The sequence below is a fragment of the Nerophis ophidion genome, linkage group LG26 (assembly GCF_033978795.1).
Source record: "Nerophis ophidion isolate RoL-2023_Sa linkage group LG26, RoL_Noph_v1.0, whole genome shotgun sequence".
NCBI classification, from domain to species: Eukaryota; Metazoa; Chordata; class Actinopteri; order Syngnathiformes; family Syngnathidae; genus Nerophis; species Nerophis ophidion.
Genome location: NC_084636.1, coordinates 12,612,217 through 12,684,305, shown reverse-complemented (window position 1 = coordinate 12,684,305; position 72,089 = coordinate 12,612,217). Strand labels below are relative to the sequence as shown.

At 40.4% G+C, this 72,089-nt stretch overlaps 4 protein-coding genes across 7 annotated transcripts in view; 2 read left to right on the top strand and 2 right to left on the bottom strand.

The window, feature by feature from the left end:
• Positions 1 to 426, top strand: part of LOC133543281 (centrosomal protein of 135 kDa-like) — an 18,646-nt gene extending 18,220 nt beyond the window's left edge. The window contains exon 14 of the mRNA XM_061887765.1: positions 1 to 426. This exon is cut by the window's left edge and continues 1,591 nt beyond it. The gene's annotated coding sequence lies outside the window, so the exon portion shown is untranslated.
• LOC133543282 (carbohydrate sulfotransferase 14-like) overlaps positions 1 to 12,160 on the bottom strand; it is a 15,531-nt gene extending 3,371 nt beyond the window's left edge. The window contains exon 1 of the mRNA XM_061887766.1: positions 11,606 to 12,160. Coding sequence (XP_061743750.1) covers positions 11,606 to 11,893 — 288 coding nt within the window. The 5' untranslated portion in view covers positions 11,894 to 12,160. The remainder of the gene's footprint in view (positions 1 to 11,605) is intronic.
• A 22,868-nt stretch (positions 12,161 to 35,028) lies between these two features.
• Positions 35,029 to 51,199, bottom strand: LOC133543456 (carbohydrate sulfotransferase 14-like). Its single transcript, XM_061888026.1, has 2 exons — positions 50,870 to 51,199; positions 35,029 to 36,330 (listed from the first exon to the last, which is right to left on the bottom strand). The coding sequence occupies exons 1-2, from the start codon at positions 51,104 to 51,106 to the stop codon at positions 35,500 to 35,502; spliced, it is 1,068 nt and encodes a 355-aa protein (XP_061744010.1). The 5' UTR covers positions 51,107 to 51,199; the 3' UTR covers positions 35,029 to 35,499.
• Positions 51,200 to 61,131: 9,932 nt separating this feature from the next.
• The window catches only part of cracd (capping protein inhibiting regulator of actin dynamics), a 65,685-nt gene continuing 54,727 nt past the window's right edge, over positions 61,132 to 72,089 (top strand). For 2 of the 4 annotated variants that reach the window (XM_061888116.1, XM_061888115.1), the window contains exons 1-2: positions 61,132 to 61,269; positions 64,350 to 64,514. In XM_061888116.1, coding sequence (XP_061744100.1) covers positions 64,391 to 64,514 — 124 coding nt within the window. In that variant the 5' untranslated portion in view covers positions 61,132 to 61,269; positions 64,350 to 64,390. Of the gene's footprint in view, positions 61,270 to 64,349; positions 64,515 to 72,089 lie in introns of those variants that run through there. The other 2 variants (XM_061888118.1, XM_061888117.1) reach the window with 1 other exon arrangement.

The window sequence follows — 72,089 nt, the reverse complement described above, 5'->3', positions numbered from 1 at the left end:
TTTTTTTTAAATATTCTAAAAATAGCAACAATTCAAAAATCCTTTAGAAATATATTTATTGAATACTACTTCAACAAAATACGAATTTAAGTTCATAAACTGTGAAAAGAAATGCAACAATGCAATATTCAGTGTTTACAGCAAGATTTTTTTGTGCACATGTTCCATAAATATTGATGTTAAAGATTTATTTTTTTGTGAAGAAATGTTTAGAATTAAGTTAATGAATCCAGATGGATCTCTATTACAATCCCCGAAGAGGGCACTTTAAGTTGATGATTACTTCTATGTATGGAAATCTTCATTTATAACTGAATCACTTGTTTATTTTTCAACAAGTTTTTAGTTATTTTTATATATTTTTTTCCAAATAGTTCAAGAAAGACCACTACAAATGAGCAATATTTTGCACTGTTATACAATTTAATAAATCAGAAACTGATGACAAAGTGATGTATTTGACCTCTTTATCTCTTTTTTTTCAACCCAAAATGCTTTGCTCTGATTAGGGGGTACTTGAATTAAAAAAATGTTTACAGGGGGTACATCACTGAAAAAAGGTTGAGAACCCCTGATATAGACCACGGGGTGTCCAAATTATTTCCAGCCAGGACCAGGTATATACAAATCGAAGGATGCGGGGGGCCACTGTGATACATTTTTCACATTAATGAGACGAAAACCAACACAATGTATTAATGTCAATATATGCTGATCTATCTGGAAAAATACATACACAATTTAGCTCTGTGCCATCATAAGTGTATATGTTTTTTGTTTAGTTCTACTTTTGTGGCTGTGTCTAAAAGTGGCTGTTTGCATCACCTCTGCTCTTTTAATGGCTTTATTGGCCATTTGGAATCTTTGATGTTTTCATCTTACATGTTTATGTGTCCTATGGCTGAGATTTTTTTTCTTTCTTTGGTCTCAGTCTGGAGCCCATCTCCAGGGGCCCAGGCTTAGACTGAATTTTTTTTTTCCTCACCCCCGCCGTTTACCTGTTTCTCGCCTTTTTTGTATGGGGCGCCGGAAGTTGGCAGACGCTTCAGCTATCCTGTTCCTTCTCCCTGTGATGTTTGTCTGCTCTTGAATGGGACTGTGCTGAAAATCTTAATTTCCCCTCGGGGATTATTAAAGTATTACTGATTCTGAATCTGATAACAATTTTGTGTCATATAGCTGGGATAAACTCCAGCACCCCTGCCACCCCGAAAGGGACAAGGGGTAGAAAATGGAAAAATGAATGGATCTAATCCAACAGATATTCTTCAGATAATACGTAATTTCTTCACGTTACGGTAAAAAAAAAAACTATGATTTATCTATGGCGCCACAGACCGGCAAATAGACTTAACGTTTAATGTTCTTGTTAGAGCCAAATACGCTTTCTTTCTGTCAAATTGATGACGTCATTAAAGGGGTTGGCTCCAAGGCCAAGTGCCTGTCTATTTAGGGAGGAGTCAGGATCTTGCTCAGGTGTTGCTGAGTAGAGGCGCAACAGTTTTTGACTGTGCCAGGCTAGTGTTGGTTTGCTCCCGTGTATTTTCTGTTTTTGTACAAAGTGTATTATATAAATGTGACTTTATGATATTAAATATTTTTGTTAAACATGGACACAATTTTGGACATCAATTATTAGCTGGCTGCACACGTCTGAACTAGCTTCATTTATATTCGGCAACCAGTAGCAGTAATAGTATAGGACTTTACCGGTACAGTTCTTACCCTTAAAATTAATAAACTTCACATAAAATCTCCCATTCTTAAATCCAATGTTTTCCATTTTTTAGTATCGATTCACTTTTAAAACGATCCCGCATCTATACCTATCTTCCGAAAGGCCAACTTGCCGAGCACAGATCGATATACTTGAAATTTCGGATTATAAATGGATCTATCGCTATAATGATCTTGTTACACCCCTAATATCTTGCAAGAAATTCGTCCACATGTTCATAATGACAGGAAACGTGGAAATGAACACATTTCAAAATGCACGGGTCACCAGGTTTTTGGTTTTTGTTTGTTTTCGTAATGTTCTAATTCGAAATGCGTTAATTTTGTCTGTAGAATGTGACGCTGGCCAATGAAAAAAACAAGCTGGGAGTCGCAGTTCGGGCAACCGTGATTTAGACAAAGATAACCAAAAGTGCAAGCCTTTGTCAAAATGTACTATTTTGTTGTCAGGCAGACATTTTCCTTGATGTTATTTAATACAATTGTGTATTTTAATTTGACTTTGCCTAGAAAAGTTTGTGAAACCCTCTTTAAAAAGTGGGTGGTGGTGGTATGAGGTATTTAGTCATCGATTTTGTTTGATTTGACTTTTCAGCCTTCTAAATATTCAGTTCAATTTCACTTCATTTCAAACATGCATACAATACAATATAATTCATCACATAGTTCCAGTTGTTTAATTACCGCACGTCCGAAAAGGAGTAGGAAGAAACAGAGTTTATTTAATCCTGACTCTTTTCATACCATAGCAATTGTATCGTCTTTCTTTGTTCTATGTAACATAACAGTGAACAATAATTAATAAACAAATAATATACCATAGTAAGTAAACAAAAATTAAATACATAAATAATGTTTAACTAAAAAAAAAAAGGTTTCAAAATATTCATCATAACTCTTGTTCTGTGTACTTGGTGAACACTTGTAGTTTGAACAGTCCCTCAAACTGAATCATATTGGTGCTTGGTTTGGATTTCCTTGGTTAATCCATTCCATAATTTAATTCCACATACTGATATGCTAAAGCAGTATTTCTTAACCTTTTTTGAGGCATGACACATTTTTTTCATTTTTCACCAGCAGAAAACGTTAAAAAAATGAAACTCCACCAGGTCGTCGTCGTGCCTTATTTGGACTTTTTTGGTGTTTTCTTGGATGCAGTGCTTTAGTTCTTATTTTGCGCCGTTATTTTGGTGGCCCTTTCTGTTTTGTTGAATTTTTCCTGTAGCAGCTTCATGTCTTCCTTTGAGCGCTATTCCCCGCACCTGCTTTGTGTTAGCAAGCAAGACTATTTAAGTTGTGCGGATGCTATCCTTCTTTGTGGGGACATTGTTGAGCTGTAAGTCTTTGCTGTCGTCCAGCATTCTGTTTTTGTTTACCTTGCAGCCAGTTCAGTTTTAGCTTTGTTCTACATAGTCATCCCTAAGCTTCAATGCCTTTTCTTAGCAGCACTCGCCTTTTGTTTATTTTTCGGTTAAGCGTTCGATACTTTTTAAATATCACGCTGCACGCATCGAAGCATGATGCTTCAAAGCCTTTTCCTTTCGCTTTTGTTAATTTTTGGTTTAAGCGTTACATACCGTTTTACCTTTTGCATATTGGGATCACGACAAACCGTCCTCATCTCACCCGACACATTTTTTTTTTTTTTTTTTTTTTTTGAAGATCATAACTCTTGTGCAAATATATTTTATTAGATTTTACAGTTAAAATGACAAACAGTCACATCCACTCATACACACACACATACACACTTGAGGAGAGAGGTGCACATGAACTTTAACAACTCAAGGTTTACAGTACAGACATTATTAGAAAATATACCCAAATATTGTATATATATATACATACACACACACATATATATATCCATACATATATATATATATATACATATATATCCATCCATCCCGCTGCGGCTCACGATCAGCAGGCTATCGAGATCACAGCAAAATGGATGAACATACCTCGGCATCAAGGATCCTCAGGAAGTGTTCACAAGATCACCTCCCGAGGGCCTGTCCACCGTACACACTTAGAGGGAAAAAAAAGGAAAAGTTACAGGGCTTGATCAATACAAAACAATAATCAAAACAAAACAAAAAACAGAACAAAAAAGCAAGTAAACCATGACAAAACCATATCAGAAGTGACACAAGAAAAACAAATGTAGTGTTGAATCAGTACAAAAGATAATAACAATAAAAATTAAAAATAAAAAAGGAATACAACTACAAAAAAATGGCAGTTTAGTTTTCCTTTAAATGTCTATAAATTATGCTTCAATATATGTCAGTAAAGGTTTCCAGGTTAATTCCCATTTATTCATATTTGTAGAGTTTATAAATCTTATTTTTTCAAGAGTCATTACATTCACAAGTTCATTTAACCAGTTCCTGAAGTTGGGTGCAGATAGAGTATTCCAGTCTCTGAGAATGAGTCTTTTGGCCAAAACCGTCCCAAGCAGCAACACAGTTCTAATATGTTTTGGAAGCTTTTGTGTTTCTGAAGACCACCCAAATAAGATCATATCCCTATCAGGGACAATTTTTCTCTGATATACCCCCGAGTAAAAAAAGAAAATGCTGGACCAAAATGATTGAATAATTGGACATCCCCAAAACGAGTGAGACAATGATCCTTCAGCAGATTTACATTTGTCACAAAGTGGAGATGTATCAGGATAAAATTTGTGTAATAAAACTTTAGAATAGTAAAAACGATGAATCACTTTAAACTGTATGAGCCTATGTCTGCTGTTAATTGAGCACTTGTGAATTTGAGAGAGTGTCTGTTCCCATTGCTGATTGGGTATTGTTGTTCTTAGTTCCTGTTCCCATGCTCTTTTAACACTGTCTGCTGATGTCATGGACATAATGAAGCAGCTGACAAATTTAGCGATAAACTTTTTACTTGTGGGTGGTAAATTTAATAGTTCTAAAAGAGGATGTTTTTCATTTACCAGCTGAGACTTTGAAATGTTTTCTTTGATAAATGTTTTTACCTGCAAATAGCAAAACCAACTGAATTGGGACAAATTAAATTTGATTCGCAATTGCTCAAATGACACAAGACTGTCCTCGACATAAATGTCTTTTATGCATTTAATTCCATTTGAGTACCAGTCAAAAAATGTTTTATCTGTTATCGATGGAATAAATGCATGATTGTGATATGTTGGTGAATACATAGTTACATTGGAAATATTCAATAGTTTTTTAATTTGAGAAAGAATTTTGATAGAATTTCGTACTACAACACTATGACTTATTGATTTAATTGAAGAGACTGGTTTAGTAAAAAGTAACAATAGCAATGATGTATAAGGTTTCACTAATGGCTGCAGTTCCAATTTCAGCCATAAGGGAGCAGAATTAAGAGATTCATTATTTGGGGACCCCATCTTCCAATAGGTCAATGCGTTCAGATTTGATGCCCAATAATAATTTTTGAACATTGGAAGACCCAGTCCACCTTCCTCTGTAGATCTAAATAAGTGCTTTTTGGATATTCTGCGTTTTTTACATCCCCACACAAAATCTAAAACTAAAGATTCAAGTTTTTTGAAAAAATCTACAGGAATTACAATTGGTAAATTTTGAAAAAGATAAATACATTTTGGCAGAGTGATCATTTTAATAGCATTCACCTTGCCTAACATAGAGAGAGGTAGGGTCTTCCAATACTCAATACACACTTTCAGTTTCTCAAAGGCTTCAATAAATTTCAACTTTAGTAATGATTCATGATTTTTAGATATTTTTAAGCCAAGATAGGATATGTAATTTTCTGCGACTTTAACCGGATTTTGACTGATCTCAACGTTATCTCCTAGGAACATAAGCTCACTTTTGGACCAGTTTATTTTATAACCAGATATTCTACCAAAAGAGTCTACATATTCTAAAAGAAGTGGTAGTGCAACTTCTGGCTCAGTGAGTGTAACAAGTACATCATCTGCATAAAGTGAGATGAGACTTTCTGATGAGCCCACTGAAAATCCTTTAATATTAGAGTTCATTCTTAAACCAATAGCCAGTGGTTCGAGGGCCAAATTGAAGAGTAAGGGCGAAAGGCAGTCACCCTGTCTCACACCGCGATGTAATTCAAAACTATCCGATATTACATTATTAGTTATGACATATGATTTTGGTGCAGAATAAATTATTTCAACCCATTTTATAAAATTTTCTCCCAATCCAAATAATTTGAGAACATGAAAAAGATAAGCCCACTCAATTGAATCAAAAGCTTTATGAGCATCCAGAGTCAGGACGGCAGCCTTTTTGTTTCCTGTGCAGTCTGAGTACAATACGTTCAGTAATCTCCGTACATTGCCAAAAGAAGGTCTGTCCGGGATGAAACCGACCTGATCTGGATGAATAATTTCTGTTATGTGGTTGCTTAACCTTGTTGCGAGTACCTTAGTTAGAATCTTATGGTCTAAATTGAGCAGGGAGATAGGTCTATAATTGGCTGGATCAAGTGGATTTTTTCCCTTTTTTGGTATTATACATATATGGGCTTCATACAAAGAACTTGGAAGTTTGTTGTCCACAAAAGAATCATTTAACATTGTAAGTATTATAGGGGATAGTATTTCACTGAAAGCTTGATAAAACTCCGCACCAAATCCATCTGGACCAGGACTTTTATTCAAGGAGAAAGATTTCAGCGCTTTTTGCAGTTCTTCAGTTGAAATAGTGTTGTCTAAAGAATTCTGATGATTTGGACTCAGTTGAGGTAAGTTTAATGAGGTAAAAAAATCATTTAAATCATTAACCGATATAGCTGAATTAGATGTATATAATTCTGAATAAAAGTCTTTGAAGACATTATTGATATCCTTTAGATCTGTACATGTTTCACCTGTTTTTGAGCATGTTTTTGAGCATATTTTGTGAATCGCAGCTTTGGCTTGATCTCCTTTGAGCTGTCTAGATAGAAGTTTTTGTGGTTTATCAGATATTTCAAAATGTTTTTGTTTATTTTTCAGCAGGAGTTTAGATACTTCCCCATGAAGAAGAGAGTTGTATTCATTTTTCAGTTTCAGCATCTTATTGTAATCAGACTGCAAAAGAGAATTTATATGAATTTTTTCCATTTCTTTAATTTCTTTTTCTAATTCTCTCTGCCTTTTTCTTGTTTCTCTTTGTTTTGAGATTTCAAATGAAATTATATATCCTCTCACAGTAGCTTTAAGAGCTTCCCACAATGTGGAGTCTGAGACCTCTCCGTTATCATTCACCTCAATAAAATCTTGGATAATCTTGTTTATATACTCTTTAAAATCTTCATATAATAATAGTTGTGGATTAAATCTCCATTTTTGTTTGATTTTAATGAGATCAATTTGAATCTGCAAACTCACAGGACTGTGATCTGAGATGATTCTACTATGGTACTCAGGATTACTGACATTGGAGAGGGCAGAGCCTTCCACTAAAAAGTAATCAATTCTCGTGTAGGAATTGTGTACAGCAGAGTAAAATGAATACTCCCTTTTATTAGGGTGTTTTACCCTCCATATGTCTATGATATTTCTTGATCTCATAAGATTATTAATAGTTTTAGTTGAGTTAGCAATTACATGAGATTTAGTTGACAATCTATCTAAAGTGGGGTCCAAAAGGCAGTTAAAATCACCACCAATGTAGATATGAGAGGAGCTATCATCGGGAAGTAGACCAAAGACTCGATGATAAAAGTTTGAGTCATCAGTGTTTGGTCCATAGATATTCAAAAAAGTTCCTGGATAGGATGTAATATGACCATTCAATAAAATAAATCTCCCATTAGGGTCAATTATTTTTGATGTAAGTATGAAAGGCACATTTTTATGAAATAAAATAGCTACACCTCTAGCTTGTGAAGTAAAGGGTGCGTGATAAACCTGAGATATCCAGCTTGTTTTAAGTTTGTGTTGGTTGTCTTTACAGAGATGTGTTTCTTGTAAGAATACAATATCTGCTTTTAATGAATTTAAATGTGAAAAAACCTTCCCTGCTTTAATATTTTTGGCTAAGCCCCTAACATTCCATGAAACTAGTGTGATTTTTTTCTTACAAGTTGACATTATGGTGTTTTAGTTTGTTTTTTTTGTCCTTACATGAAAAAAAACCCTTAGTAATTAGTAAGTTGAAATATGATTGTACATCTCTTTCCTCCACATTCATGCTCAGATTCACACATACACAACACTCACACCCCATTGTTCCCCCCTCCCTCGGTTCCCATCGTGTGTAGTTCAATGTTTTGGAGTGAAATCTCCATTGTGGTGATGTCCATAAGACGTCGTTTTGGACGATTCCCCAGTCCATGAGTCCCCCACCCCCATCTTCAGGCGCAGGGCACATGCTCGTAGCTGCGTTCATTGCCCCAAGCAATTAGTAGCTCGGCAGTGAAGTGTTTTTTTTTTTTTTACTTTTACAAAGCAATTAACTACTGGCGTGGAGTATTACATTGTTACCCTGCCGAGCTCTACACACACAGACACTAAGGCAGTGATTTTCAACCTTTTCTGAGCCAAGGCACATTTTTTTCATTTGAAAAAATCCAGAGGCACTCAACCAGCAGAAATCATTGAAAAATAAAACTCAGCAGCCGATATTGACAATTAAAATGTCGTTCTGGCAATTGTTGGATATGACTTTAAACTATAACCAACAATGCATCACTATAACTCTTGTCTCAAAGTAGGTGTACTGTCACTACCTGTCGCATCACACCGTGACCGATTTTGACTTTTTTTGGGGTATTTTCCTGTGTGTCGTCTTTTAGTTCTTGTCTTGCACTCCTATTTTTGGTGGCTTTTCCTGTTGGTATTTTCCTGTTGCAGTTTCATGTCTTCTTTGAACGCTATTCCTTGCACCTGCTTTGTTTTCGCAATCAAGACTATATAAGTTGTGCGGAGGCTATCCTTCTTTGTGGGGACATTGTTGATTGTCATGTCATGTACGGATGTACTTTGTGGACGCCGTCTGCTGCTCCACACGCTGTAAGTCTTTGCTGTCGTCCAGCATATTCTGTTTTTGTTTACTTTGCAGCCAGTTCAGTTTTAGCTTCGTTCTGCATAGCCATCCCTAAGCTTCAATGCCTTTTCTTAGCGGCATTCGCCTTTTGTTTATTTTTGGTTTAAGCGTTAAGATACCTTTTTACCTGCGAGCTGCCTACCGCTGTCGTCTGCATATTGTGATCACGACAATCCATGTTCCCGACATCTACTAAGCAATTAGCTACCGGCGGCCACCTTCTGATATGAAAGAGTATTACACGGTTACTTTGCCGAGTTCTGGACATAACAGATACTCAACTATGGCAGTGTTTTTCAACCACAGTGTGCCACGGGATACAGTCTGGTGTGCCGTGGGAGATTATGTAATTTGACCTAATTGGGTTACAAACATTTTTTGCACACCAGTAATTATAATCCACAAATAATGTGCCATAGTTGAGTGTCTTTGCTGTCCAGGGCTCGGTAGAGTAACCGTGTAATACTCTTCCATATCAGCAGGTAGCCAATTGCTTTAAGATGTCTGGAACATGGTTTGTCGTGATCACAATGTCCAGACGACAGCGGGAGGCAGCGTGCAGGTAGAAAGGTATCTAACATCCATACATCCATCCATCCATCCATTTTTTACCGCTTATTCCCTTTGGGGGCACGGGGGGCGCTGGTGCCTATCTTAGCTACAATCGGGCGGAAGGCGGGGTACACCCTTGACAAGTCGCCACCTCATCACAGGGTATCTAACGTTTAAACCAAAAATAAACAAAAGGTGAGTGCCACTAAGAAAAGGCACTGAAGCTTATGGATGGCTATGCAGAACAAAACTAAAACTGAAGTGGTTATAAAATAAACAAAAACCGAATACTGGACGACAGCAAAGACTTACAGCGTGCCGCAGGACAGCGGTTAAAAAATACTGTGCCACGGCACGCTGTAAGTCAGTGGTCGAAAAACACTGTGCTAAAGGTTTTAAAGGCCTACTGAAACCTACTACTACCGACCACACAGTCTGATAGTTTATATATCAATGATGAAATATTAACAATACGGCCTTTTTAGTTTACTAAATTGCAATTTTAAATTTCCCGCGAAGTATCCTGTTGAAAACGTCGCGGTATGATGACTCGTATGATGACGTGTGCGTTTGACGTCTCGGGTTCTAGGACATTATTTTCCAGCCCGATCCAAGCTATAAGTAGTCTGCTTTAATCGCATAATTAAACAGTATTCTGGACATCTATGTTGCTGAATCTTTTGCAATTTGTTCAATTAATAATGGAGAAGTCAAAGTAGAAAGATGGAGGTGGGAGCTTTTAGCCTTTAGCCACACAAACACAGTCGGTGTTTCCTTGTTTAAAATTCCCGAAGGCGAAGCTTTACCATGGATCAGAGCGGTCAAGCGAACATGGATCCCGACCAAATGTCAACCAGCAGTTTTCGGTGAGAAAATTGTAGTAATAAATTTGCTATTACCGGCGACACAAGGCGACATCAGCGGAGCTTCCAGCAGCGTGACTTGCCTCAGAGACTCTGAGTCAACACATGTACCCGTAGCCACACCCTTCCGACTTTAGGTACAATATAATCTCACTAAAACACTTACACAATGGGCAAATAAGGGATTTTCATATGAATTATCATAATAAATGTGTGTAATAACATCTGCAATCAACTTTTTTTTTCTAGTCCTTTACTCTCAATATCCTCATTCACGAATTTTTCATCCTCGCTCAAATTAATGGGGAAATTGTCGCTTTCTCGGTCGGAATAGCTCTTGCTGCTGGAGGTGTCATGCCAAATTTCTTCCCCCCTACAAAAACCTTCCCCCCTCCATTTACCTCCGGAGTCATGATTAATACAGACGTTTTGTTAACGCTATAGTATAAAAATATAACGCTATATTATAAAAATACAGACGTTTTGTTAACGCTATATTAAAAAAATTAAAAAACTATTTACAAACACAAGCTATGGGATGACGCATTTACTTCTGGGGTCACGTTTCCTCTTATGTCATCCCATAGCTTGTGTTTGTAAATTTGTTTTTTATTTTTTTTTATAATATAGCGTTAACAAAACGTCTGTATTTTTATAATGTAGCGTTATATTTTCATAATATAGCGTTATATTTTTTTATAATATAGCGTTAACAAAACGTCTGTATTAATCATGACCCCGGAAGTAAATTGAGGGGGTGGGGGGTTTTGTAGGGAGAAGAAATTTGGCGTGACACCGGCTCACATTAAAAACAATGTTCAGATGTGAGGAGCCCTACAACCCGTGACGTCACACGCAAAGCGTCTGCTACTTTGCAAACTTTTTCGTCGATGTTCTCCACTAAATCCTTTCAGCAAAAATATGGCAATTTCGCAAAATGATCAAATATGACAGAATGGACCTGCTATCCCCGTTTAAATAAGACAATCTCATTTCAGTAGGCCTTTAAGTATTGTGCGAGCATACACATTTTTTTTTTATTAGATGAAGTCAAAATACACTTTTGATTTGTGGTTTAAAGATGAAAATCCCATTAATTAGCATACCTATAAACCCCACCAAGGCCCATTGCAGCATATATGATGATTAGATAGATAGATAATACTGTATTGATTCCTTCAGGTGAGTTTCTTCAGGACAATTAAAATAGGGTCAGTCAAGGATTCACAAAATGTTGTAAAATGCTGCCATGACCTGGATTTTTTCTAGCGGATTAGCAACTCTCCCAGCGGTCACAACAGTTTGCAAACATAAAATGTTCCCAAGAATAGTCATAGGATTCGATATATATTCCAAAAACTGCCTTTTGTAAAATAAAACAAACTTTGATTTCACGGTTAGCCCAGTGTGCTTCATCGGTACCTGGGACTCCACGTCCACAGCAGCCCGCTCGCGTCGCTCTGTCTGCTGGATGAAATCCAACCTCTTGCCGCTACCCCGGGGTGGAGGTGTCTCCATGCCTTTCAGCAGTCCTTTCTCGATCATGAGCAGCAGGCTCCCGGACGCCACGATCACCAGGAACGTCAGCACCGACGGCAGCACGGTGTTGCGGCGAACCGATCCCGGGCTCGCCGTCGTCCGAAAGTTTAGAACCGAGACCCCCCGAACCCCGAGGCTTCTTTTTGACGAATTATGTCCATAAGTAGCCATTACGGAACCCCGATCTGGTTGCTTTTAATGCTTGTAATTTCGCAGCTGTTAAACCCTGAATACTGTTATACCAAACACGTACCCATAGTTAACTTTTTTTTACTCCCTAGTTACCAGGAATGCAACGGTAAACCAGGCACTTCCGGAGGTGTCTTTCAAAATAAAAGTCGTACAGCTTTCGCTACGAACATTTCAATAACGCTTATTACCTATTACCACTCTGCAATCAATAATAAATCATGCTGACCCACACATGTGATATAGTGCTCTTTTATCCGTTTGTTGTTGTCTTCTTTGCAGGAAGCAACTTAGACTGGCCCCGCCCCTTCCGGGGCATATAAACACCATATAAATCAGTGCCACTCCCAGAGGGACATGTTTTTTTTTTGTTTTTTTTTATTGTTTTTTACTTATTTTTATTGAACAAAAAACATACGATATAGAATGCACACAAAATACTTATAATGCACTTTCAATATCAGCAAAACATGTCAAGGAAAGAAAGCAAGCACATATAGAGCAGTGGTTCTCAAATGGTGACATTCCACGTCCCAAGAGCTAGTTTATGTAGCCGAGGATCGGACCGCCAAGTGCCCTGCCTTCGGCTGTCGCCCAGCTCACAATGCACCCGACCTCTATGGCCCGTCCTATGAGTGGTGAGCCTATTGGAGGGATGACCCACGTTGCCTCTTCGGGCTGTGCCCGGCCGGGCCCCATGGGAACAGGCCCGGCCACCAGGCGCTCGCCATCGTGCCCCAACTCCGGGCCTGGCTCCAGAGCGGGGCCCCGGTGACCCGCGTCCGGGCAAGGGAAATCTGAGTTCATTTTGTTGTAATTCCATAGAAGTCTTTGAGCTGCTCTTTGTCTGATCACTCACCTAGGACCTGTTTGTCTTGGGAGACCCTACCAGGGGGCATGAAAGCCCCCAGACAACATAGCTCCTAGGATCATTGGGACACGCAAACTCCTCTACCACGGTAAGGTTGACAAGACTCTGCAGCATCGCGTGGACATCGGGGGCGGTACCTCTGGATTGGCAGACCGGGGTGGTGGTCCCTCTCTTTAAGAAGGGGGACCGGAGGGTGTGTTCCAACTATCGTGGGATCACACTCCTCAGCCTTCCCGGTAAGGTTTATTCAGGTGTACTGGAGAGGAGGCTACGCCGGATAGTTGAACCTCGAATCCAGGAGGAACAGTGTGGTTTTCGTCCTGGTCGTGGAACTGTGGACCAGCTCTTTACTCTCGGCAGGGTTCTTGAGGGTGCATGGGAGTTTGCCCAACCAGTCTACATGTGCTTTGTGGACTTGGAGAAGGCATTCGACCGTGTCCCTCGGGAAGTCCTGTGGGGAGTGCTCAGAGAGTATGGGGTACCGGACTGTCTTATTGTGGCAGTCCGCTCCCTGTATGATCAGTGTCAGAGCTTGGTCCGCATTGCCGGCAGTAAGTCGGACACGTTTCCAGTGAGGGTTGGACTCCGCCAAGGCTGTCCTTTGTCACCGATTCTGTTCATAACTTTTATGGACAGAATCTCTAGGCGCAGTCAAGGCGTTGAGGGGTTCCGGTTTGGTGGCCGCGGGATTGGGTATCTGCTTTTTGCAGATGATGTGGTCCTGATGGCTTCATCTGGCCGGGATCTTCAGCTCTCACTGGATCGGTTCGCAGCCGAGTGTGAAGCAACCGGAATGAGAATCAGCACCTCCAAGTCCGAGTCCATGGTTCTCGCCCGGAAAAGGGTGGAGTGCCATCTCCGGGTTGGGGAGGAGACCCTGCCCCAAGTGGAGGAGTTCAAGTACCTAGGAGTCTTGTTCACGAGTGGGGGAAGAGTGGATCGTGAGATCGACAGGCGGATCGGTGCGCCGTCTTCAGTAATGCGAACGTTGTATCGATCCGTTGTGGGGAAGAAGGAGCTAAGCCGGAAGGCAAAGCTCTCAATTTACCGGTCGATCTACGTTCCCATCCTCACCTATGGTCATGAGCTTTGGGTCATGACCGAAAGGATAAGATCACGGGTACAAGCGGCCGAAATGAGTTTCCTCCGCCGGGTGGAGGGGCTCTCCCTTAGAGATAGGGTGAAAAGCTCTGCCATCCGGGAGGAACTCAAAGTAAAGCCGCTGCTTCTCCACATCGAGAGGAGCCAGATGAGGTGGCTCGGGCATCTGGTCAGGATGCCACCCGAACGCCTCCCGAGGGAGGTGTTTAGGGCACGTCCAGTCGGCAGGAGGCCACGGGGAAGACCCAGGACACGTTGGGAAGACTATGTCTCCCGGCTGGCCTGGGAACGCCTCGGGATCCCCCGGGAAGAGCTAGACGAAGTGGCTGGGGAGAGGGAAGTCTGGGCTTCCCTGCTTAGGCTGCTGCCCCCGCGACCCGACCTCGGATAAGCGGAAGATGATGGATGGATGGATGGTTCTCAAATGGGGGTACTTGAAGGTATGCCAAGGGGTACGTGAGATTTTTTTAAAATATTCTAAAAATAGCAACATTTCAAAAATCCTTTATAAATATATATATTGAATAATATTTCAACAAAATATGAATGTAAGTTAATAAACTGAAAAAAAAATACAACAATGCAATATTCAGTGTTGACAGCTACAATTTTTGTGGACATGTTCCGTAAATATTGATGTTAAAAATTTCTTTTTTTGTGAATAAAAGTTTAGAATTAAGTTCATGAATCCAGATGGATCTGTAATACATTCCCCAAAGATTAAGTTGATGATTACTTCTGTGTGTAGAAATCCTTATTTATAATTGAATCACTTGTTTATTTTTCAACAAGTTTTTATATCTTTTTTCCAACTAGTTCAAGAAAGACCACTAAAAATGAGCAATATTTTGCAATGTTGTACAATTTAATAAATCAAAAACTGATGACATAGTGCTCTATTTTACTTCTTTATCTCTTTGTTTTTTTAACAAAAAACTCTTTGGTCTGATTAGGGGGGACTTGAATTAAAAAAAATGTTCACAGGGGGTACATCACTGAAAAAAAGGTTGAGAACCACTGATATAGAGAGTATTAAATAATAATAATAAAAAATATGTATTTAAAAAAAAGGACAAAAACTTTAAATGTTTTTTAACAAATATATCAATTAAACGGCTTTTGTTCTCCCAATCATCCTCCAAGGTTGCATTGATAACTGTAAACCCTTAAGCCAATTAGAAAATCTAGGCCTTACTTTAATAAATCGACATTTATGTAGAAAATGTTTTGCCTGGAGCATAATAATGTTGACAAACATTTCTATGTTTTTATAAAAATACCAATTTTAATCTCTTCTATAGCGAATGGGGACATCTCCACACCCTTGATTCCCAGAGGGACATTTTCTCACTGCTCGTTGTCTGCCCGATCTCTTCCACCCCCTAAGCTATTTAGTTGTTTTCAGTCTAAATATTAACACTGAGTTAGTAATCTCACTCATCATTTTATTCATGTTTAATAATCATATCTAACATACTTAAAGTTTAACTGGATAATCCTTGTCAAATTATATGAGACTGTGTGTCAATCACAAATATTACTGTGTATTTAACACACAATTAGGTTAAGGCTGGTGTGTCAAACTAATTTTAGATGGGGGGCCACAGGGAGAAAAATCTACTCCCAACTGGGCCGTACTGGTAAAATCCCTGCACGATAACTTAAAACTAAAGATAACTTCAGATTGTTTTCTGTGTTTAAAAATAGAACAAGAACATTCTGAAAATGTACAAATCATAATGTTTTTTTTTTTACACTTACATGTTGCCGTTATTAGTGTTTATCTTGATTTGTCATTATTTATATTTTCTGAACAAGTTATGTGATAATGTTCATCAGTCAACTCATTGATCTTAATTTTCAACATCAAAATTAAAAAAATGATATCAAAATCCAATTACAGTATGATATTTATGTAGTTTGATCATTTTCCTCAACTGATGTACTAACACAGGCCTGGGGGCCACATTTAGAGAAAAAAATGTGTCTGTGGGCCGGTATATTTATTTTTTGGAACACTAATACAAAACCTCACAGTAATATCTGATTGAATGCTAAAAACGTTTTGACAGACCACCTTAAAAAACGTAATGGAATTCTAAATTTTTCCATAAACGATAAAACACTGAATATTGACAAAATATGAATGTCACACTTGCTTTCGATCGACATATTTTACAATCAAGTAAAACGCAACAAAAATGCAACAAACAGTGAAATATGAACGCGAAGGGTACAAAATAAACCCAACTACAATCTGATAACTATGATATTTGCTGAATTCCCCTCAAGGATCAATAAAACACTTTCTATTCTATTCTATTCTATTCTATACAATCTTAGCTTTAGAACTTTGCTTTGAAAATCTCCTTCCACGTCTGTGGAAACGCTTCCCGCCCACAGTGCTTGGTGCTTCGTCTGAGCTGCTGTGACGTAGATGACCATAGTAACTAATTAGATTACCATAGTAACTGGCAGAGGTGGGTAGAGTAGCCAGAAATTGTACTCAAGTAAGAGTACTGTTACTTTAGAGATTCATTACTCAAGTAAAAGTAAGGAGTAGTCACCAAAATATTTACTTGAGTAAAAGTCAAAAGTATGTTGTGAAAAAAATACTCAAGTACTGAGTAACTGATGAGTAACCTGTTCGTTTAATGATTACGGCAACAAATAATGCACAAAAACATAAACATAGCAATGAGCAAATTCAGAGCCAGGAATATCTCTTAAGCAACTAAAACAATAATGTATATTAAATAGTAATACATAAAAATTTGAAAATTAAGACAAATTGAGCCACAATAACTTAACAGCACCATAGGCTCAGTAGACATTCAGTGATTGATTGAAACTTGTATTAGTAGATTGCACAGTACAGTACATATTCCCTACAGTTGACCACTAAATGGTAACACCCCAATAAGATTTTCAACGTTAATCAATTACTTAATAAATGACCAAGTCGAGGTGATCTACCTCATATATATATATATATATATATATATATATATATATATATATATATATATATATATATACAGTATATAATTTATATTTATTTTGCTGTTTTTGTTCACATGTTACAGGAGTTTTAATGAAAATACATGCATGTTTAACATATAGATTCCTATCTTTCATGAAGACAAGAATATAAGTTGGTGTATTACCTGATTCTGATGACTTGCATTGATTGGAATCAGACAATAGTGCTGATAACGTCCACGTTTTCAAATGGAGGAGAAAAAAAGTTCTTCCTTTCTGTCTAATATCACATGAAAGTCGTTGGTTTTTGGCATCTTATTTGTCAAGCTTCCATATTCGTTTTTATACACTTTACAAGAAATACAGTACATTGGCGGCAAAGTCCGTATCTTGCTCGTTTGTTAGCGCTGGCTTTCGGAGACTCTAATTTTGTTAACGCAGGCACGATGGAGCAGCACTTTTATTGTGAAGACAGGAACTTTGCGATCAGTCTTTAGGCTTTTGACGGGAAGTACGGTTGAAATAAAAAGTGTCTTTTTTTCTTTACACTTTTGATTGATTGATTGAAACTTTTATTAGTGGATTGCACAGTACAGTACATATTTCGTACAGTTGACCACTAAATGGTAACACTCCAATAAGTTTTTCAAAATTCTACGTGTGACGGTCACGTGACCACCTGGCTCTCTTTGATTGGTCCAACGTCACCAGTGACTGCATGTGATTGGTGAAACGCAGGCATGCGTTGATCCTACTTTGAATGTGTGTCTGACCAAATCAAAACAAACAAAGCGTGCATTAACAGATCGATAAAAAAAAAAAGTAGCGAGTAACGAGCTGATTGTAGATAAATGGAGCGGAGTAAAAGTAGCGTTTCTTCTCTATAAATAAACTCAAGTAAAAGTAAAACTATGTTGCATAAAAACTACTCTTAGAAGTACAATTTATCCCAAAAGTTACTCAAGTAGATTTAACGGAGTAAATGTAGCGCGTTGCTACCCACCTCTGGTAACTGGTATGTCATCCAAAAGCGCAGAGTCCAACCATTGAAATAATTTGTATAGTTGAAGACTTACGGTCATTAGAAAACATCACTGCACATCATAATGGCAGCTACACTTTCTATCTTAAAGATCTAAAAACATTATATGGGAATTTCTGGCGGGCCAGATTGAAAAGGTCAACGGGCCACATCTGGCGAGGTCTGATCTAAAAAGATACAAAGAATTGCTATTGCAACATCCAGTGGACACATTCACAACAGCAGGTTCTTTCATTCAAAATGTAGGCTTATTTTTATACTTAGCAAACTCATCCCGCGGGCCGGATCAAACCTAGGGCCGTACGTTCGACACCCCTGGGTTAAATTCAGGTTGACTGCAAAATTCCATCCATCCATCCATCCATCTTCTTCCGCTTATCCGAGGTCGGGTCGCGGGGGCAGCAGCCTAAGCAGGGAAGCCCAGACTTCCCTCTCCCCAGCCACTTCGTCTAGCTCTTCCCGGGGATCCCGAGGCGTTCCCAGGCCAGCCGGGAGACATAGTCTTTCCAATGTGTCCTGGGTCTTCCCCGTGGCCTCCTACTGGTTGGACGTGCCCTAAACACCTCCCTCGGGAGGCGTTCAGGTGGCATCCTGACCAGATGCCTGAACCACCTCATCTGGCTCCTCTCGATGTGAAGGAGCAGCGGCTTTACTTTGAGTTCCTCCCGGATGACAGAGCTTCTCACCCTATCTCTAAGGGAGAGCCCCACCACACGGCGGAGGAAACTCATTTCGGCCGCCTGTACCCGTGATCTTATCCTTTCGGTCATGACCCAAGGCTCATGACCATAGGTGAGGATGGGAACGTAGATCGACCGGTAAATTGAGAGCTTTGCCTTCTGGCTCAGCTCCTTCTTCACCACAACGGATCGGTACAACGTCCGCATTACTGAAGAGGCCGCACCGATCCGCCTGTCGATCTCACGATCAACTCTTCCCCCACTCGTGAACAAGACTCCTAGGTACTTGAACTCCTCCACTTGGGGCAGGGTCTCCTCCCCAACCCGGGGACTGCAAAATTAATAAAGATAACTAAAAACTGATGACAAACACATTTACATACAACTATGTAAATGTATGCGGTATAGCTCGGTTGGTAGAGCGGCTGTGCCAGCAACTTGAGGGTTGCAGGTTCGATCCCCCCTTCCGCCCATCCTAGTTACTGCTGTTGTGTCCTTGGGCAAGACAGTTAACCCACCTGCCCCCAGTGCCACCCACACTGGTTTAAATGTAACTTAGATATTGGGTGTCACTATGTAAAGTGCTTTGAGTCACTAGAGAAAAAGCACTCTATAAATATAGTTCACTTCACAACTACGCAGTGCTAAAATAGATACATTCTAACTAAATAATAGTAAATATGCTCATTTAGGAAAAATGTCAATAAAATTAAAGTGCAAATGAAAATGCAGCTTCACCCCTCTAATCACATTTTTTGCTCTTAAAGAAGACCAACTATGCAAAACCAACTTTTCCTATCTATTGGTACCCGTTTTGTGAAGTCTGCATAAGTCCCGAAAATGTGAAATCAAACCAGGCATTGCGGACATATTTATGAAACAATCTCACCTTCCTTCATATTTCCTCCAAACAAGCCTTTTTGGATTGATTGATACTTTAATTAGTAGATTGCACAGTACAGTACTTATTCCATACAATTAACCACTAAATGGTAACACCCCAATAAGTTTTTAAACTTGTTTAAGTCGGGGTCCACGTTAATCAATTCATGGTATTGGTATATTCATGGAATTTGCCCAATTGACGCCTCTTGTTTAGTTGGCCATGCTCCCTCTGCACATTCTGGTTTGATATTGACATTACTGCCACTAGTGGTGCAAAAGATAATTACACATGAGTAGCTGCTTCCGCCCGTACGGACCACAGCTGAGAATTTTAAAAATGTTTTGCCAGCTCACTAGAGGGCGCTGTCGTCCATGGTTAAGAAACACTGATATAGACTTTTGGAAAAAAAGACCTTTATCGTGTATTATTAAGTGTAAATTAATGTCTCCTTTTTTTATATATATAAACAAACTCGTTGGGCATGTTCTTCTGGCTGCACATGGTCCTGATGAATGCAGCAGTGTACACAGGCATCCTGGATGAAAAGCAACACTTTCCATCCAACTGTGAGGAGGAATGGGCAAAACTTCCCAAAGATAGCTTGTGGCATCATAATGAACAGACTTGAGGCTGTAATTGATGCAAAAGATACATCAACAAAGTATTGAGAATTTTTTTTAAATATGTTTGCTGTTTAAAAAAAATAAAAAATCTTTTCACCTTGTCGTTATGGGGTATTTTCTGTAGGATTTTGAGGGGGAAATTATTATAATTATATATAAATATTTATTATTATTATATTTAATCCATATTGGAATGAGGCCACCTAGCAAAATGTAGAAAAAGTCAAGTGCCTTCCTGACAATACGAAGGTCCTGAGTAGTCCTTGGTTCAGTTGAATCAATCAATCAATCAATGTTTACTTATATAGCCCTAAATCACTAGTGTCTCAAAGGGCTGCACAAACCACAACACAAACCACTACGACATCCTCGGTAGGCCCACATAAGGGCAAGGAAAACTCACACCCAGTGGGACGTCGGTGACAATGATGACTATGAGAACCTTGGAGAGGAGGAAAGCAATGGATGTCGAGCGGGTCTAACATGATACTGTGAAAGTTCAATCCATAATGGATCCAACACAGTCGCGAGAGTCCAGTCCAAAGCGGATCCAACACAGCAGCGAGAGTCCCGTTCACAGCGGAGCCAGCAGGAAAACATCCCAAGCGGAGGCGGATCAGCAGCGCAGAGATGTCCCCAGCCGATACACAGGCAAGCAGTACATGGCCACCGGATCGGACCGGACCCCTTCCACAAGGGAGAGTAGGACAGAGGAGAAAAAGAAAAGAAGCGGCAGATCAACTGGTCTAAAAAGGAGGTCTATTTAAAGGCTAGAGTATACAAATGAGTTTTAAGGTGAGACTCAAATGCTTCTACTGAGGTGGCATCTCGAACTGTTACCGGGAGGGCATTCCAGAGTACTGGAGCCCGAAATGAAAACGCTCTATAGCCCGCAGACTTTTTTTGGGCTTTGGGAATCACTAATAAGCCGGAGTCCTTTGAACGCAGATTTCTTGCCGGGACATATGGTACAATACAATCGGCAAGATAGGATGGAGCTAGACCTTGTAGTATTTTATACGTAAGTAGTAAAACCTTAAAGTCACATCTTAAGTGCACAGGAAGCCAGTGCAGGTGAGCCAGTACAGGCGTAATATGAGCAAACTTTCTTGTTCTTGTCAAAAGTCTAGCAGCCGCATTTTGTACCAACTGTAATCTTTTAATGCTAGACATGGGGAGACCCGAAAATAATACGTTACAGTAATCGAGGCGAGACGTAAAAAATGCATGGATAATGATATCAGCGTCTTTAGTGGACAAAATGGAGCGAATTTTAGCGATATTACGGAGATGAAAGAAGGCCGTTTTAGTAACGCTTTTAATGTGTGCCTCAAAGGAGAGAGTAGGGTCAAAGATAATACCCAGATTCTTTACCGAGTCGCCTTGTTTAATTATTTGGTTGTCAAATGTTAGAGTTGTATTATTAAATAGAGGTCGGTGTCTAGCAGGACCGATAATCAGCATTTCCGTTTTTTGGGCGTTGAGTTGCAAAAAGTTAGAATCTACTACAAGTCTTATTTGGGGGAAAAATAATTTTGCTGATTTGTCTAAAATATATCCTTTTTTTTTTAGCTTTTCAATATAAATTTCTGTAATCGCATACAAAATCAACATAATTTTTTTCCCTAAAATAGATAAGACTTGTAATAGAAACAACTAAACACAATGTGTCATGTGTATCTTGAGACAATACAATGTTTATTCATAAAGCTATTGAAAATATAATTAAACATATTCCTCAAAAATCAGTCAACATTTTTTCCAAAATATGACTTTTTTATATTCAATTTGACACCATATATATATATATATATATGTGTGTGTGTGTGTGTGCATATATATATATATATATATATATATATGTATGTATGTATGTATGTATGTGTGTGCATATATATATATATGTATATATATACATATATATGTATATATATATATACATATTATACATATATATGTATATACATATGTATATATATACATATATATATATACATATTATACATATATATGTATATACATATGTATATGTATGCCATGTCTATAAATGTGTGTGTGTATATATATATACACAGTATATATGTATGAATGTATGTATATACATGTATGCGTGTGTATGTATGTGTGTGCATATATATATATATATGTGTATATATATATATATACATATACATATATATATGTATAAATATACATATATATGTATGCCATATCTATAAATGTGTGTGTGTATATATATATATATATATATATATATATATATATATATATATATATATATATATATATATATATATATATATATATATATATATATATATACATACAGACAGACACACACACACATATATACATGGCACATGGATGGTAAAGTTATTGAATCTTGATAACTTCAAATATTTTTCAAAAATATGCAAAACACGATTTGTCCAAAAGTAATAAATGTCGTATTCCTAAAATGAGACCCATCTACATTTGATTTGATTTTACAACTGTAATAAATGTCGTATTCCTAAAATGAGACCCATCTACATTTGATTTTATAACTGTAGAGCTGGGTTTTCTAAACCAAGTTTAGCAAGGAAACTTGGCGCGTTTTTGCCAAACTTTTACTCCCTGTGAAAGTGTGATTTTGTCGCCCTCTTGCGGGAAAAGTTGGAAACGACGGTCAATGATCATGAGTTTAATTTAGAAGGGACTTAAGCACAGCATTAAATTACAGCACACACATATACAGGTGCTGTTCATATTATTAGAATATCATGAAAAAGTTGATTTATTTCAGTAATTATATTCAGAACGTGAAACTTACATATTATATCAATTCATTACACACAGTGATATATTTGAAATGTTTATTTCTTTCAATTTTGATGATTAGTACTGACAATTACTGCAAATCCCAAATTCAGTATCTCAGAAAATTCGAATATTAGTTACAACTAGTATTAAATAATATTTTTTAGAAATGAAAGTATGAACATGGAACGTTTCAGCATGTACGGCAATCAATACCTAGTTGCAGCTCCTTTTGCCTGAATTGCTGCAGCAATACGGCGTGGCATGGAGTCCACCAGTCTGTTGCACTCCTCAGGTGTTATGAGAGCCCAGGTTGCTTTAATAGTGGCCTTCAGCTCTTCAGCATTGTTGGGTCTGGCATCTCGCATCTTCCGCTTCACAATACCCCATAGGTTTTCTATGGGGTTAAGGTCAGGTGAGTTTGCAGGCCAATCAAGAACAGGGATACCATGGTCCTTAAACCAGGTACTGGTAGATTTGGCACTGTGTGCAGGTGCCAAGTCATGTTGGAAAATGAAATCTTCACCTCCATAAAATTGGTCCGCGGCAGGCAGCATAAAGTGTTCTAAAACTACCTGGTAGACTGCTGCATTGACCCTAGACCTCAGGAAACACAGTGGACCAACACCAGCAGATGACATGGCACCCCAGACCATAACCGATTGTGGAAATTTGACACTGGACTTCAGGCAACGTAGATTCTGTGCCTCTCCTGTCTTCCTCCAGACTCTGGGACCTTGATTTCCAAAGGAGATACAAAATTTACTGTCATCTGAAAAGATAACTTTGGACCACTCAGCAGCAGTCCAGTCCTTTTTGTCTTGAGCCCAGGCGAGACGCTTTTGACGTTGTCTCTTATTCAACAGCGGCTTTACACAAGGAATGCGACAGCTGAAGCCCATATCTTGCATACGTCGGTGCCTGGTGGTTCTTGAAGCACTGACTCCAGCTGCAGTCCACTCTTTGTGGATCTCCCCCACATTTTTGAATCGGTTTTGTTTGACAATCCTCTCCAGGGCACGGTTATCCCTCTTGCTTGTACACTTTTTTCTACCACATCTTTGTCTTCCCTTCGCCTCTCTATTAATGTGCTTGGACACAGAGCTCTGGGAACATCCAACCTCTTTGGCAATGACCTTTTGTGTCTTGCCCTCCTTCTTTAAAGTATCAATGGTCATCTTTTGGACAGTTGTCAAGTCAGCAGTCTTCCCCATGATTGTGTGTCATACAGAATCAAAACGAGAGACCATTTAAAGGCATTTCCAGGTGTTTTGAGTTAGTTAGCTAATTAAAGTGTGACACCAGGTGTTTTCAATATCTGACCTTTTCACCATATTCTAATTTTCTGAGATGTTGAATTTAGGGTTTTCATTGGTTGTCAGCTATAATCATCTCCTTTTTGGCAAAAAACACTTGAAATGTATCAGTCTGTTTGGAATGAACGTATACATTCTACAAGTTTGACTTTCTAAATGGAATTAATGAAATAAATAAAATGTTTCATGATATTCTAATAATATGAACAGCACCTGTGTATATATATATATATATATATATTATACAAAAAACCAAAACTGAAGTTAGTGTTGTGATTTCATCATCAAATTTATTTAGAATATTGTTTAATAACATTACACAATTTTTTAATATTTATATAAGTTGATTTCTCTGGTGAGCTAGCACTGCACATTTCAGTATTGATGACAAATTAATAAATGCTGTTGCTGTAAATGTTTGTATTTATTACTGATGCGTTACTAATTTGATAATGTTGAGCATGATATAAATATGTAGCAAAATATCACTGACTATAAATAAAAATAACTTCAAATTGTGTAAAAAAATAGCTGTATCAAGTTTTATCATATTATATGTAAAAAAAAAAAGCAACAGTGTTAAGTAATTCTACACATTTCATTTTTAATTGTGACACTAAATTGAGTAGAATTGACACTGGCCATTGAGTACATTTTACTCTATTTTTAAGTGGGACCAAATGTTATCTGAAACGGAGTTAACTCTTTAAGAGTTATTCCAGCACACTGTGTTTTACTGTATACCCCTCTCTGAGTACCTGGAGTTGCAGTTGCCTATTTTTCTCCACACTAGTTGCAACATACAAAATACAAAATATGTACATTCCATGTACATATTTTGAATGTTTCTGGGTTTTACTCGAACAACCTGTTTTGAAAGTTCTCGAAAACTGGCATGCTGTTTTTAATTGAGCACTGGTCATTTATGATAATCAGCATCATTTTTGTATTGTGCAATAATATGTATTTTTAAAGGCTTACTGAAACCCACTACTACCCACCACGCAGTCTGATAGTTTATATATCAATGATGAAATATTAACATTGCAACACATGCCAATACGTTTTCTTTAGTTTACTAAATTGCAATTTTAAATTTCCCGGGAGTTTCGTCTTGGAAACGTCGTGTAATGATGACGTGTACGCAAGACCTCACGCGTTTTTAGGAAGTATGAGCGCTACGCACACACACTGCTAAAAGTCGTCTGCTTTAACGGCATAATTACACAGTATTTTGGAGATCCGTTTTGCTGAAACTTTTGCAATTTTTTCAATTAATATTGGAGAAGTCACAGTAGAAAGATGGAGTTGGGAAGCTTTAGCCTTTAGCCACACAAACACACGGTGATTCCTTGTTTAAAATTCCCGGAGCTGAAACTTTACTATGGATCAGAGCGCGGTCAAGCAGACATGGATCCCAACCGAATGTCAACCAGCAGGTTTCGGTGAGAAAATTGTGGTTAAAAAGTCGCCACTTACCGGATATCAGCTGAGCTTGTGCTGTCCGTACAGCTGCCATCGACTCCCCTGAGACATTGACTTCAACACACCCATGGACAAAGCCCTCCGACTATCAGGTACTATTAAACTCACTAAAACACTAACAACACAATAGAAAGATAAGGGATTTCCCAGAATTATCCTAGTAAATGTGTTTAAAAACATTGGAATCCGTCCCAATGCAATCGCGTTTTTTTTTTAAAGGGGAACATTATCACAATTTCAAAAGGGTTAAAAACAATAAAAATCAGTTCCCATTGGCTTGTTGTATTTTTTGAAGTTTTTTTCAAAATTTTACCGGTCCCGGAATATCCCTAAATAAAGCTTTAACGTGCCTTATTTTCGCTATCTTCGAAACCACTATCCATTTCCCTGTGACGTCATACAGTGCTGCCAATACAAACAACATGGCGGTTACCACAGCAAGATATAGCGAAATTAGCTCGGACTCAGACTCGGATTTCAGCGGCTTAAGCGATTCAACAGATTACGCATGTATTGAAACAGATGGTCGGAGTATGGAGGCGGATAGCGAAAACGAAATTGAAGAAGAAAGTGAAGCTATTGAGCGAATAGCTATTGACGCTACTCGGCCATAGCGTGGGTGTACCTAATGAAGTGCCCCATAGCATGGCTACCTTATTAGCATCGCCAGTAAAATGTGCGGACCAAACGATCAGGACTTTCGCATCTTGTGACCCTGGAGCAACTTAAATCCGTCGATTGGTAAGTGTTTGTTTCGCATTAAATGTGGGTATCTAGTTTCAAATGTACATACAGCTAGCGTAAATAGCATGTTAGCATCGATTAGCGTAGCATGTTAGCATCGATTAGCTGGCAGTCATGCCGTGACCAAATATGTCTGATTAGCACATAAGTCAACAACATCCACAAAACTCACCTTTGTGATTTCGTTGACTTAATCGTTGCAAATGCATCTGCAGGTTATCCATACATCTCTGTGCCATGTCTGTCTTTGCATCGCCGGTCAAATGTGAAGACACTCTGGCACATTCAATGGGGGTCTGGCGGCAGATTTCTTGCCAGTGGTGCAACTTGAATCCCTCCCTGTTAGTGTTGTTACACCCTCCGACAACACACCGACGAGGCATGATGTCTCCAAGGTTCCAAAAAATAGTCGAAAAAACGGAAAATAACAGAGCTGAGACCCGGTGTTTGTAATGTGAAAATGAATATGGCGGGTGTGTTACCTCGGTGACGTCACGTTCTGACGTAATCGCTAAAAGACCGATAAACAGAAAGGCGTTTAATTCGCCAAAATTCACCAATTTCAATCAATCAATCAATCAATGTTTATTTATATAGCCCCAAATCACAAATGTCTCAAAGGACTGCACAAATCATTACGACTACAACATCCTCGGAAGAACCCACAAAAGGGCAAGGAAAACTCACACCCAGTGGTCAGGGAGAATTCACATCCAGTGGGACGCCAGTGACAATGCTGACTATGAGAAACCTTGGAGAGGACCTCAGATGTTGGCAACCCCCCCGCCCCCTCTAGGGGACCGAAAGCAATGGATGTCGAGCGGGTCCAACATGATACTGTGAAAGTTCAATCCATAGTGGCTCCAACACAGCCGCGAGAGTTCAGTTCAAGCGGATCCAAGACAGCAGCGAGAGTCCCGTCCACAGGAAACCATCTCAAGCGGAGGCGGATCAGCAGCGTAGAGATGTCCCCAACAGATATGGGTCCCGACGAGCTGTCCATCCTGGGTCTCGACTCTGGACAGCCAGTACTTCATCCATGGTCATCGGACCGGACCCCCTCCACAAGGGAGAGTGGGACAGAGGAGAAAAAGAAAAGAAGCGGCAGATCAACTGGTCTAAAAAGGAGGTCTATTTAAAGGCTAGAGTATACAAATGAGTTTTAAGGTGAGACTTAAATGCTTCTACTGAGGTAGCATCTCGAACTGTTACCGGGAGGGCATTCCAGAGTACTGGAGCCCGAACGGAAAACGAATTTAGAGTTCGGAAATCGGTTTAAAAAAAAAAATTGTCTTTTTTCTGCAACATCAAGGTATATATTGACGCTTGCATAGGTTTGGTGATAATGTTCCCCTTTAACTCTTTTTTTTTTTTTTTTCTAGTCCGTCGCTATCAATATCCTCAAACACAAATCTTTCATCCTCGCTCAAATTAATGGGCAAATTGTCGTTTTTTCAAGCCGAATAGCGCTTTTTGTTGGAGGCTCCCATTAAAATCAATGTGAATATGTGAGGAGCCATCAAACGTGACGTCATCGTCTGCGACTTCCGGTAGAGGCAGGGCTTTTCTCTTAACACCGACCGTTGCGAACGTTATCGTTGATGTTCTCTACTAAATCCTTTCAGCAAAAATATGGCAATATCGCGAAATGATCAAGTACGACACATAGAATGGACCTGCTATCCCCGTTTAAATAAGAAAATCTCATTTCAGTAAGCCTTTAACCAACATTAACAAAAGCTCACTGTGCCCAAATCACAGAGTGTGATGTGTTTTGTGTTGCAGAAAGCTCTAGGGGCTCGCCAAACAGCCTGGAGTTGCAGCTGGCTGGCCTGTTCAAAGAGCTGCTTGACTCTGAGGAGACAAACAAGACAAAGAAAGCATTGCCACAAAATAGTTGAGTTGCCTCCCTTTTTGGCATTTAGCATCAAGGATTGGTGTGGATAGGCGTGGCCGGCAGTCCGACAGCGAGGCAGGCTACGCTGGAGATGGCGGGGAGGAGGGGTGGACGGCGAGCGAGCGGCAAGGAAAATCGCGCCGGGAGCGACGCCGTAATCGGGATTAAGTAAGCGGGTCGCCCACCTGGGCACAATTAAATAATTCTCTCGCACTCTGTAAAAGGGCGACGTGGGGGAGAGAGACGGAGAAAGGAGACAGACCCAACAGGAGGCGGATGCGTAGCGAGACCAAAAAGGAGACGACGACATGCTGCTGAAAAGAAGACGGCGGAGCTGAAAAGCAACCCGACCAGAGACGGCGTCTTTATAGAAAAAATAAAGAAGTCTAAACCTGCCCGCAGATATGTCATTCCTTGGTGGTCCTTGGAACCCGGACAGTGCGAGTCTGTCACTGTTGGAATTGGGGGTTAAATCACCAAAATGATTCCCGGGCGCGGCCACCGGTGCTGCTCACTGCTCCTCTCACCACCCAGGGGGTGAAAATAGGGATGAAACACCTACATTCTCCCTCTTCTGTCCACACTGTTTCCACTTGTAAGTGCTGTGTGCGTGTTTAGAGGTGGGAATCTTTAGGCACCTCACGATTCGATCATGATTACGATTCAGGAGCTATGACTTGATTGAAAATCGTTTATTGATGCATCTTTAATGTATGCATATTGATGCAGTTTTATATATTTTTTGGCGGGGTATAGCTCGGTCGGTAGAGTGGCCGTGCCAACAACTTGATGGTTCCAGGTTCGATCCCACCTTCTGCAATCCGAGTCACTGCCATTGTGTCCTTGGGCAAGACACTTTACCCAGCTGCTCCCAGTGCCACCCACACTGGTTTAAATGTAACTTAACCCTAACCCTATGTAAAGCGCTTTGAGACATTAGAGAAAAACGCTATATAAATATAATGCAATTCAATGAGGTCAAATGGCAGAGGATAACTTCACCACACCTAGTGTGTGTGTGTAACTATCAGTGGGACTTTAACTTTAACTTAAGATGCAAGATGAACTGACCAGACAGAAGCAAGTACCGTATTTTTCGGAGTATAAGTCGCCCCCGAGTATAAGTCGCACCCGACGAGAAGGAAGAAAACATATATAAGTCGCACTGGAGTATAAGTCGCATTTTTGGGGGAAATTTATTTGATAAAACCCAACACCAAGAATAGACATTTGAAAGGCAATTTAAAATAAATAAAGAATAGTGAACAACAACGTTATATGAGGCATAAATAACCACCAGAGCAGGTGCCTGGTATGTTAACCTAACATATTATGGTAAGAGTCATTCAAATAACTATAACATATAGAACATGCTATAAGTTCACCAAACAATCTGACACTCCTAATCGATAAATCCCATGAAATCTTATACGTCTACTCTCTCACGTGAATGAGCTAAATAATATCATTTGATATTTTACGGTAATGTGTTAATAATTTCACACATAAGTCGCTCCGGAGTATAAGTCGCACCCCCGGCCAAACTATGAAAAAAACTGCGACTTATAGTCCGAAAAATATGGTAATAATGATAAACAGATACTAATCTGCCCTTTCTCACATGTTTTTTTTTTTTTTGTTTGTAACTGAAGTTCTGTCTTGATGTTGTCATTGTGATGTGTTGACCTACAGGAGCAGGAGAATTTCGACCTGCTCGAGGGCCCGCTTTGACATACATGAAAGGGATCAGAGGCTGCAGCAATTTGAGGTAGGGATGGGCAATATCGCAAATTTGAGTATCGATACCGATCCGATCAGATACCCGCCAGTATCGCCGATACCGATACAGGAGGTGTCGTCATCTGATGGGGGGCAGGGGGACTTCGGGGTATCGATACTTTTGAAAAACAAATTTGTACTTTTGCCTTTATTAAATGATTATGATAATAATACAACACAGGACAACGATTTAAGTCAAAAAATGAAATATTTATTACAAAAGTAATATCAATAGCAATAAAGTAATGCAAATAAGGTGCAAACAACTACTGAACCTGGCTTGTCGCCTCAAAACACACAAACACTTAAGGTAAATAACAATACTCTGGTGTTTGAACAAAGTTGTAAACATGAACACAAAACAAAAGAACTGAGAAATTCAAATAAAAAAGTAATAATATCAATTACAATAAAGTAAGTAGTGCAAATAAGGTGAAAACAAATACTGAACTTGGCTAGTCGCCTCACAACACACAAGAACTTAAGTAAAAAAGAAAACACTAGTTATTAAACAGTTGTAAAAATGAACACAAAACAAAAGAACTGAGAAATTTTTATCGTTATTTTAGTGCAATAAAATACTTTACAGTTTACAACCAAGACATTAAGTCGCACTGGAAACGCACGCGTGTGTGTGTGCGTGTCCGAGTGAACCTCGGAGCGAATTATACTGATGTGTGTGCGCGAACGCACCAAGCGTCATGTTAATTGTATTTATTTTATCTTATTTTGGGTTGAAGATGAATTTTTAAAGTGTTTTTAAATCTCGTTCGCGACCCATCACTAGGGAGGAGGGTGGAGTGGTGAGGAGCGCTGCGCTGCGCTCACATTTTTTTTTAAATCGGAGCGATTCGCTTGATTTGGTGAAGTATCGATACCATCACGCCAGTATCGATACGATACCGATACTCCCCAAGTATCGATACTTGGTATCGATACGCCCAGCCCTAATTTGAGGACCACATGGCCTCAGTTCATGGCAAAGTTCAGCCAGCTATTAAAGTTAAAGTCCCACTGATAGTCACACACTTGTGATGAAATCACCCTCTGCATTTGACCCATCCCTTTGTTCCACCCCTTGGGAGGCGAAGGTAGCGGTTTGGTGATTTGAACCTACAATTCCAACCCTTAATGCAGGGAGATAATGGGTCCATTTTTATAGTGTTTGGTATGACTCTGCCGGGGTTTGAACTCACGACCAACCGATCTCAGGGCGGACACTCTAACCCCAAGGCCACTGAGCAGGCTTTTATTTTCTATCCTCTCCGATCTGGCCTGCGCCAGGGAGCTCAACGCCAAACCGAACTCGGACAATGAACTCGCCGTATGTCAACTCCCATCCAAGAGCGTAGAACCCGAGCTGGTAAGAAGTCCTGCTGTCGTTTGGCTTTTTGAGCAGCTTTCACTTATCTTCAGGTATGTTTTCCGCAGGTGAAGGAACAACTGGAAGATGTCCAATTAGAACTCCCCAACACTCTTCAAAAGGCCAGCGAGGTTGAGTCACAGATGAGGTTCCAACCAGACGGGCTCACCCCGGCTGACAAAAAGACGTAAGACATTCATTATGTGTCACATCGCGGTGAGGGATGTCTTGTCTTGGTTTCTTTTGTCTTGTTTCAGATCACTTGCCCTTCCTCTTACGTCATCAGTCTGACGTCATCCCTGACACCTGATTGTTTCCACCTGTTTCCCATTACCCTCATGTGTCGCATAAGCCCACGCCTCCCCTTGTTCTGTTTTTTTCAACCAAAGTGGTGAGTTATTATTTTTTCCTACTATTCATTCTGTCCACAAATTTTTGATTGTTTTTTTTTTTGTAAACCATTATTAGATTAAGAGTAAGTTTTTTTATTATAGATCAGGGGTCACCAAGGCGGTGCCCGCGGGCACCAGGTAGCCCGTAAGGACCAGATGAGTCGCCCGCTGGCCTGTTCTAAAAATAGCTCAAATAGCAGCACTTACCAGTGGGCTGCCTTTATTTTTTTAAATTGTATTTATTTACTAGCAAGCTGGTCTTGCTTTGCTCGACATTTTTAATTCTAAGAGAGACAAAACTCAAATAGAATTTAAAATCCAAGAAAATATTTTAAAGACTTGGTCTTCACTTGTTTAAATAAATTAATTATTTTTTTTTACTTTGCTTCTTATAACTTTCAGAAAGACAATTTTAGAGAAAAAATACAACCTTAAAAATGATTTAGGATTTTTAAACACATATACCTTTTTACCTTTTAAATTCCTTCCTCTTCTTTCCTGACAATTTAAATCAATGTTCAAGTATTTTTTTATTGTAAAGAATAATAAATAAATTTTGATTTAATTCTTCATTCTGGCTTCTGTTTTTTCGACGAAGAATATTTGTGAAATACTTCTTCAAACTTATTATGATTAAAATTCTCCAAAAATTATTCTGGCAAATTTAGAAAATCTGTAGAATGAAATTTAAATCTTATTTCAAAGTCTTTTGAATTTGTTTTAAAATGTTTGTTCTGGAAAATATAAAATAAATAATTTATTTTTTTCTAGAAATATAGCTTGGTCCAATTTGTTATATATTATAACAAAGTGCAGATGTGATTTTAACAAATTTAAAACATGTCATCAAAATTCTAAAATTGATCTTAATCAGGAAAAATTACTAATGATGTTCCATAAATTATTTTTTTTATTTTTTTCAAAAAGATTCGAATTAGCTAGTTTTTCTATTCATTTTTTTCGGTCCAATTTTGAATTTTAAAGTGTCGAAATTGAAGATGAACTATGTTTCAAAATTTTATTTTCATTTTTTTCGTGTTTTCTCCTCTTTTAAACCTTTCAATTAAGTGTTTTTTTCGTCATTTATTCCCGACCAAAAACTTGCTGTAAAATGAAAAAAAATGTATGACGGAATGACGGACAGAAATACCCATTTATTTATATATATATATATATATATATATATATATATACATATATATATATATTTTTTTTTAATTTATTTATTTATTTTTATTTATTAAAGGTAAATTGAGCAAATTGGCTATTTCTGGCAATTTATTTAAGTGTGTATCAAACTGGTAGCCCTTCGCAATAATCAGTACCCAAGAAGTAGCTCTTGGTTTCAAAAAGGTTGGTGACCCCTGTTATAGATTATAGATCTTTCAAAATAAAAGCCTTACAAAGTATCTCTTCTCTGCATCTGAGTTCAATCCTTTGTCCAAGCCTGACACTATGGTCCTTGATATTGTGATAAATGCTCCAATTAACATATCTAAGCAATTAGCTCCTTACCACTATTAGAACATTAGTTATGTTGCTTTTCCCAGCATTTTTTGAGGGTTAAACAATGTCACCTGCATTTTACTGTTGCCGCTGCTTGCTTGCTCTCCTGCTGTTCCCTTGTAGAACATGAATAATTGGTTGTAGCACGGAATATACACTGAAAATAACACAGAGACTATTTCATCCAGGCTTGTCGGGATGAAATAGACTCCGCGTTTTTTCCTGACCTAAAGTCAGGAAAACGCATGGCTGCCGTTTTGCTACCCCAAGATGCAAGAACCAGGAGGAGGATGAGCAGGTAAGATGACTTTAATGATCATCAAACAAAAACATGAAGCAGTCCTGCAAACACAAATACCAAACAGATAATTATCCTCGAGCACTGAGGAGTGCTCGAGTGAAAACACAAATAGACATGTGTTGATTGGCAGCAGGTGTGGACCGGCTGTCAATCAACGGCAGGTGAGGAGAAAACAGTGCTCCGCGGAACAAACAGGAAATTTAACAAAATAAGAGCACTGACGAGAAGTAAATACAAAAAAAAAAAACTGGAAAACCAACAGAAATTAAGTGACAGATCGTCACACCTAACGTATATATATATATATATATATATATATATATATATATATATATATATATATACACATATGTACATATATATACATATATATACATATATATACACATATGTACATATATATATATACATATATATACATATATACATACAGTATATATATATATATACATATATATACATATATACATATACATATATGTATATACATATACATATATATATATATATATATATATATATATATATGTATATGTATATATACATATATACTGTATGTATATATGTATATATATATACTGTATGTATATATGTATATATATATGTATATATATGTATATATATACTGTATGTATATATGTATATATATATATATGTATATATATGTATATATATATATATATATATATATATATGTACATATGTGTATATATATGTATATATATGTATATATATATATATATATGTACATATGTGTATATATATGTATATATATGTATACATATATATATATATATATATATGTACATATGTGTATATATATATATATATATATATATATATATATATATATGTCCCAAAGGGATTAAACTGTAGAAAATGGATGGAGATATATATAAACCAACATAACTTGGGGGTAATCACTCAAACATTAAGCATGAATGTCAGCACTGCACACACAAACACAAGTATCGTTTGTACACACCAAAACAAAAAAAAGGAGAATAATTTTACCTTGTGTCTGTGAATATTTGAGGCATTGTTGAAGACTCTGGGCGTTTCGGAGAGATAAACGAGCAGTGGCTTCACGTAGTTGCCGCTAGCATTAGCACAAACTACCAGTGTGACGCCATCATTCATCGGTTTGTGTCCAGGCAGCGGTTTCCCCTTCGCCGTGGCGTCTTTTTTTGGTCTCATCACAATCAAAGACTTGAGGTAAAACGAATCCCCCTTCGCTGATTACATCCTCAAAGCGTAGGTGGCCGGAGGCTAACTATGTAGCTAAACTGCTAACTCAGTGGTTGTCTCGCAATCCGGAGCGATACAGCAAGACAGTGATAGTTTGGAGACTTTGATTGATTGATACTTTTATTAGTAGATTGCACAGTTCAGTACATATTCCGTACAATTGACCACTAAAAGGTAACACCCGAATAAGTTGTTCAACTTGTTTAACTCGAGTCCATGTTAATCAATTCATGGTAAATTCATGGTAGACATGTAATCTAAGACAGGCTGACACAGCTCTGACCGGCGCGAGGTACGACAATTGTGGAAATAAACACGTCAGAAGTGCCAATAGCTTCGAAGCTCTTCGCAATGTGTTTGTGAATTGAAATTCCAGTGTTGTTTGTAGGGTCATTGGTATGGTAACCAGATTGTGTACAGAACATGGTGTATCATTCGGTCTGGTGGAAAGGTTTATTTTTATTTGATAGAAAGGTTGGAAAGTTCACAGTTGTGGGACATCTCTAATCCAGTGCTTGTGATGTAAACACTATGGTACAAATGAATGCCGTTTTTGTTTTTTTTAACAAACTTTTAATGCCGGCAATACTGAGTGTTAATGTTTGGGAGGGCATACGTGAAGAGGGAGAAGTCTAGGATGTACTTTGGCAGGAGTTCCCTCAGCAGCTTCTGTGGAAGGCTGCACAGGTAATACTGTATCGTCTCTGGGGTGACGGGCTTGTACCAATACTGTCTCTCTGGAAAGCGCACGTGCGCTGGAGCCCCGATTTGCTGGAGCACAAACTCGGCATCCATTTCTAGGTGTTCGTGCGAGCCGATGAAATCGTAGTTGAGCGCGCAAGGCTGGCATAGGTTGTACATTGGCATCCAGTGCTCGTTCATGTGCTCCGCATCTTCATCCAGCAGGTAACGGACAAACTCTGCAAAAGTGACGTCATCTCCGGTTATCGGCGAGTTATCAAGCGGGCGGCCCTTCCTGTAGCGCTTGATGATCTCGACGCCGTATTTTTTTTGGTAGGACTCCATCTCTCCGAACTTGTTCCTGTAGGCGGACAGCAGGCGGTCCATAGGATCTCGCACAAACATGAATTTGAAGTAGTGCTTGAGGCGGTAACGAATCTCCTCTGGTTTCATGGAGGCCAAAAAGACGAGGTCATGTTCGTGGTCCATCTTCCCTTTGACGGCCACGCTCTCCAGTGCCCCGCTTAGGACCTTAAGGACCCTTTTCCAATTGGAGCAGGCCACCTTGGGGACGTAGCAGTAGAGGAAGCCGTACTTGTCGTTCACCAGAACATGCTGCAGCAAGGTCTTCCTCTGTGAGGGCGCAAGGGACCATAAATCGTGGGGCATGTTCTTCTGGCTGCACATGGTCCTCATGGTGCGGTTCTTGATCTCGTGGAGGATCTGAATGGGATGGCAAAGGAAACGGGGGTTTTCTGAAGGTTTGCATATTTGTGTAATTGTCTCTTTAGTTCTACAGATATGAGATAGTTTCTGTTTTGGGATTAATTATTATAATTATTTATTTCTATTTCATATGTGTTAAGGTGTTTAACCGTTGCTATGCATGCGGTTGCTATGGTTACGGGCAGTTCTGTTTCCGCCGGCAGGTAAAAAAGTGTTAAAGGAGCTCCGGCATTAACAAGCAACGTCGCGTCGGTAATACTACATGGGGGAGATAGTTCCCCGCGGTTGCAGCTCGGAGAAGTAACTACTGTAAGCGTCCTATTTCAGTGTGTCATAAGTGACAGTTGATAAAGTGCACTAGTTAAAAGTTTAAGGACGTTTGGGCGCTTCACGTAGCCAGTAGATGTGACGTGTATGCTAACCGCTAGTAAGCTAACCGCAGCTCGCACCGGCATCTTATTTGCTGCACATTGACTGTACGAACGGCAGGTTTAGTCACGTTTGAGTTAAGTCCGGTAAAGATACACACTCCCCGGTGACTGTGTATAAGCTGCAGAGTGAGTGTGGGACCATTAGAGAGAGTTAGTTGTGTGCTATCGTGGCTACGTCACTGCAAAAGACGTGGACAGCGCGAGGCTGCAGTTTTAGTTGCACGCGCTCACGGACTAGTCGACAGAGAGGTAACCCAAGAAGAGGCTGGTTCTTCTCTCGCTCCAGACTGGATTCATTGGACGAGCTAAAGGAATCACGGCCGAGCCCCCCCCCCCACCCTCCCTTCCTCTTCTCTACAACGGCAGGTGTCCCCCTTCTCCAACCCCTCCCCCCACCCCCCCCCTTTGTATCCAGCAGTTTCAACTCACTCCACCCCACCCCTACGTACACCACCGATTCAGCAGGACCGCAACGGACAATCTTCTGGCCCAGCCAAGAGGCCCAGGTTGGACTGTGTGTCTGTGTTGTGTGATTGCTTTAGTGCGGAAAGTTCTATTGGGGAGGTAGCTTGTGAGTGGGGATGAGTGAAATGTATGTGTTTATTATTGTCTGGTTAATGTTTGTTTATGTGGTGTGTAGTAAATTGTTCAACTATATAAGTCGTCTCCTCTCACTCTATCTAAGACTAGATCTATTTGGTTAATAGTGAATAATTAGAGCATCCCCCTAAGGTAACATACAGCCCTTTACAGGATCCCATACATTTTGGTCCTTTGAGCCGGAGAGTCTAATCAGTTAGGATGACCAAAGAGAGTGAGAGAGCCCTAAGCCCCTCCCCAGAACCACCAGCACGCTTTGTTAGAGAGCGCAGGTTACCCACCAGACTACAGGACTATCACTTGACTACCCCAGAGGAGACTGACAGCCCCAGTAGTTTAGAGAGTAAACCACCCCAAGTGGCGGAGGACAATATTGCAACACCAGAGTTAGATTTGACTACGCAACCCAGTATTCACTCTTTCTCCTCGCTACCAAGGAATGAAGAGAAACAGGTCAGGGCAGGCCCGCTGCTGGCAGCAGTCAACCTCCCGCCTACAGACGATAGAAATCAGCAGCCAAGGTGAGGCGGAGAAGGAGGAACGGCACGAAGAGGATCCACCAGGAAGTGACACCTTACATAACGGTGAGGAAATAATTCCCCCTGATGCCGCCATCCCACTAGACAGGAACGACACCTGAACCTTCCATCCAGGTGAGTTCTTCAAGAACTGTTATCCTCAACGCATGGCCCCCAACGTATAGTCACGCCTATCTAGTGGCCAGCAGAGCAGCGTCGATAGCAGCCGTACGGGCAGTCACTGTAGCAGCCACTCAGGACGATCAAACATTGAGAGTCTACTCTCTGAGAAGCTAATCCAGCAGTTGATTGACAACCAGAAGAACCTGCACCCGGACACCCTCGTCAGAGAGAAACGCCTAGAGCTACAAGAGCAGAACCTGCACCAGGACGCCTTCGCCAGAGAATAACGCCTAGAGCTACAAGAGCAGAAACTGCGCGAGGAAGCGTCTGCATGAAGAGGCCCGCGCTGTTAAGGAGCGCCTGGAGAGGTAAACCCATGCAACTGCGGAGGCACTAGAGAAGGCGGCCATCCAGAGCCTGGAGCTCGCTAAGCTCGCTTTCTCCCACCAACCAGAGCCCTCCCTTCCAGGCAGGATGTCGAGAGCGCCCTCAAGGCCTTGCTCGCCAGAGGAAAGAGAGAAGAGCATAGAGAGGTCTCGAGCCCTGGACCCAGAAACCCAGAGCGCACTTGAGTAGGAAAAGGAGCCTGATAAACGCGTTGGCTCCCTTCGGGATCGTCGGTATCCACACGCCCCTCCCCCCTCCTCACCATCACAATCAGCCCGCCATAATGCGGGATCATATGACCCGCTTCCTCTATACCGCCTGGCTCCATCGTTCCCTTCTTTACCCAAGACAGCAGGGAGAACTACAGGGAGATGTGGCTGAGCCTGGAGTACCTGCTAGGAGAACTGCAGGCATACCACAGTGAGCAGCAGAAGTGGCTCACGCTCCATTTCCATTGCAAGCTACTGATAGCTAAGAGACTGTGCTTCTCCCACGCCAAGTCTCTCACCCCTTACAGCGACAGCATCCACGAGCTAGATCGCCACTGTGGATGTCCATGGGACCACATCCTCGACGAGGTTGAAGCCTTCGGGGAGTTACCCGAGATCAGAACTGACACAGCCTTGAAGGACAACGCCCTCCCCATCCGCTCCCTGGTCACCAAGCTGAAGCTGCAGGGACCGACTGGAACCAGGGAACTGAACACATGCTCCACAGTGGAGCGCTTCATAAGCAAGCTTCCCCGACACCGAGAGGAGAGGTTCTGGCAGCGCCACGACCAGCTCAATCCCGACCAGCCAGCAGCCAGCTTAGAGGAGCTATCTGACTTTGTCAGAAGTGAGGTGAATGATATCCGTCTCCCTACGAAAGTTGAACCAAAGGATGGAGGACACGATCGGTCTGATCGAGCCACCAAAAGAAAGGAAGGGTCAATCCGGGTGATGACGACAATCCCAGAGGCTGACACTAAGGAGAAGAGGGACACCCCCCACAGTGAGAGGGACAGGCCCAAGAAGGGTGAAAAGAAATCTAAACCAACTTGGTCCAGGATGAATGTTGTGTCCCTCTGTGTATCCAGCAACGCATATGTTAAAAGCTCATGCTCAGGCTGTTTTGTAGAAGAGACCCAGACTGGTACTATAGAGGATGTATGTGGGCCTTGATTGCCTTGGGCAACTCTATTGGTTGTTGCTGTTGCAGTTGCAGGGGTTTGCTTTGTTCCTCGTGCTTTATTTGAATCGCTCTCCACTTTCTTTGATGAAAAACATTTCTGAAAGTTGTCATCACGCAATCATATTGGATGTCTTCTTCGACAGGTGTCGTACTTACTCTTGTCCTCACAGCTTCTAGCTTCTTTAGACAGCCAAAGCAAAGTTTCTCTTTTTGTATAAACTTGATGCGATCCGAGATTGTCTTTTCAGCAAACCTTCTGCACTTCTACAGCTGTTGTCCAAACTACTTGCAGAGGACACAAGAGACAGTGTTCTGTGTTGTATTTGTCGACAAGGTTTTTGCTTTTATGGTTTCAGTTCTTGTCTGTCTTGGTTTCTCATTTTGTATACTCTTGAGTGCTTGTACAGAGGATATGGGGTCACATGCCAGATCAGCTTCCTTTGATAAGAAGTTCACCAACTCTTTGAAAGAAGGATATTCAGCTTTTGCTTGTCTGGTTTCCATTGCTTTACGATTCCATCTGGACACAAGCCAGTCTGGGAGCTTTGTCAAGATCCTCTGACTTTCAGTGCAGCCGTTGAGAATCTCTAATGTCTTAATACAAGGCATTGCAGCCTCACAGCTCTGGTGAAAATCTGCAAGTTCTCTCAGTTAGCATCCATTTTTAGAGCTTACTTTTGGCCACGCATTTAGCTTATCTCTGAAGGACTTCCCAATTACATAAGGGTCTCCAAAGCGCTTCTCTAGCAGCTTCCATGCAGTGTCATATGCTACCTCTGTGCCGATCAGGAAGAGTCCGTCAACAGCTTTCTTTGCAGCACCGCATAGAAACTTTCTCAGGTGGTCTAGTTTTTCATTTTTAGGAATGCCTTTTCTGTCTTTCAGTATCTGAAATGTCAATTTCCAGTTGTTGTATTTTATAGGATCTCCCGGAAATACTGTCGGTTCAGCTGTTTGGGAGACGATTGGCACTCATGGCTTCAGCGAGAGCAGTTGCAAAATCAGGACTCTGCACTTGTGAATTTGGTGGAACCTGTGGGACTGTTTGAAAGTTGGGATGACTGGGATTATTACTTGGCACTTGAGCTTCTTGAGGAATGAATGGATGACTTGATGCACGAGATCCGCCCGGAGTTCCTTAAGGCTCTGGATGCTGTGGGGCTGTCTTGGTTGACAAGACTTTGCAGCATCGCGTGGACATTGGGGGCGGTACCTCTGGATTGGCAGACCGGGGTGGTGGTTCCTCTCTTTAAGAAGGGGGACCGGAGGGTGTGTTCCAACTATCGTGGGATCACACTCCTCAGCCTTCCCGGTAAGGTTTATTCAGGTGTACTGGAGAGGAGGCTACGTCGGATAGTCGAACCTCGGATTCAGGAGGAACAGTGTGGTTTTTGTCCTGGTCGTGGAACTGTGGACCAGCTCTATACTCTCGGCAGGGTTCTTGAGGGTGCATGGGAGTTTGCTCAACCAGTCTACATGTGCTTTGTGGACTTGGAGAAGGCATTCGACCGTGTCCCTCGGGAAGTCCTGTGGGGAGTGCTTAGAGAGTATGGGGTATCGGACTGTCTTATTGTGGCGGTCCGTTCCCTGTACGATCAGTGCCAGAGCTTGGTTCGCATTGCCGGCAGTAAGTCGAACACGTTTCCAGTGAGGGTTGGACTCCGCCAAGCCTGTCCTTTGTCACCGATTCTGTTCATAACTTTTATGGACAGAATTTCTAGGCGCAGTCAAGGCGTTGAGGGGTTCCGGTTTGGTAACCGCAGGATTAGGTCTCTGCTTTTTGCAGATGATGTGGTCCTGATGGCTTCATCTGACCGGGATCTTCAGCTCTCGCTGGATCGGTTCGCAGCTGAGTGTGAAGCGACCGGAATGAGAATCAGCACCTCCAAGTCCGAGTCCATGGTTCTCGCCCGGAAAAGGGTGGAGTGCCATCTCCGGGTTGGGGAGGAGACCCTGCCCCAAGTGGAGGAGTTCAAGTACCTAGGAGTCTTGTTCACGAGTGAGGGAAGAGTGGATCGTGAGATCGACAGGCGGATCGGTGCGGCGTCTTCAGTAATGCGGACTTTGTACCGATCCGTTGTGGTGAAGAAGGAGCTGAGCCGGAAGGCAAAGCTCTCAATTTACCGGTCGATCTACGTTCCCATCCTCACCTATGGTCATGAGCTTTGGGTCATGACCGAAAGGATAAGATCACGGGTACAAGCGGCCGAAATGAGTTTCCTCCGCCGTGTGACGGGGCTCTCCCTTAGAGATAGGGTGAGAAGCTCTGCCATCCGGGAGGGACTCAAAGTAAAGCCGCTGCTCCTTCACATCGAGAGGAGCCAGATGAGGTGGTTCGGGCATCTGGTCAGGATGCCACCCGAACGCCTCCCTAGGGAGGTGTTTAGGGCACGTCCAACCGGTAGGAGGCCACGGGGAAGACCCAGGACACCTTGGGAAGACTATGTCTCCCGGCTGGCCTGGGAACGCCTCGGGATCCCCCGGGAAGAGCTAGACGAAGTGGCTGGGGAGAGGGAAGTCTGGGTTTCCCTGCTTAGGCTGTTGCCCCCGCGACCCGACCTCGGATAAGCGGAAGATGATGGATGGATGGATGGACTTGATGCATTGAGGTTCTGTGTTTTATTGGGTGTGCTTTATCAGCAAGCTTCCTGATTGGCTTACGGCAAGATGGAATCATAAAGTAGTTGCTAAGTCAAAGAAGTAATTACACCATTGGATTTGATTAAATTGCTTGAGTCTGATTTCAACGAAAGGAAAGTGCAAAACTCTCATTTCTCCCAAGAAGACTTGCGGTTCATTTCAACAATGGAAAGGGGAGTGAAAATGCAAGAAGATGGTCATTGTGAACTACCTCTGCCGTTCAAACAAAACAGACCAAACTTACCGAACAAGAAATGTGCAGAACATCGACTCGTGTCTGAAGAAAAGATTTGAAAAGGACAAACAATATCACAAAGACTACACAAAGTTCAAGAATGAAACAGTAGAGCACGGAGATGCAGAAAAGGTGCCTCCTGAAGAACTGGACATGGGTCCTGCTGAGTACATTCCACATCATCGGGTGTACCACCCCCAAAAGCCCGGAAAATTGAGAGTGGTCTTCGATTGTTCGGCGAAGTATGAAGGAGTCTCGTTGAATGATTACCTTTTGACTGGACCAGAGTTGACCAACACGCTGGTGGGAGTCCTGTGCAAATTTCGGACGGGTCCAGTAGCAATCATGTGTGACATCGAAAGGATGTTTCATCGGTTCAGACTTAGCGTAGAAGATCAATACTACATCCGCTTTCTCTGGTGGGCTGATGGAGATTACGGGTCTACTTCATCCGTCTACCGCATGCAAAATTTTGGCCTCAAGTACATCGCCGCACAGGGTCAAGGACAGTTCAGTGAATCGACCATCACGTGGATGATGGCCTAATCAGATTCCATTCAGAAGAAGAGGCAATCCACTTGGTGAACGAAGCAAAGCAACTCTGCAGCACTGGAGGTTTGCCACTCCACAAATTAATTTCCAATAGCCCAAAGGTGCTTGACAGCCTTACGAAAGAAGATTGTGCAGAGACAGTATGAAACCAAGACCTCACACTTGGTGAGCAACAGATTGCGAGAGCTCTAGGCGTCAAGTGGTCTATCGCCTCGGACCAGTTTCAGTTTCGTGAAGAGGCCAATGAGCGTCCACTTACCAGAAAAGGAGTATTGTCAACCGTAGCCTCCATCTACGACCCACTCGGATTAGTGGCACCGTTCCTTCTACAGGGCAAGCGAATACTACAGCAGCTGTGCCGGGAAAAAATGGACTGGGACGAACCGAGTCCTGTCTGATTGATTTGAAGAATCTAACAGATGTCAATATTGACCGCATTTACGTTCCAAAAGATTTTCAAACCGTTTAGAAGTATGAACTCCATCATTTCTCAGATGCAAGTGTTACAGGATATGGCGTTTGTATTCGCGAAGTCCAGAGTAGCACCGACCAAAGTCACTACGGTACCAAGTTTGGAGCTGTCTGCAGCAGTTGTTGCAGCGCGTACAAGTGACATGCTCAATGCAGAGCTGGAGCTGAATGTCGAAGAATTCTTCTGGACAGATTCACAAGTCGTCTTGGGATATGTCAACAATGAAGCAAGACGCTTTCATGTGTTTGTAGCGAACCGCATCCAAGGTATCAGAGAGAGTACCAAACCCACACAGTGGAAGTATGTTGCATCAGCGGACAATCCTGCAGACGATGTGTCGCGTGGACTCAAGACCAAAGATCTCATCGCCTCAAACTGGTTCAGTGGGTCAAGTTTTCTCTGGCCAGAAGAGATACCCTGTGGGGAGTGCAAGGTGGGAGGACTTTACGCAGGAGACCCAGAAGTACGTAAAGCTGTCGTACACCACACACTCAAGGTGGTTTCTCTGGAGGAACGTTTTGAAAGGCTCTCCAGGTGGTCGAGATTAGTCAAAGGTATTGCAAGGCTCACCAGATTCGTGAAATAAATCAAAAAGATGACAGAAAGAATCAACAAAGCCACAAATCTTGAAGAATGGCAGGAAGCTGAGCTTATAATCATAGCCATTGTACAACGATTAGTTTTCTTCAAAGAAATTAAGGAGCTTCAGTCTCGAAGTGAGCTGACTAAGGACAAAACAAGCAGGCTCTATCGACTCAATCCCTTCCTGGACCACACAGGCATCCTCAGAGTGGGAGGCAGATTAGAGCAGGCTTTGTTACATCCACACATCAAACACCCAGCTATCTTACCAAAGACTACCCACATCACAAGGCTACTGATTGATCACTACGATCAGCAAGTGCAACATTCAGGGCGTGGCTTGACGACAAATGAACTCAGGGCAAACGTCCTTTGGATACTTGGCTGCAGTCAGGCAGTATCGTCCTTTATCCAAAACCGTGTCAAATGCAGGAAATACAGACATGGAACAGAGGAGCAGAAGTCGTCAAACTTGTCAAGTGAGAGAATGGAAACAACTCCTCCGTTCACTTATTGCGGAATGGGTTGTTTTGGCCCGTTTTATGTTAAAGAGGGAAGAAAAGAGCTGAAACGCTATGGACTGCTGTTCACATGCTTGTGTTCACCTGCAGTACATAAAGAGCTACTCGACGATCTGTCAACTAACGCCTTCCTCAACACACTCCGCGCTTTTATCGCCCTACGTGGAAATGTGCGTCAGCTTCAGTCAGACTAGGGCACTAACTTTGTTGGAGCCAGATGAGAACTTCAAGAAGCATTCAAAGAGATGGATCAGGAAGGTCTGAAGCAACTCGGCTGTGAGTTTGTCATGAACCCTCCCTCTGCCAGCCATATGGGTGGAGTTTGGGAGAGACAAATCCGTGCGATCAGAAGCGTCTTAACCTCCATTCTAGACCAGTCCGGCCGGACACTAGACACTTCCTCAATAAGAACCTACCTTTACGAAGTAATGGCGATAGTTAACAGTAGACCCATTACCACACACCTTCTTAACAAACCTAATGGACCTCAGCCACTCTCGCCCAACCTCCTCTTGACCATGAAGTCGTCAATAATAGCACCACCACCAGGAGACTTTGGGAAGGAAGACCTATACCTACGCAAGAGATGACCAGAGTGCAATATCTCGCCAATGAGTTCTGACGCAGATGGAGAAAGGAATACTTGTTGAACCTACAGCTAAAGTTAGAAATAGCAGAAGACAAGAAGGAATGCCAAAGTCAATGATATAGTGCTCATACAAGATGACACAGCACCCAGAAACGATTGGAAAGTCGCTAAGGTCACTGCAGTGTGTCCAAGTGAAGATGGATGTTTGCTCAAAGTGCAGCTTCTGATCAGTGACTCTACATTAGATGACCATGGCACACGACTCAACAAGCAGACACACTTGGACAGACCTATCCACAAGACAGTTACACTGTTAAAAGCAGAATAGACCCACACTACTCTGACAAGGGAAAAAACATTAGACTTGGTGGGAATGGAGCTGCTGACAGAACCACATTGTATATATGGAATATCATTTCATAGTTGATTAGAATATATAAATACAATGTATAAATATAAGTTCATATTTACATATAATATGATTAAATATGGGCTTCACGGTGGCAGAGGGGTCAGTGCGCCTGCCTAACAATACGAAGGTCCTGAGTAGTCAGAATTCAATCCCGGGCTCGGGATATTTCTGTATGGAGTTTGCATGTCCTCCCCGTGAATGCGTGGGTTCCCTCCGGGTACTCCGGCTTCCTCCCACCTCCAAAGACATGCACCTGGGGATAGGTTGATTGGCAACACTAAATTGGCCCTAGTGTGTGAATGTGAGTGTGAATGTTGTCTGTCTATCTGTGATGGGTCTGCGATGAGTTGGCGACTTGTCCAGGGTGTACGCCGCCTTCCGCCCGATTGTAGCTGAGATAGGCACCAGCGCCCCCCGCCACCCCAAAGGGAATAAGCGGTAGGAAATGGATGGATGGATGGATGAGTAAAAATGTATTTCCTTTGGTAATTCCATGCAAGTATTATGTTAACTTTATTTTGTTACAAAGCTCATGTAATTTGGAGAGGAACATATTTTTTGTTCTGGTTTGGTCACATGCTTGAGGGAACAATTAATATGTGACGGAATAAGGAAGCAGAATGAGACAGCAAACATTTGATGGAAGCATACTTGCCAACCCTCCCGGATTTTCCGGGAGACTTCCGAAATTCAGCGCCTCTCCCGAAAACCTCCCGGGACATATTTTCTCCCAAAAATCTCCCGAAATTCAGGCGCAGCTGTAGGCCACGCCCCCTCCAGCTCCATGAGAACCTGACTCAGCAATGTTGTGACCCTCTTAAACAGGACAATACTGCCATCTACTGTACATAGAATAGAATAGAATGTAAATATATTTTACATATATTCTACATTTAAGTGCAGTCAAGGAACACGCATTAGGGAGTCTGTTCTCAAGCCAACAGTAAAGAGACGTAACTTCATCACGTCGCCTGGTTATTGACTCCAACCCAATATACTACACGGTCGACGAGCAAAATGAAGAAATACGCTTGCAAGTTCCAGAACGTTTGGAAACAAGAATTTCAGTTTATCCAGGAGAGTTCAAAGGGGAAGGGGTATGTGGCCTGTAAATTTTGTAGAACAGACTTATCCATTGAACACGGCGGCCGAATGAATATACTCAGCCATGAACGGTCAGCGAAGCACAAAGCGTCCGCAGCGCAGCATCGTTGACAACCCAGTATTATGGGCCACCTCGCAAAATGGAGACCCGATGGTGTAACTTATGCTGAGACAAAGATGGCTATGCTGATAGCTGGAAGCAACATCCCGTTCTCATTTGCGGATGTTCACAACAAATCCGTGATATATATTTCCGGATTCGGAAATCGCTCGCCTTTACGCAAATGGCAGAACAAAAGTTACTGAAATAGTGAAAAGTAAGTGTTGTTGGTTTTTTTAGTAACCAGCAAGCACAGTACAGTTAGTAGAACAACTGTGTTTTTATTACTGTGTATTTGATAGGTGCCGTCGGAAATTCAACTATTTATTTTATTTATATATATAATAAAATAAATATATATAGCTAGCATTCACTGAAAGTCAAGTATTTCACACACATATATATATATATATATATATATATATATATATATATATATATATATATATATATATATATATATATATATATATATATATATATATATATATATATTTATGTATATATGAAATATATATGAAATACTCGAGTTGGTGAATAATACTTCTCCCCTCTGAACCACGCCCCCTGCCCAACCACGCCTCCGCCCCACCCCCGACCAAGCTCCCCACTGCCCACCTCCCGAAATCGGAGGTCTCAAGGTTGGCAAGTATGGATGGAAGAGGTTAATGGACTCGCGGCTTGAAAAGAAACTTTATTCCCTCAGAGTTTGTGAGGCCAATGAGGTATGATTCTTTGTGATAATGTATGTGAAATCAATGTGTTTTCTTTTATTTGATGTCAGACTAATGGTAAGTTCTGTTTTTTCTTATTCATTAGTTCTGACTGCATTATTTTGGCATTGTGTTGGCATCGTTGTTAAGGAGAAGAAGGTGTGGCTGTTTGAGAAAAACGAACAACTTGGCCTTGATTAAGACCTCGAAGGGAGTAACACAAAGAATACACTTAAATCTTTTGAGGAGTTGAACATAACGTGCTCAAGCCCAATCCCCTCTTGCATGTTCTTCCTGGTTTACGGTCCGTGGGTCGCAACATCACGACAATTGTTTCGCTTTGCAACACAACTAACACAATGCATATGCCTTTTCCTCAGGAGATTTTACAATCACACATTTTCTAATAATATTTGAACTTTGCTTAACATGTTTTTATTTACGAAACATTTAAAGCATGCAAACTCTCTCGGCAACCGTTACGGTGACTGTGAACGCTCAACATCTTTTTCATGTCTATCCACCCGGTTCAACAACTCTCTAAGGCAGGGGTAGGGAACCAATGGCTCTGGAGCCAGATGTGGCTCTTTTTATGACCGCATCTGGCTCTCAGATAAATCTTAGCTGACATTGCTTATCAGCATAACTAATGAATAATTCGGCTGGTAATCACAGTGTTAAAAATAACGTTCAAAATATTAAACTTTCTCATGCATTTTAATCCATCCATCTGTTTCTCCCACACCTGTTCAAGAAGTCGTATTAATGGTAAGAAGTATTTGATCTATTATTGGTTAGCTCATGCATTTTAATCCATCCATCTGTTTCTACCACACCTGTTCAAGAAGTCGTATTCATGGTGAGAAGTATTTTATCTATTATTGGTTAGCTTAAGAATAACAATGTTATTAAAAAGAATAACAAACACACACAAAACATATATACATATATATATATATATATATATATATATATACAGTACAAAAGTTTGGACACACCTTCTCATTCAATGAGTTTTCTTTATTTTCATGACTATTTACATTGTAGATTGTCACCGAAGGCATCAAAACTATGAATGAACACATGTGGAGTTATGTATTAAATACAAAAAAAAGGGGGAAATTACTGAAAACATGCTTTGTATTTTTTTTTTTTTTTTTTTTTTTTTTCAAAATAGCCACCCTATGCTCTGATTACTTTTTCGCACACTCTTGGCATTCTCTCGATGAGCTTTGAGAGGTAGTGACCCGAAATGTTTTTCACTTCACAGGTGTGCTTGAAGCTCATCGGGAGAATGCCAAGAGTGTGCAAAGCATTAATCAGAGCACAGGTTGGGTATTTTGAAGAAACTAGAAAAGACACACCTGTTCAAGAAGTCACATTAATGGTAAGAAGTATTTGATCTATTATTGGTTAGCTTAAGAATAAAAATGTTATTAAAAAGAATAAGAGACTTAATATACTCGAAAAATGTTGGTCTTACTTAAAAATGCACACATTTAGTTGTATTCAGTGTTAAAAAATATTATATGGCTCTCATGGAACTACATTTTAAAATATTTGGCTTTCATGGCTCCCTCAGCCAAAAAGGTTCCCGATCCCGACTCTAAAGTGTGAACGCTCATTTTAAACTTTAAATTCTTGTGTCAATGGGTGTGGAAGCTCGGGGCGTAGTCAACGTCAATCATATCAATAGGCATGTATTTTCCTCAAAGCAAGACTTACAAATGTTATGTGGTATACTTTTTAAAAACAATTCTGTGCTATTATCAATTATAATTACATATAAATTCAGTAACACTTTAGTGTTGGGAACATATTCACCATTAATTGATTGCTTATTAAAGTAACAAAGACTTAATTTAAAGTAATTTGGACAAAAGGGGAATATATATGGGTTAAGGTTAGCTAAGATTAGGCTTATTACCCATCTATCCATTTTCTACCGCTTGTCCCTTTTGGGGTCGCGGGGGGTCGCTGGAGCCTATTTCAGCTGCATTCGGGTTATTAATAGGCAATAATTCGGAGGTTATTGAGGGAAGACTCTTAGTTAATGGCTTACTGGTTGCATAACAAGGCCATGCAGGATAAGGCATTAATAAGTACTTAATAATAAGTACTTAATAATGACTAATTAAAAGCCAATATGTTACAAATGTGCATGTTAACAAGCAACTAATTAATGGTGAATATGTGGTCCCTATGCTAAAGTGTTACCATCATTTCTTATATTGTTTTGCTGTATTTTCAATAGTTGCTATATATACAAAAAGTTTGGCAAAACAGTATTTAGTCAGCCACCGGTTGTGCAAGTTCTCCCACTTAAAATGATGACAGAGGTCTGTAATTTTCATCATAGGTACACTTCAACTGTGAGAGACAGAATGTGAAAAAAAATCCAGGAATTCACATTAAAGGAATTTTAAAGAATTTATTTGTAAATTATGGTGGAAAAAAAGTATTTGGTCAACCATTCAAAGCTCTCACTGATGGAAGGATGTTTTGGCTCAAAATCTCACGATACATGGCCCAATTCATTCTTTCCTTAACACGGATCAATCGTCCTGTCCCCTTAGCAGAAAAACAGCCCCAAAGCATGATGTTTCCACCCCCATGCTTCACAGTAGGTGTGGTGTTCTTGGGATGCAACTCAATATTCTTCTTCCTCCAAAAACGAAAAGTTGAGGTAATACCAAAAAGTTCTATTTTGGTTTCATCTGACCACATGACATTCTACCAATCCTCTGCTGTATCATCCATATATCCATTTTGGTATAAACTCAACTCGTCGTGTTTGGAGGAAGAATACTGAGTTACATCCCAAGAACACCATACCTTCTGTGAAGCATGAGACTGGAAACATGCTTTGGAGCTGTTTTTCTGCTAAGTGGACAGGACGATTGATCCATGTTAAGGAAAGAATGAATGGGGCCATGTATCGTGAGATTTTGAGCCAAAACCTCCTTCCATCAGTGAGAGCTTTGAATGGTTGACCATATACTTATTTCCCACCATCATTTACAAATAAATTCTTTAAAATACCTACAATGTGAATTCCTGGAATTTTTTTCACATTCTGTCTGTCACAGTTGAAGTGTACCTATGATGCAACTTACAGACCTCTGTCATTTTAAGTGGGAGAACTTGCACAACCGGTGGCTGACTAAATACTTTTTTGCCCCACTATACATATAAATATATATATATATATATATATATATATATATATATATATATATATATATATATATATATATATATATATATATATATATATATATATACATTTGTTTTTTCTTGATTTCTCTCAAGTGTTTTTTTAAAAACCAGAGTTGCAATTTTTGTTTTGTTTACTTTTCTTAAGAGTCTTTTTTAAAACCCTACCTGGGACTCCACGTCCAGAGCAGCCCGGTCACGTCGCTCTGTCCGCTGGGTGAAATCCGCCGTCTCGCCGCGACCCCGAAGCGTCTCCATGCCGGCGTTGCGCCAAATTTCAACCCCCTGGTGAAAGTTGAAGACCTGGACGATAAGCAGCGGGCTTGCTCCCATGATAAAGCACAGGATGAACCGAGCACGCCCCCGAACGTTTCGTTTCAACTTATTTATATCGATAGTCATCATGAAATCCCGACCTGGTTGCTAATAATGTTTGTACTTCAGCAGCTATTACTTAGGGGCATCTGTTGTACCTGACACCTCCCCATTATTACATCCCTCATTAGTTACCGGAAATGCAACTGTGACTTTCAAAATAAAGGTGGCACAGTAAGCGGTAAAACAAAATAGACTATGGAAAAAAAAAAAAAAAAGGTCAATGATCAAAATAAAATACGTTGACTTGAACTTTGTGTCCATCTTAACTATATTTGAGCCTCAAATCAACCTGTAAATGCTAAATTTCCCTGTCGCTCCATGAACCCAATCCCGTTAAAAAGGTAAGATTTCCGTTAGTAATTTCAAAATAAAACCGTGGAATGATCAGAATGCAACCGTTTAATGTTAAATTTCCACTGTCAGTCCATGAAAGTGACCACGTCAAAAGGTAATACGGGTCACATCCAATAAATATCTCAGTGGTTCTCAAATGGGGGTACGCGTACCCCTGGAGGTACTTGAAGGTATACCAAGGGGTACATGAGATTTTTTTTTAAATATTCTAAAAATAGCAACAATTTAAAAATCCTCTATAAGTATATTTATTGAATAATACTTCAACAAAATATGAATGTAAGTTCATCCATCCATCCATCCATCTTCTTCCGCTTATCCGAGGTCGGGTCGCGGGGGCAACAGCCTAAGCAGGGAAACCCAGACTTCCCTCTCCCCAGCCACTTCGTTTAGCTCTTCCCGGGGGATCCCGAGGTGTTCCCAGGCCATCCGGGAGACATAGTCTTCCCAACGTGTCCTGGGTCTTCCCCGTGGCCTCCTACCGATTGGACGTGCCCTAAACACCTCCCTAGGGAGGCGTTCGGGTGGAATGTAAGTTCATAAATTGTGGTTCTCAAATGGGGGTACGCGTACCCTTGGGGGTACTTGAAGGTATGCCAAGGGGTGTGTGAGACTATTTGAAAATATTCTAAAAAAAAGTAACAATTAAAAAATCTTTCATAAGTATATTTATTGAATACTACTTCAACAAAATATGAATTTAAGTTCATAAACTGCTAAAAAGAAATACAACAATGGAATATTCAGTGTTGACAGCTAGATTTTTTGTGGACATGTTCCATAAATATTGATGTTAAGGATTTCTTTTTTTGTGAAGAAATGTTTAGAATTAAGTTCATGAATCCAAATGGATCTTTATTACAATCCCCAAAGAGGGCACTTTAAGTTGATGATTACTTCTTTGTGTAGAAATCTGTATTTATAATTCAATCACTTGTTTATTTTTCAACAAGTTTTTAGTTATTTTTATACCTTTTTTTTCCCAAAAAGTTCAAGGAAGACCACTATAAAAGAACAATATTTTCCACTGCTATACAATTTAATAAATCAGAAACTGATGACATAGTGCTGTATTTTACTTCTTTATCTCTATTTTTCAACCAAAAATGCTTTGCTCTGATTAGGGGGTACTTGAATTTAAAAAATGTTCACAGGGGGCACATCACTGAAAAAATGTTGAGAACCACCAATATCTAATCACTTGTTCCTAATCTTATTCTGACATTTCCTGAACGCTTCATCAATATCTGACCCGACTTTTCCACTATGTCAGACATACAAACCCCATCAAATACGCAACATTCAAGTTTTATAAGTATAATTTTTTGTAACCAAACAAGTTCCGCTTTCGTTGCATTTGAGGTCTTGAACTTAAGTCCTCTGAATGACAGTTTATGAGTAAGGCTGAGAGCCATCGATTGCCTGCTGGTAATCATCTACATAAAGGAATTCAATTATTCTCCTTTTTTTTTTTTTTCTTAATTTAGGTTTATATATACGCACATTTTCAATTTCTATCAAGTCTGTCAATATTTGTTCTTTATAAAAATTCCAATAAATATTGTAACCTATTCTTATGGGCTTGCCTACCATGAATTGATTAAAGTGGACCCCAACTTTGGATAATTTAAATTTAAATCTGTAACACTATTGTCAAAGGTTTATCGTGGTTATCATAAATTTATTGTTACAGCCCCAAGGAATACCTCTAATCCAGGGGTGTACAAAGTGCGGCCCGGGGGCCATTTGCGGCCCGCAGGTAATTTTTTAACGGCCCCCACGGCACATTTTAAAAATAAGATTGAAACATTTTTTTAAACATAAAAAGTGGTATAAAAGAGCAAATGGGTGAAATGTAACAAGAAAATGTTGCAATGTTTACTCTAATAACACAAAGTTGCCATGCAGGTTGTTTCTTTCTTAAAAAAATAATAATGAATCAAAATCAATGTCGTTATGAATTATTGACCTATTCAAGGCTCCAATTACGTCACGTTAAATTTTCCACTTTGACATATTTTGGGGGGAAAATGTTGCATTTTTTGTTTTTGCCATATAAAAAACTGAGCTGTTTTTTTTAAAGAGGGGCCTAAAATTAACAAACAAAAAACATAAACAACAATAAAACTTATAATTGACGGATAGATCTGAAGTTGATCTCGAGATTATTGTGTTAAAAGTAAACAGTAAAAAAAATATACAATTTATTTTCTAACACTTTAATGAGTAGGACCCATTTGGATCCCCAATAATTTTAGTGTGATTTGTTTTTTAAGTGTCATTGATCAAAAAGTAATAATTAATTAAAATCAATGATGTTATGAGTTATTGACCTTTTTGATACTCCAATTATTATGAAATCTCAAATATTCCACTTCAAAAAAATATTTGGTGCAAATATTGTATATTTTGTGATTTTTCCATAAAAAAACATTTTTTTTTGTGACAAAAATAACATACAACTTAAATCTTTAAAATCATTATATTGACAGATAGACCTAATGTTGATCTACAGATTTAAAACTTGAATAAAAATAAAAAAATAATACTGATTAATGACTCATTTTTAATATTTTTCGGACCAAAACCCTTTGGGGTCCCTGAGATCTGGAGGCCGAAATGTATATTTTTTATACATATATTGTATTGTTTTTGAAAATAAAAAATATCAAAATGGCCCCCACTTGCTTTGATTTTTCAGTGTGCGGCCCTCAGTGGATAAAGTTTGGACACCCCTGCTTTAATCTAAATAATTGCCATTTTAAATGAAACCCAACTGGCGATTTAAACTAGCTCTTAAACAGGCTCCAAAATGGTTTATTCTTTGCATTGGTCTCAGCACTTCATGGCCGAATGAAATAAACAGAGTGAAACCTCTTGTCATCCACTCTCTTTGTCTCTACGGGTGGAGGCGGGGCTGCTCGGATACACACACATAGAAGTTAAGCCTCCCAATCCAAATTTAGGGTAATGTAATAGAAACCAACCAGATCACGTCCAAAACTTAAGTACTAGTTCCAGGGGCGTCATTAGGTTTTAAAAACACGAGGACATAGCTCCCAGGAGATATAAAGGATGCAAGTGTGGCAAACATTTTTTGCACTTGCAAGATCTAAACAGATCTATACACACCAAAAACATGAGTAAAAAACTTCTATCTCGAACAACGAGTCGTTTTCTGCCGTACAAACCGAGCCAAAACCTGCTCTGCCATCTGTCATATCAACAACACCCGCTCGCTTTCTTTCACCTTCTTTCACCTCATAGCGCTTAGCCACTGGTGCGTTTATGGCCACACAAAAAGTCGGACAACTCAAACACCACACAAATTTACACTATGACTCCTCAATCACATGTGCTTACTCTACTGTCATTTATTATTAATGTTAATTTATGGATATTAATCGTGAAATGCTGGAACTCCAGAAAGTTACAGGAATGTACACTTTATCCCGTGCTTACATTTCATTGTGCAACATGAGTGTTGAAATGTGATCTCTGAAAGGGGTACACTTTATGTCTAAAGTGTACCCCTCCCCCAGACACACTGTACAATACTAACACATAGCTTATGAAAAACAAGATTTAATTTTGGCCAAATCACTAACATTAGAAAATAATCTCATGAAAATGACTCCTGTCGTTTGAGTGTTATAATAAAATATTTACTAAATGAGATAGGCTCCAGCAACCCCCGCGACCCCGAACGGGCTAAGCGGTAGAAAACGGATGGATGATATGAGACAGGTGTGCCGCCGGCAATATTCCCATTAATTGTTCATATGTGTGAGCAAACACAAAAACTCCCTGAGCATTCAGTGGAGGACATGTGGGCAACATCACATGTGGCAATACCAGCGGCACACCTGTCTCAAACCAGTTTAAATATTTTATTATGACACTCAAATGACAGGAGTCATTTTTAGGAGACTGGTTTGCCTTTTCTTTGGCCCACCCATTCATTTTCTCTCCCACAAAAAACAGCATCTATATATATCTTGACAAACAAAAACAATGACTTGTGTGTTTGGGAACAGTTGTTAATGGTTATGTGAAGTGAAACTTTTACCCACCTTAACTCACCTTAACGTGTTTTCCTAAATTTGTCTTCTTAGATTAGGGGTCCCCAAAGTTTTTGACTCGGGAGCTGCATTGGGTTAAAAATGTTTTGGCCGGGGGCCGGGCTGTATAGAGATACATATATATATATATATATATATATATATATATATATATATATATATATACATATATATATATATATATATATATATATATATATACATATACATATATATATACACACACACACACACACACACACACACACACACACACAGGACTATGACGTGGATTGGTTTTGCTCCTTCGACGCAGAGGGATTACAGGATGAGCCAGGCGAGAGTTAAGGGACATGGTTATTTATTTATAGTCTAAATAAAAAAATAAGCAAACTAAGGGCGCTCACAAGGAGGTATAAAACTTGGCTGCAAAATACAAATAGGAAACAAAAACACTTGCACGATGGCATGAATGAACTATAAACAAAAACAGCACGATGGCATGGCTATAAACAACTAAAACAAAACACTTACTGTGACCAAAACAAGAGGCAAGAATAGCAAGGTGCGCGGCAGGTGATCGTGGGCATGGTAGGCAAAATGCAATGCAAAGTTCCCAGACCGATGAAAAGAAAGCAAATGACATAAATAGTAGCTGTGGTAATTGAAAACAGGTGTGAGAGGCTGAGGATGGAGGGCGTGACTAAGGGGATCAGGTGGAAACTAATGGGTTGGCATGGAAACAAACAAAACCAGGAAGTGCAAAACGTGAAACAAGAGTCCAAAAAACAAAACAAAACATGATCAAACATAAAACTTGCTTCACAGGCATGACAATATATATATATTAGGGCTGCAAATCTTTGGGTGTCCCACGATTCGATTCAATATCGATTTTTGGGGTTGTGATTCGATTATATATAGATTTTTTCGATTCAACGCGATTCTCCATTCAAAAACGATATTTTTCCGATTCAAAACGATTCTTTATTCATTCAATACATAGGATTTCAGCAGGATCTACCCCAGTCTGCTGACATGCTAGCAGAGTAGTAGATTTTAAAAGAAAAACTTTTATAATTGTAAAGGACAATGTTTTATCAACTGATCGATTAAATGTGTTTTAACTATTAAACAAACCAAAAATATGACTTATTTTATCTTTGTGAAAATATTGGACACAGTGTGTTGTCAAGCTTATGAGATGCGATGCAAGTGTAAGCCACTGTGACACTATTGTTCTTTTTTTTTTAATTTTTATAAATGTCCAATGATAATGTCAATGAAGGATTTTTAATCACTGCTATGCTGAAATTATAACTAATATTGATGCTGTTGTTGATAATATTCATTTTTGTTTCACTACTTTTGGTTTGTTCTGTGTCGTGTTTGTGTCTTCTCTCAATTGCTCTGTTTATTGCCGTTTTGAGTGTTGCTGGGTCAGGTTTGGTTTTGGAATTGGATTGCATTGGTATGGTATTGCTGTCTTTTGTTTTGTTGGATTGATAAAAAAATAAATAAATAAATTAGAAAATTAAAAATCGATAAAAAAAAAAAATGAGAATCAATTCTGAATCGCACAACGTGAGAATCGCGATTCGTATTCGAATCGATTTTTCCCCACACCCCTGTATATATATATATATATATATATATATATATATATATATACACCCCTAATATATATATATATATATGTATATATATATATATGTATATATATATATATGTATATATATATACATATATATATATATATATATATATATATACATATATATGTAGGTGTGGGAAAAAATCACAAGACTACTTCATCTCTACAGATCTGTTTCATGAGGGGTTCCCTCAATCATCAGGAGATCTTAATGGAAGCATTCACATACAATGGTTTATATAGGGCACAGAGTGGGTGGGTACAGGCAGGCGTAGGGTGTGGTGATTGGCTCATGTGTTACCTAGGAGGTGTTTCCGTCTGTGGCGGCATGTTGAAATGATTTCACTGCGCTTGTTGAGGGATGATAGATCTGGATGATATATAATAAACAGTTTCTCTTTTAAGCATAGGTTGCATCTTTTATTACCACTGTTGTAAGGTGTGCTGGATGCAAGAATTTGCCATGTTATTGAATATTCAACATTATTGTCTTTGAGGTTCCAAATGTGTTTGCTGAGTTCTGTAGAATTCTGCAAAGTCTGGTTTCTAAAGGAGGCGTTGTGATTATTCAATCTTGTTTTGAACGCTCCTTCGGTTAATCCTACGTACGTGTCGGATGTGTTAATGTCCTTGCGTATTTCCTTTGCTTGGTAAACGACTGATGTCTGTAAGCACCTTCCGTTGAGAGGGCAATCAGGTTTCTTGCAACAGTTACATTCATTATTGGTTTCAGAGTCGTTTAGTCTGGGAGTAGGCAGTCCTTTTGCAATTGCTTTGTTGTGGTTTGAAATGATTTGTTGCATGTTATTCATACAGCTGTAGCTCAATTTAATGTTGTTCTTGCTGAATATTTTTCTTAGGGTGTTGCCTTTGGGGAAGTGTTTGTCGATCAGAGTGAGGAACTTGCGGCCGATGTTGGTTGAGACGTCTTTGCTGAATGGCGGATTGTACCAGATGATGTTGTTTCGTTTTCTGCTCTTTTTTGGTTGGTTTCCTGGAGTGGGTTCATAGGTGAGGGTGAAGTTGTATCCGCTTTCATCAAGTGCTTTCTGGTACGGGGGGGGGTTGCTTGGTCGAATTCAGCTTTGCTAGATGACAGCATCGATAGCCTTTTATTAATTCCAGTAGGTATTCTTTTCGTGGTGGTGGGTGGGTGGTTGCTGTCATGGTGCACGTATTGGAGTGTTGTGTTGGGTTTCGTGAATGGTTGGTAGCTGTTATTTCTCAGGTTGAAAGTGACGTCGAGGAAGTTGACGGTTTGCTTGTTGGCTTCAATCGTGATCCGTAGGCCGTTTTCTTTGAAGATTTGGCATATGCGCTTCTTGGTGTTCTCGCTGCTCCTTGGCGAGGCGCGGCACACTGCCAGTCCGTCATCACGGTAAATACCAAGGTTCAGGTTGAGGCTAGCAAGCTGGGAGAGGAGGAAACTCCCAACGAGTTCGCACATTTCTGCTCCGTCAAAACTCCCCATAATAACGTCAAATGTTGAATTGTTCTTTTTTTGCCATGGTGTATTGTTGTGGATGAGTATGGAGTTCTTTGCGCGGATGATGATGTTTCTTTCGTTGCCTGTGATTGAGTCGTAGTCCGAGGCGAAGTTTAGTGCTTGGGTCAGTAGGTCTTGCGTGATGGAAGGGTAAAATTCTTCGATGTCGAAGGAGATAAAGTTGTGTTGTTGTTTGTCTTGGATGTTGTTAAACCATTTGATTACTGCTGCTGTATTTCTCCATTGGTTGAGTGGTGTTTTGTCCTTGATTTTTGCGTTGATTCTATCCAGGATTATTTTGCTGATTTTTCCTATTTCGGATTTAGTTGGGTTTATTAGTCGGCATGTTGGGTTATTTGCGAAGTTGGGTTTGTGGTCCTTCAGTGTGATGAAGGCTTCTTTGTTGGCTGTGGCGTCCACCATGTCCTCAATGTCCAGTTCGGTTGCGATCCGCTTGTTTTCCAGGTGGATGTTCTGTAAAGTGTTGGGTTGCGCTTTTTTGTATGATTTGGTGATGCTTTTGTCCAGTAAAGAGTTATGTTCTGGTATGTCCATTCTGTAGAAGTTTGTGGTTTTATCGGTGGCTATGATGAGGTTGCTTACTTTCTTGATGCGCTCCGTGTCATTTTTCAGCTTGGTGAGGAATGGGTTGCGGGCTGGCTTAAATTTGACTGATTGTATCATTTTGAGCATGTCGTTCTCAAAGTCCTTTAATTCCTTGACTGTGGGTGGGTTCTTGGTAGATTTTAATCCGTAAGTTTCCTTTTGCGTTCCTTTTGTTTCAGGGTGGAGGAAAAAGTGTGCTTTCCACCGCATCCTTCTTAGGAAGTGTTCCGTCTTTTCTATGAGTCTTTGCTTGTAGTCCTTCTGCGCGGGTATGGGAATGTTCTTCGTGGAGTAGTCGATGCTGAACTTTTTGTCTCAACCAACATCGGCCGCAAGTTCCTCACTCTGATCGACAAACACTTCCCCAAAGGCAACACCCTAAGAAAAATATTCAACAAGAACAACATTAAATTGAGCTACAGCTGTATGAATAACATGCAACAAATCATTTCAAACCACAACAAAGCAATTGCAAAAGGACTGCCCACCCCCAGACTAAACGACTCTGAAACCAATAATGAATGTAACTGTCGCAAGAAACCTGATTGCCCTCTCAACGGAAGGTGCTTACAGACATCAGTCGTTTACCAAGCAAAGGTAACACGCAAGGACATTAACACATCCGACACGTACGTAGGATTAACCGAAGGAGCGTTCAAAACAAGATTGAATAATCACAACGCCTCCTTTAGAAACCAGACTTTGCAGAATTCTACAGAACTCAGCAAACACATTTGGAACCTCAAAGACAATAATGTTGAATATTCAATAACATGGCAAATTCTTGCATCCAGCACACCTTACAACAGTGGTAATAAAAGATGCAACCTATGCTTAACCTATGCCACAGACGGAAACACCTCCTAGGTAACACATGAGCCAATCACCACACCCTACGCCTGCCTGTACCCACCCACTCTGTGCCCTATATAAACCATTGTATGTGAATGCTTCCATTAAAATCTCCTGATGATTGAGGGAACCCCTCATGAAACAGTTCTGTAGAGATGAAGTAGTCTTGTGATTTTTTCCCACACCTACATATTGCGCTCTACCACGGTATCGAGCACTATTCTCTGGATAATCCAATTAAGACATATACATATATATATATATATATATACGGACAAACTTGTATATATATGTATATGTGTGTGTGTGTGTGTGTACACACCCCTAATATATATATATATATATATACATATATATATATATATATATATATATATATATATATATATATATATGTATATATATATATATATATATATTAGGGGTGTGTACACACACACACACACACATATACATATATATACAAGTTTGTCCGTATATATATATATATATATATATATATATATATATATATATATATATATATATATATTTATATATATATATACGCAGCTTGCTCTCTACTTTAAATTGTCCAAAAAGTACTTTTTCATCCCCCACCTGAGGTTGTGTGGTCGGACTAAAAGAAAAATTCCGTGACGTGGGCGGGGCTTGAGTCTCGGGGGGAGGAGCATGAAAATTAGGTGGCATGGACTGACAAGCTCTAATTTTCCAAAACATGTCCTGATAATGGTTTATTAAAGATTTAGCGTCGTTTGGGGGCGGCTGACACAAAAAAATCTTGGTCCATGACGTCATCAGCAGGCGGGGGCGTGACGTCATCAGGGGGCGGCCGAGCTGCCTGCAGCTTGCTTCGGTCCGGAGGAGGAGGAGCATGTGAGAGCGAGCGTCCTGCCGGCTCGGATAAGCCTTCCCTGACGGCTTCTGTCTCTGCGGCGCTCCCGGAACTGCGGTGACGCGGCACTGTCCCCGGGTCACACGGAGCTGATTGGGATCAACTTGCCGCTAGGACGCCACATCAGGTCCTGGCACTCCATGGCGCATAACACTTCCTCCATGTTCGTCACGGGAAAATGAGTTGCTGGCTACATTCTGTCAAGACGAGGGGGTTTACGCAGCTTGCAGGAGGGTTTGTTCTCCCGGGATGCAAACGGACTAATCTGGACCAGGCGTGAAGGTAGGAACATTTTTTTAATTCTTCGCTATCAAAATAGGAACAATCATAAACTACGACGTGGAAAAAACACAAATTTTCGGCATGAAACAAACAACACAAACTATGGCTTGGAACAAACAAAAAGGCGCATGAGGCAAAAAGACAACTTAGACAGAACTCTGGAAAACAAACAAAACTCACTAAACTGTGGCATGAATAAACAAAAGTTACTTGGCATGAGGGCTTCACGGTGGAAGAGGGGTTAGTGCGTCTGCCTCACAATACGAAGTTCCTGCAGTCCTGGGTTCAAATCCAGGCTCGGGATCTTTCTGTGTGGAGTATGCATGTTCTCCCCGTGAATGCGTGGGTTCCCTCCGGGTACTCCGGCTTCCTCCCACTTCCAAAGACATGCACCTGGGGATAGGTTGACTGTCTGTCCATCTGTGTTGGCCCTGTGATGAGGTGGCGACTTGTCCAGGGTGTACCCTGCCTTCCGCCCGATTGTAGCTGAGATAGGCGCCAGCGCCCCCCGCGCCCCCGAAAGGGAATAAGCGGTAGAAAATGGATGGATGGATACTTGGCATGAAAAAACGAGCAGCATGAAATATTGTGAAAGGAGCAATGTTGCCAGGCGCGCCCCGCCTCGCTGCAGGTCCGCCGGCCACGCCTCCTCACAGACCTCTCAAGAAAGAGCCATCATGTCAATCCTTTGGGGCGGTTTAGCTCGGTTGGTAGAGTGGCCGTACCAGCAACTTGAGGGTTGCAGGTTCGATCCCTGCTTCCGCCATCCTAGTCACTGCCGTTGTGTCCTTGAGCAAGTCACTTTACCCACCTGCTCCCAGTGCCACCCACACTGGTGTAAATGTAATTTAGATATTGGGTTTCACCATGTAAAGCGCTTTGAGTCACTAGAGAAAAGCGCTATATAAATATAATTCACTTCATTTCCTTTCCAAAGTTGCTCCGCCATGGCGATTCGGGGTGGCTTCCAAAGTGAAGCGGAGGAAGAAGGGCAGAGAGTATAAGAACTCGCCTCGCTGCAGGTCCGCCGGCCACGCCTCCTCACAGACCTCTCGGAGCCGGCGCGCTGCGCCTCGCTGCAGGTCCGCCGGCCACGCCTCCTCACACAATTTTTTTGCAAAAGTTGTTTCAAAATCGCCTTTTTTAAAATGCATTTATTTATTTATTTATTACTATATAAAAAAACATACTAGTCAAACAAAACCTCTGCCGTGTCTTTAATAAACACGACTGGGGACATTTCGCCGCTGCTACTCCGCCTCCGCTTGGGGTGGTTTCCTGTTGGCTCCACTATGGACGGGACTCTCGCTACTGTGTTGGATTCACTTTGGACTGGACTCTCACGGTTGTGTTGGATCCACCATGGATTGAACTTCCACAGTATCATATTAGACCCGCTCGACATCCATTGCTTTCGGTCCCCTAGGGCAGTAGTTCTCAAATGGGGGTACGCATACCCCTGGGGGTCCTTAAAGGTATGCCAAGGGGTACGTGAGATTTTTTTTTTAAATATTCTAAAAATAGCAACAATTCAAACATCCTTTAGAAATATATTTGTTGAATAATACGTCAACAAAATATGAATGTAAGTACATAAACTGTGAAAAGAAATAGAACAATGCAATATTCAGTGTCGACAGCTAGATTTTTTGTGGACATGTTCCAGAAATATTGACGTTAAAGATTTATTTTTGTGAAGAAATGTTTAGAATTAAGTTAATGAATCCGGATGGATCTCTATTACAATCCCCAAAGAAGGCGCTTTAAGTTGGTGATTACTTCTTTGTGTAGAAATCTTTATTTATAATTGAATCACTTGTTTATTTTTCAACAAGTTTTTAGTTATTTTTATACCTTTTTTTCCAAAAAGTTCAAGAAAGACCACTACAAATGAGCAATATTTTGCACTGTTATACAATTTAATACATCAGAAACTGATGACATAGTGCTGTATTTTACTTCTTTATCTCTTTTTTTTCAACCAAAAATGCTTTGCTCTGATTAGGGGGTACTTGAATTAAAAAATGTTCACAGGGGGTACATCACTGAAAAAAGGTTGAGAACCACTGCCCTAGTCCCCAACCACTGGGCCGTGGTTTGATCGGTACCGGGCCGCGGAATAATTTTTTATTCATTTTTATTAAAAAAAAAATAATAATAATAAAATAAAATATATATATATATATTTTTTTTTTTTTCACTAAACCAACATAAAAAACACAATATACAAATACAATTAGTGCACCAACCACAAAAAACTCCCTATTTCATGACAAAGAAAAAAAAAAAAGGACCCACCCGGACCGCGAGACAAATTATTAAGCGTTGACCAGTCCGCGGATACAAAAAAGTTGGGGACCACTGCTCGAGGGCCGCAGAAGATTTTTTTATTTAAATCAACATAAAAAACACAATATACACTTACAATTAGTGCACCAACCACAAAAACCTAAATTTTTCATGACAAAAACGTCCCTTTTTCATGACAAAGAAGAAAAAAAAAAAAGAAAAAAAGGACACCCCCCGCGGGCCGCGGGACAAATTATTAAGCGTTGACCGGTCCGGGGATACAAAAAGGTTGGGGGACCACTGCCCTAAGGGACCCGAGATCCCACTGGGTGTGAGTTTTCCTTGCCCTTATGTGGGCTCTATGATGTCGTTGTGGTTTCTGTTGTGGTTTGTGCAGCCCTTTCAGACATTAGTGATTTAGGACTATATAAATAAACATTGATTGATTGATTGATTGATTGATTGATTGACTTAGGCCTACTACGCCACTGTATTTTAAGGTTGGCCATTATAGTTTTCTGAGGTGGTGCTTGGTGGAAAAAAGTTTGCCAACCACCCTGAATATGTTTTAAGTTTATTTTATATTTGCTGAATAGGTTTGTTCCACAAAAAAAAGGAAAGAAAAAAAAACACAGACTACCTTGTGACAATCATGCACGTTGTTATTGTGCAATGTTCATTGATGCTGATGAGCGTAATGTTTGTTATTGTGTGCAATGCTTATGTTTTTTTAACCATCATCAGCTCACTGTGGACCCCCCCCCCCCCCCCCCCGCGCGCCCGCCGTGCAGCCACGCCCTCCCATCCCTCCTTCAGGCGCGTGCAGCTGTGCATGTTTCTTCTCCCCCGTCTGGCACGCGCATCATCCGCCTCGTCGTCCTCCTCATCTTCGTCGGAGGCATCGAAGAGACCCACTCGTGTGGCGTGGACCGGGAGGAAGGAACCGCCCGATCACCGTGAGTCTTCTCATTTCTGATGACGTTGTCACCCGCATCTCATCCGGCACTGACCCCGCACCGGCCATCCACCTCCATCCTCCTCCTCCCCCCCACGCACGCAGCCATGCCGTCGCGGGTGCGCGCCGCAGCCTGCTCGGTTGCCCCCCAATGCGCAAACGCCCCATATCAGCGGGCCTGGTTTTAACCCGATCGCGGTTTTTTTAATTTATTATTTTGTTTTTATTAACCGTCACGTCACGTTACATATACACAGTGAACGCCCCTGGGGTGGGCCACGTCCTTTGTTCTCCGTCTGCCTTTCTGATCGGAATGAAGTAGGCCATTTCCAGCGTGGATTGCACTAATCTGCCATCAAGGGGTGCCTATTGATCAGGATCTGTGTTGTCCTGCAGGCTAGATTAAGAGACAATGCGTCATTTTAGAGATAGCATGCAAAGAAGGGAGAAATGTGGAGCCCCCCCCCCCCCCACACACACACACACACTCACCACCACCCTGCAGAAATTAAATTTGGTTTTTTTAAATAGTTGTTGTCAATTTTGCATAGCTATCATCTAGCGCAGGGGTGTCAAAGTCATTTGAAATCGGGGGGGGGGCATGGAGAAAAATCTACTCCCAAGTGATAAAATCACGGCACGATAACGTAAAAATAAAGACAACTTCCAATTGTTTTCTTTGTTTAAAAATAGAGCAACCACATTCCGAAAAAGTACAAATTATAGCGGTATAGCTCGGTTGGTAGAGCGGCCGTGCCAGCAACTTGAGGGTTCCAGGTTTGATCCCCGCGTTGGCCATCGTAGTCACTGTCGTTGTGTCCTTGGGCAAGACACTTTACCCACCTGCTCCTAATGCCACCCACACTGGTTTAAATGTAACTTAGATATTGGGTTTCACTATGTAAAGTGCTTTGAGTCATTAGAGAAAAGCGCTATATAAATATATAATTCACTTCCAATTCATCTAGTGGACACATTTAAAACAGCGGTTTCTTCCGTTCAAAAATTAAATTTGTTTATTTTTTATTGTTTTTTGTTGTTGTTTTTTAATATTCAGGTCAATTCTGCATAACTATCATCTAAACCAGGGGTGTAAGGGGGGCGGGGGACATGGAGAAAAATTCACTCCCAAGTGGTAAAATCACGGCACGATAACTTAAAAATAAAGACAACAACAATCATAATGTTGTTGTTTTTTTACATTTACATGTTGCGGTTAACAGTATTCAAATACTGTTGTTATTTAACAGTATAAATAACAACAGTATTTGTTGTTATTTATACTCTCTGAATAAATTATGTGATAATGTTCAATCTGGTGCACTAACATCATGTGGTTTATTTACATTTTTTTTTTTACTTATGTAACATCATCTACAAATATACGAAGAATTGGTATTGTGACATTTAGTGGAGAGATTTAAAACAGCAGTTTCTTTCGTTCAAAAATTAGATTTTTGTAAATGTTTTCTTGTTTTTTTTTTTTTAAATATTCAGGTCAATTCTGCATTGCTATCATCGAGACCAGGGGTGTCAAACTCATTTTAGATCAGGGTAGGGGGGCACATGGAGAAAAATCTACTCCCAAGTGGGCCGGACTGGTAAAATCACGGCACGATAACTTAAAAATAAAGACAACTTCAGATTGTTTTCTTTGTTCAAAAATAGAACAACCACATTCCGAAAAAGTACAAATTATAATGTTGTTGTTGTTGTTTTTTTTACATTTACATGTTGCGGCCAATAGTATTCTATCTTTATTTGTCGTTATATATACTCGTTATTCATCACATAATTTATCACATGAACAAATTATGTGATAATGTTCAATCTGGTGCACTAACATCCTGTGGTATATTTTTATTTATTTTTTTACATATGTAGCATCATCTACAAAGATACAAATAATTGGTATTGTGACATCTAGTGGACACATTTAAAACAGCGGTTTCTTCCGTTCAAAAATTTAATTAGTTAATTTTTTATTGTTTTTGTTGTTGTTTTTTAATATTCAGGTCAATTCTGCATAACTATCATCTAAAGCAGGGGTGTCAGGGGGGCGGGGCACATGGAGAAAAATCTACTCCCAAGTGGTAAAATCACAGCACGATAACTTAAAATTAAAGACAACACAATCATAATGTTGTTGTTTTTTTTTTTTTTACATGTACATGTTGCGGTTAATAGTATTCTATCTTTATTTGTCGTTATTTATACTCTCTGAATAAATTATGTGATAATGTTCAATCTGGTGCACTAACATCATGTGGTTTATTTTCATTTATTTTTTACATATGTAGCATCCTCTACAAATATACAAAAAATTGGTATTGTGACATCTAGTGGACACATTTAAAAAAGCAGTTTCTTTCGTTCAAAATGTAGATTTTTGTAATTTTTTTTTTTTTTTTTTTTTAATATTCAGGTCAATTCTGCATTGCTATCATCGAGACCAGGGGTGTCAAACTCATTTTAGATCAGGGTGGCGCATATTTGTAACAGTGTTAAAGTTGTTTTATACGGACACCCTCAGTGTGACCTGTATGGCTGTTGACCAAGTATACTTGTGTGTGTGTAAAAGCCACATATATTATGTGACTGTGCCGGCACGCTGTTTGTATGGAGGAAAAGCGGACGTGATGGATTCTAAAGGCAGTACCTATAAGTCATGCCCCCAATATTTTTGTCTGGGTGAAATTCGGGAGAATGGTTGCCCCGGAGATTTTCGAAAGAGGCACTGAAACGCGGGAGCATCGGCAAGTATGCTTTTTAATGTCAATATCCGCTTCTGAGTTTCATTTTTTAAATATTTTCTGCTGGCGGTGTGACTCGGGATTTTTATCAATGAAAAAAATCTGCCTTGGCTCAGAAAAGGTTGAAAAAACACTGTTCTACAACAATAGAAATAATTGCTATTGCAACATCTAGTGGACACAAGTATTCTTTCATTCCAAAATTTCGGTTTATTTTTAAACTGAGCAAATTCATCCCGCAGGCCGGACAAAACCTGTTCTCGGGCCTAGTCCAACCTGATCTAGCGGGAGCGTGGGCGTGCTTGCTGGCATTTGAATTTGCATTTGGTTGCTGGTAATATATGTGCAAAACTGGTCCGGATTTAACTTGCAGCGTTATGGTCTTTTTCAGTGGTTTTCAACCTTTTTTCAGTGATGTACCCCCTGTGAACATTTTTTTCAATTCAAGTACCCCTGTCAGAGATAGTTTGTGACGAACACCAAGATGCAGAGATGCGGGCAGGCATTGAATAAGAAAACGTGATTTAGTTCAAACTAAACAAGAACAAACAAAAGGGGCACAACAAAAAGCGCGCACAAGCCGGATAACAAACAAAAGGAGCTTAGCATGGAAGATAGCAAAAACAAAAGGCTTAGCATGGAGGCTAGCATAAACAGAACAGGGAACAGAAGTCGTTACGTGTTGTACAAAGACAAAATAGGAAGCAGGGAACAAAAAACAGTAAGGTACAAACATCTAACGAATTATAGCTTACCGCTACGCTGCAACGACACGACACGACAGGACAGGAGCGACAATACAATACGGAAGCGACATGCAATACGTGACACGACAGGTAGCAACGACAAGTAGAACTGATATTGACACGACAATAATCCAGCCCTGACTGGAGGAGAAAACAGGTCTTAAATAGTACCTGGCTGATTGACACCAGGTGTGGCCAGGTACCAATCAGCCACAGCTGAGGGGACACAGCACTCAAGGAGACAAACAGGAAACAGAACCAAAATAAGAGTGCTGACAGGAACTAAAGACAAATGCAGAGGAACAACTAAGACCTAGGCCAAAACTGTCAGGGACAAGCCTGACGACCCCCTAATCAGAGCAATGCATTTTTGGTTGGAAAAAAAGAAATAGAGAGGTAAAATACAGCACTATGTCATCAGTTTCTGATTTATTAAATCGTATAACAGTGCAAAATATTGCTCATTTGTAGTGGTCTTTCTTGAAATATTTGGAAAAAAAAAGATAAAAATAACCAAAAACTTGTTGAAAAATAAACAAATGTGTGACAGTCTCTTGCCGTCGTTGTGCGGGTTCCACTGACCACCAAGGAAGGACATCTCTTTTACAGGTTTGACTCTTGTTTGTTTTGCAATGAAGAAAGTCTTTTGCGTCGTCGCCGCTCCCGCTGCTCGCTCCTCCGTGTCCTTCAGTCGGCCGCGTCGTCGTCTCTCGTGCGCTGCGGGTACTCCGTGTTCTCCACCTCCTTCTGCCTCGTTCTCTCCTCCTTCTCCCATTTTATACGTAGTTAGGAGATACATTCATTGCAATCCACGCACCTGAACTTGATTGTGGCGTCGCTCCCTGCACGCTCTGCCTCGCCGCTCGCTCGCATCCTCAAGCCTCCTTGCCGCCATCTTGGGCTGGGCTCCAGCGTGCCCTGCCGCTCCGTCGGACCGTCGTCTCCGCCTCTCCACAAAGTGATTCAATTAAAGATAAAGATTTCTACACACAGAATTAATCATCAACTTAAAGTGCCCTATTTAGGTATTGTAATAGAGATCCATCTGGATTCATGAACTTAATTCTAAACATTTCTTCACAAAAAAAGAAATCCTTCACATCAATATTTATGGAACATGTCCACAAAAAATCTAGCTGTCAACACTGAATATTGCATTGTTGCATTTCTTTTCCCAGTTCATGAACTTACATTCATATTTTGTTGAAGTATTATTCAATAAATATATTCATAAAGGATTTTTGAATTGTTGCTATTTTTAGAATATTTTTTAAAAATCTCACGTACCCCTTGGCATACCTTCAAGTACCCCCAGGGGTACGCGTACCCCCATTTGAGAACCACTGGTCTAGTTATGTAATACTCACAGTTGCACCGATTGTTATGACGTAAATCCTATATCGAGCAGGTGTTTGTTTGCTTGCAGCGGTGCACAACCATCTGCACCTTGCAGGCAGCTATCGAGCGATGCTGGTTCCATTTTTCTTCATAAGAGGTCATGTGACCATCCGGGCGTAATATTTAAAGGCCTACTGAAACCCGCTACGACCGACCACGCAGTCTGATAGTTTATATATCAATGATGAAATCTTAACATTGCAACACATGCCAATACGGCCTTTTTAGTTTACTAAACTAAAATTTTGCGTTAAGTATCCTGTTGAAAACGTCGCGGTATGATGACGCGTGCGTGTGATGTCACAGATTCAGGCGAACATTTTTTTCCAGCCCCGATCCCAGCTATAAGTCGTCTGCTTTAATCGCATAATTACACAGTATTCTGGACATCTGTGTTGCTGGATATTTTGCAATTTGTTCAATTAATAATGGAGACGTCAAAGAAGAAAGATGTAGGTGGGAAGCGGTGTATTGCGGCCGCCTTTAAGCCTTTAGCAACACAAACACAGCCGGTGTTTCCTTGTTTACATTCCCAAAAAATGACGTTGAAACTTTACTATGGAACAGAGCGGTCAAGCGAACATGGTTCCCTACCACATGCTAATACGGTCTTTTTAGTTTACTAAATTAAAATTTCACGTTAAGTTTCCTGTTGAAAACGTTGCGGTATGATGACGCGTGCGCGTGATGTCACGGATTGTATCGAACATTTTGTTCCAGCCCTGATCCCAGCTATAAGTCCTGTGATTTAATCGCATAAGCACACAGTATTCTGGACATCTGTGTTGCTGAATCTTTTGCAATTTGTTCAATTAATAATGGAGACGTCAAAGAAGAAAGATGTAGGTGGGAAGCGGTGCATTGCGGCCGCCTTTAGCAACACAAACACAGCCGGTGTTTCCTTGTTTACATTCCCAAAAAATGGCGTTGAAGCTTTACTATGGAACAGAGCGGTCAAGCGAACATGGTTCTCTACCACATGTCAATACGGTCGTTTTAGTTTACTAAATTAAAATGTCACGTTAAGTTTCCTGTCGAAAACGTCGCGGTATGATGACGCGTGCGCGTGATGTCATGGATTGTAGCGAACATTTTGTTCCAGTCACGATCCCAGCTATAAGTCCTCTGCTTTAATCGCATAATTACACAGTATTCTGGACATCTGTGTTGCTGAATCTTTTGCAATTTGTTCAATTAATAACATAGACGTCAAAGAAGAAAGATGTAGGTGGGAATCGGTGTATTGCGGCCGCCTTTAAGCCTTTAACAACACAAACACAGACGGTGTTTCCTTCTTTACATTCCCAAAAGATGACGGTGAAGCTTTACTATGGAACAGAGCGGTCAAGCGAACATGGTTCCCTACCACATGTCAACCGGCAGGTTACGGTGAGAAAATTGTGGTTTGAAGTCGCCTCTTACCATAGACATGAGCGGAGAGCTTGCGTCGTTCGTCGTGCACCTGTCAAAGAGGCAGCTGCGGACTCTCTTGCCTCCTCCGACCGGCCGTCCCCGAACGTGGGATTCTTCCACCGTGGAGGAGGGGAGAAAAAAAAATTCTCAGCCCGGCCCCAACGGTTGCCTTCGCTTCGCCTCGTCGAGAAACGTGGCTTCCCTCAAAGACACTGGCAGTCACCACACCCGAACATATAATCTCACTAAAACACTAGTAACACAATAAGCAGATAAGGGATTTTCCAGAATTATCCTAGTAAATGTGTCTAATAACATCTGAATCTCTCCCATTGCCCTCGTCTTTTTTTTCTTTCTAGTCCTTAACTCTCACTTTCCTCATCCACAAATCTTTCATCCTCGCTCAAATTAGTGGGGAAATCGTCGCTTTCTAGGTCCGAATCGCTCTCGCTGCTGGTGGCCATGATTGTAAACAATGTTCAGATGTGAGGAGCTTCACAACCCGTGACGTCACGCGCACATCGTTTGCTACTTCCGGTACAGACAAGGCTTTTTTATTAGTGACCAAAAGTCGCAAACTTTATCGTCGATGTTCTCTACTAAATCCTTTCAGCAAAAATATGGCGATATCGTGAAATGATCAAGTATGACACATAGAATGGACCTGCTATTCCCGTTTAAATAAGAAAATCTCATTTCGGTAGGCCTTTAATTCCCCTCAGCTTGCCTTTTGATGCTGACATCCCCTGAACGGACGGAAATATTATTTCCTGGACAAATATGCATTTTGAGTACTGAGGAAGTGTAGTGTGGTTTAGGAAATTGATGTGGGAGTTTAGCTGTTGTCGCATGTGGTCCATTTGTGTGGGCTGCAAATAATAACAGCAATACTTACAGAGAAGGCCTCCAAGCCTCATGAAAGTGAGCCTTTCATTATGTGTGGTAAAACCATTCATTCAGTTCAGCCACCACAAGCGTCTTAGAGTAGCTATTGCTCTTAATCAGTTGGGATTTTGCCCCTGAACAACAATTCTAGACCAGTGTTTCTTAGCCATAGGGCTTTTCGAACGCAAAATACGCTATATTGCCAAAAATATTTGGCCACCTGCCTTGACTCACATATGAACTTGAAGTGCCATCCCATTCCTAACCCATAGGGTTCAATATAATGTCGGTCCAGATTTTGCAGCTATTACAGCTTCAACTCTTCTGGGAAGGCTGTCCACAAGGTTGGGGAGTGTGTTGATAGGAATGTTCTAACATTCT

Bases quoted from the DNA above. Each gene is read 5' to 3' on its own strand.
- LOC133543456 (XM_061888026.1), bottom strand. From the start codon at position 51,106: ATGATGACTATCGATATAAATAAGTTGAAACGAAACGTTCGGGGGCGT. The intron at 36,331-50,869 runs GTAGGGTTTTAA...CATCCCATTCAG, and splicing joins CTCTGGACGTGGAGTCCCAG to ATCCTCCACGAGATCAAGAA.